General features: G+C 41.9%; 5 protein-coding genes across 8 annotated transcripts; 4 read left to right on the top strand and 1 right to left on the bottom strand.

Annotated features, from left to right (window-relative positions):
• Positions 1–227: 227 nt before the first annotated feature.
• usp11 (ubiquitin specific peptidase 11) lies at positions 228–14,324 on the top strand. The gene is made up of 21 exons (XM_080854182.1): positions 228–361; positions 1,374–1,483; positions 2,315–2,445; positions 2,570–2,687; positions 3,023–3,168; positions 3,600–3,661; positions 3,893–3,992; positions 4,241–4,414; positions 5,436–5,594; positions 6,236–6,460; positions 6,559–6,642; positions 6,850–6,944; positions 7,709–7,912; positions 8,343–8,467; positions 8,696–9,169; positions 9,728–9,798; positions 10,863–10,975; positions 11,589–11,738; positions 12,121–12,236; positions 12,453–12,541; positions 12,743–14,324. The coding sequence occupies exons 1-21, from the start codon at positions 252–254 to the stop codon at positions 12,914–12,916; spliced, it is 3,030 nt and encodes a 1,009-aa protein (XP_080710308.1). The 5' UTR covers positions 228–251; the 3' UTR covers positions 12,917–14,324.
• A 1,491-nt stretch (positions 14,325–15,815) lies between these two features.
• On the bottom strand, positions 15,816–19,014 carry LOC308377072 (ER membrane protein complex subunit 3). Its single transcript, XM_080853620.1, has 8 exons — positions 18,590–19,014; positions 18,414–18,471; positions 18,199–18,292; positions 17,983–18,087; positions 17,716–17,797; positions 17,371–17,450; positions 16,923–17,005; positions 15,816–16,541 (listed from the first exon to the last, which is right to left on the bottom strand). The coding sequence occupies exons 1-8, from the start codon at positions 18,742–18,744 to the stop codon at positions 16,413–16,415; spliced, it is 786 nt and encodes a 261-aa protein (XP_080709746.1). The 5' UTR covers positions 18,745–19,014; the 3' UTR covers positions 15,816–16,412.
• A 466-nt stretch (positions 19,015–19,480) lies between these two features.
• On the top strand, positions 19,481–22,807 carry uxt (ubiquitously-expressed, prefoldin-like chaperone). Of its 4 annotated transcripts, none has more exons than XM_080853593.1 (6): positions 19,481–19,584; positions 19,737–19,883; positions 19,997–20,078; positions 20,234–20,301; positions 20,394–20,501; positions 22,545–22,807. In XM_080853593.1, the coding sequence occupies exons 2-6, from the start codon at positions 19,801–19,803 to the stop codon at positions 22,702–22,704; spliced, it is 501 nt and encodes a 166-aa protein (XP_080709719.1). In that variant the 5' UTR covers positions 19,481–19,584; positions 19,737–19,800; the 3' UTR covers positions 22,705–22,807. The 4 variants fall into 4 exon arrangements, with proteins under 4 accessions (XP_080709719.1, XP_080709721.1, XP_080709718.1 ...); XM_080853595.1 differs by adding an exon at positions 20,959–21,022 and having other exon boundaries at positions 19,491–19,883; XM_080853594.1 differs by having other exon boundaries at positions 19,500–19,584; positions 19,769–19,883.
• A 1,474-nt stretch (positions 22,808–24,281) lies between these two features.
• Positions 24,282–36,803, top strand: elk1 (ETS transcription factor ELK1). The gene is made up of 10 exons (XM_080854426.1): positions 24,282–24,670; positions 28,088–28,299; positions 29,267–29,662; positions 30,958–31,083; positions 31,451–31,720; positions 32,361–32,568; positions 32,787–33,022; positions 33,166–33,229; positions 33,513–33,614; positions 36,326–36,803. Exons 1-10 carry the CDS (start codon positions 24,646–24,648, stop codon positions 36,484–36,486), a joined length of 1,800 nt encoding a protein of 599 aa, XP_080710552.1. The 5' UTR covers positions 24,282–24,645; the 3' UTR covers positions 36,487–36,803.
• Positions 36,804–54,309: 17,506 nt separating this feature from the next.
• LOC308377624 (leucine-rich repeat neuronal protein 1) lies at positions 54,310–56,541 on the top strand (the record flags this gene model as incomplete). The annotated part of the gene is made up of 1 exon (XM_080854346.1): positions 54,310–56,541. One exon carries the CDS (start codon positions 54,310–54,312, stop codon positions 56,539–56,541), a length of 2,232 nt encoding a protein of 743 aa, XP_080710472.1.
• Between the last annotated feature and the right edge of the window lie 4,407 nt (positions 56,542–60,948).

Below are 60,948 nucleotides of genomic sequence, written 5' to 3'. Positions count from 1 at the left end.
TCACATAGGCCTAGAAACAAAGAAAACAGTATCCAATTAAAGCGTAACCGGGTAGGTACACCCATAGACATGTATATCTATACATGTCTATGGGTACACCCTGCTACATTACCCATGAAAATGAAACACGCCCTTTTGCTGGGAAGGAAGCTGTCACCATAAACCACTTCCTACTTCCTGCAAATACTCAATATTCCGGGGTTTGTATGCGGTGGATGAATTCAGAGCTTTCCTGATATTGATGAATTATCATGGCTGCTATCACTCCTGCTTCGGCTACAGAACCCCCTGGATTAGAAACCCAACGGCAAGAGATCGAGACCATTGTACAGAATCATGAACTCCGAGCTGGGGATAGTTGGTAGGCTCTTACCGCCCTCTTGACTGACACCCACATCGAACACTGACGCTTAATAACAAGTGAAAAATCTGTTATCTGTTCGGACAGCTGCCAGTTAATGTTTGCATTACTTATTCTCAGTTGGCCTTTCATGTTTTTTTTAAGCACGTGTACACTTTGAACATGTCCTGGTGGTCAGTGATCCAAAGTGTCGTTAGCTGGTGGCTAATATGATGGGTTTCTGAAATAAGGTGGTGACGTTTGGTGACTTTTTGTGCTAGCTAGCTATTTAGCTACCTGGCTAAATAGGTACTTGAGCAATACACTAACGTCAGAAGGTTAAACCTGGCTGGTTCTCTGTAGACTGAGATGATGGCAACTGCCATTAACCCTTCTCGCCCGTGACACTGTATGGACAGACATATTATGTGAACTTATTTGATACGAAATAGACGTACATTGCAACTGTTAGTATGCTAACGTTAGCTAATAGGCTGCGCCAGGAAAGATAGCAGGTGTGCTGTACACATATTTACATTGACATGTCTGCTCTACATACAGAGAAACGTTTGTGATAATTACATTACCATAATAGCTAAACTTAACCGAGCATATTTGCTGTTTGTAACTTTAACAGGGCATTCATTTTTACTTTGATTCTGGTTGGTCTTTAAGTTTCGCTTTCCATGGGTAGTAAACCTGCTTGGCTCCAGTTACTTTCGGTTTTTCCAATGATGAAAAAATCCTGTCTACTCTTCCTTTCACTTAAGCCTTATCGCTGGTTCTTCAAGCAGAAATACAATATCAACATGAAGAAATGTATTTGAGCACGTTCTCTTTCCACATCACTTTTCTCGTTATCCGTAGTAATTTCATAACAGGTGACTGGCAAGTGCTAGCCCAATTATTTCAGCTTGTCTCTGACATTTAAACTGGAAAAACAGTGGTGCAAATATTTGCCATTTTGGGGAGTGCATATTTTCATTGAATTTTGTTCAATCCTGTGAGTTCAATGTCTATGTTCTTCTTGAAGGTATTTGGTGGAGAGGAGATGGTTTGAGCAGTGGAAAGAGTATGTAAAAACTGGAGATCAGAACTCTTCTTCCTTCCCTGGCCAGATTGATAACACAGAACTCTTTGAGGGTAAGCTTCTCTTTCTCAGATTACATGGAAAGCTGTCTTGAATGTTTCTATTCTGGGATGTAGCAAATAGCAATGTCTCTACAATCAGAAATCCATGACAAAACAAAAGAAGTAACTTTGTGATTTTTCTTCAAAACCCATTTTTAGCCCTTGGATGATGGCTTTTTCAGTCATCATATCAGACAACATTAAAAACATCACAACATAAAGAAGTGTACAACTTTAAATAAAATGTCACACACACACTGTAGACCGGCTTTATTTTGTTTTACATTGTTCCCCGAGACTATGGTGCTACATAGAGGACACAGCTACATGACACTGCAGGGAACTAACTTAGATCATACATTCCTGCACAGGACTACGTAAAGTGCACGTGTGCAAAACCGCACAAAGGCATTACAAAATTACTAAAACAAGACATTAGGCAGAGAAAGGCAGTATGGGCAAGTGCAAGTGCAGGGCCACCCATGACACCATGTATTTACTATGATAAATACAGTTTTGGCAGAAAGAATGCAGGTGGTCAATACAGTATTTATTTACAGTGTTTTGGCAGCAATTTTAGAGTGAAAAATTTGCATAGGGAATTGAATGCGGTTTAGTTACTTGAGTGTGTGTGTGTGTGTTTGTGTGTGAGCGTGCGTGTGTGTGTCTGTGTGTGTTGGGAGTGAGGTTTCACATTCCCACCCTGAGTATTGAGGACTTTGATGGTTTGGAGAAGAGTTTGTGTGAGAAGTGCATGCTCATAGTGCAAGGTACTATTACCAGCATCGTCAATGGTGGAAATAGTACCTTGATGGATTGATTAAATGGTGTTAATCCCTTTAGATTTGGATTCATACCACCTGAAGGAGCGTCTGGTGGAGAACGAGGACTTTATGTTGATCCCAGCCGAGGCTTGGCACAAGTTGTTGGCCTGGTATGGCCTCGTGGATGATCAACCTGCATTAGAGCGGAAGGTAACTAGCTTAACTGTAGTCTGGTTCATTTTCGTCCAATGGCTGTCCACTGGGGTAAGTATCTGTTAAGCTATTCTGTTTTAGTTTTGAGTACTTTGTTAAGAATATGTCTGGTACTTCACAGGTTGTGGACCTACCCAGCACTGTAAAGGTGGAGGTCTACCCTGTGGAGATCTTCCTGTGTCTACACAGCAACATGGACAATGTTGTGTCTGAGCAGTTCAGCAGAGTAGACACTATACGTGAGTGTTGCTCGTTTTGTCACTTTCTCCATTTGATTCACAAGTGCTAACTCTTATAAGTTAGTTTGTTCTGCACTATTAATCACTTAGGAGACAAAAAAAATGTGGTTATTGTAAAAGGACAAATCAGTTGCTTAATGTTGTAACACCGCATTCATTTATGTTTGTGTGTCTGTGTGTAGGGGTGTGTGCCTGCACATTGTGTAAAAAAAGGTTCATCTGACCTGATTTAAATGCAGTGTCCTAGCCATCAAATGTACGGGCTATAATGAAGAAGGTCAGAGGTCAGATGTGCGTGTAATAATGGTTCTAAATTTGATTTTGGGGCCCCTCAGAGACCATTGAGAAGGTGATGAGGAAGCAGTTTGACGTCGGCGAGAGCGCTGAGACCCGGCTCTGGATGAAGAGCTCTGACACCAGCTGTGAGCGCCTGCGAAACATTTATGTCTCTGTCCTCGACTCCTGCCTCAGCACTGGGATGGTGAATACTTGCGCGCACACACACACACACACACACACACACACACACACACACACACACACACACACACACACACACACACTCTCTCTCTTGCTCTCTCTCTCACACACACCTACACGCCAACGCACACCCACACGCACAATGCCTATATATACTATATGTATGTGGATGCATGCACATGCACAAAATGATACACACACTTACCTACTGCTAAAGCATACACTGTGCACCACTAAATGCACCACTGCCAACTGCACTCCGCCTGACTTTGCTGACCCCACCCCTCCTCTAACACACACGTACAGCACTTGCATTCACTAGATTAAGTCCAGTCCAGACATGTCTGTCCAGGGTCGTGCTTCCTCTCTGTAGGCCTCCTCCTTTGAGGTGGGGTGTTGGATGTGATGAGACTTGCTCTGCCTGTGTTACAGACGTTGATCATGGAGATGAGAAATGCAGACGGGACCTGGCCCAGTTCCAGGCCTCAGATAATGTGAGTCCCTCAGTAAACATCAGGGCAGACTGCCCTCTCTTGTTGTGGTTTTGGTTTGATTTTTCTTTTGAGTAGCAAAGTTGGGCCTGTCACCTGACTCCATTGTGTGTCAGACCCAGAATCTGAACTGGGATCAGTGTTAATCACAGGGTGTGATCGCTGATGTGATGTTATGCAGATGTAAAGCTGAGCGAGTGGTTCTGATTGTAACTGTGGTTCCTGATCCTTCAGGAGGAACTCCGTGGAGGAGCAGGACTCGTACAGGGGACAACCAGGGGTGTGCGGTCTGACCAACCTGGGTAACACCTGCTTCATGAACTCTGCCCTGCAGGTAAGAACTAGACTGTGTCTCCATGTATCTTGGGGGAATAATGCCTCTGTCTAATAGAGTGCAGTAAACCATGATTATGTGACGTGTAATATATTATCCTATTATACTGTACATTATTATAGTGTTCTGAGTAAGAAACATTTGTTTGAAGTATATATTTTACTAGTAGTGTTGGTTTACGCTTAGTTGCAGTGTTTTGGGTATGCAAATTGCAAATTTGGTTCTTCCATTGCTCTATACTTTCATAGTGTCTCAGTAACACACCGCCATTGACTGAGTACTTCCTCCGCAACGCGTACCTCGAGGAGCTCAACTTCACCAATCCCCTGGGCATGAAGGGAGAGATTGCAGAGGCCTATGCTGATGTCATCAAACAGATTTGGTCTGGCAGGCACTACTCTGTGGTTCCACGTGTCTTCAAGGTAAGATGTCAAAGGTGAAATGTCATGAGAACCACATTGGCCTTCACCAACTATTTCATTACAACTTGCCGTTTTCAGTGTTGGCTCTTATGATGGGTAATTAAGCAGGATTTTACTTTTAGTCAGCCTTGGTACTACCATACATGAAAGGGCCTATTTCAAATTCACCAGCTAGCCTGCAGGTGAAGTGAAGGCTCTAGTGTGTTTGCCTGGGAGGAGGACTACAAGTAATACACCATCCCCCCAGATTAAAGACTTTGTAACTTTCTCATTTGAGAATTTAAGGTTACTTATTGCTGCAATGTGTTGTCTCAAGGCCATACTCCAAAACTATGTAAGGGATTGCTTCATTGCACAATTTGCAATGAATCAGTTTTCTCAAAACATATTTCTGAAATGTTTACTGAAAACATATTTCTTCGCACTGTGCACAGTCTAGCGGTTTCAAACAGCCCTGGCCAGTCACAAACAAGGATATGTGTGCTTACAGGACATAGTTGAGACAGATTCTGAGACTTGATTGTGCTGTTTGCCTGATCAAACTTCATTCCGAGATAAAGCGATTTTAAAGGAGTGCTTCTTAAAATGACCCACATGACGTTTTCTTCTTTTTTAAGCTATATCCTATCCATCTCCACAATATCACACTGTGAAACAACCTTGGTCCCGTTCAGTGGCACAGCTTTGGCTATGGGTGAGGGGGTGGGAGAGTGTGTGTGTGTGTGTGTGTGTGTGTGTGTGTGTGTGTGTGTGTGTGTGTGTGTGTGTGTGTGTGTGTGTGTGTGTGTGTATCAACCACCTGGTATTACAAGAACTCATGTTCCAATCTTCTCTTAAATGAGGTCTTCCCAGTAGCACATTACCAAAGAAGTTTATTTCCCTCGGCTCATTAAAGCGGGTGCAGTGGTCAAGGGTGCAAACCGGTACCACACTAATAAAATGTCCACAAGCTGTATTATGTAAATGTGACTCCGTAATAAAAGGCGCCACCTTGACCTCTCACCTCTTTTTGCGTGTGCAGACGAAGGTGGGCCACTTTGCCTCTCAGTTCCTGGGCTACCAGCAGCACGACTCCCAGGAGCTTCTGTCCTTCCTGCTGGATGGCCTCCACGAGGACCTCAACCGCGTCAAGAACAAGGAGTACATCGAGCTGAGGGACGCACACGGCAGGCCTGACCAGGTAGGACTGGCCCCTCAAAATCACTCCCCTTAGCTCTTGTGATGAGGGAGAATTATTGGACGAGGAAACTGGGAATAATATAATAACCCTGCCTGAACTGACCCTTCATGAGTGTAAAGGAGAAGGAAGGAGGGAAGAAGTGTTGTACACATTTTCATCCTCCATCACACTCAGGGTTGTAGCACGCATGTCTATCCATCATAGCCTGGGATGGCCTCTAGTTTACTTATGGATTGACTCCCTTGCAATAACAGTTGGCTCCATAGGATAGTCAATGCAGACAAGGTGGTTGTGCTGTGTGAGGCCCAGGGTCCCGTGCAAGCAGCTTCTGTCAAATATGTGGCACATGTACTCTGTTGTCATGGTCCATATGTCCACAAGAGCATAAAAAAGTAATGAATGTCTGTCTTTTTTTTTTTCAAATGGAGAGTTTGTGTTGTGTATGGCAAGTAAAAAAGATGACCATTTAATCATCAGTTGAGTTTGCAATTTTGAGTTTGTCAATCAGCTTTGCCTGTCTACAGTGGACCCATAACATTTGAAAAAAAGTATCTTCTTGAGTTGTGGTCCGGTGACTTTTATAGGGATGGTTTGTGGGCTCAGAATCATAATGCATGATGACCGACATTTTCTTTCTATAGGAAGTAGCAGAGGAAGCATGGCGTAACCATCGGCGACGGAATGACTCTGTGATTGTTGACACCTTCCACGGGCTGTTCAAGTCTACGCTGGTTTGTCCTGAATGCCACAAAGTCTCTGTGACCTTTGACCCCTTCTGTTACCTAAGTGTCCCCTTGCCCGTCAGCAAGGAGAGGGTGATGGAGGTGTTCTTCGTCTCGCTAGACCCTGGGGCCAAACCAGTCCAGGTATAGACTACTTGGGAAACCTTGAGTACCGTCCCTTATTTCCCTCCTTACTCTTAAGTGTGAAAGTTAATGTTTTTTCCTCTCAAATATCTGTACAGCATCGAGTAGTTGTGCCCAAAGGTGGAAAGGTGTTTGACTTGTGCATCACCCTATCCCAGACAACTGATGTGCCAGCCAATCAGGTAAACCATAGCTCTGAGATCCACCTGTTTTTCTAAATGAATGCTGCCAGAACATCCTAATTTCTAGATTAAAAATGCTAAATTCAGCAATTTAATTGAAGGTCTGTGACTAATTCCAGTGTGGGCCCAAACATCAAGAAGAGCCTGAAACCATTCATGATTGACTGTGATTTATTTTGTTTTCATTTGGTTCATTTCCGCCCTCAGATGGTTGTGGCTGACGTGTTCAATCACCGCTTCTATAAGATCTACCATGCGGAGGAGTCCCTAAGCTGCATTCTGGACCGGGATGATATATTTGTGTAAGCTTCCAGTCCATTCCACTTCCATTTAACCAACCACCATTAATATTAACCGCAGCTCCCACTCGTTGCCAGTCAAAGAAAGTGCTGGCCCTGCTACAATGCAAAGATGCAAGGGCAAAGGAAAATGCCATTGTTGCCAAAGAGCACAAAGTTGAAAGATTGCTTTGACAACGGTCAGGGCAATAGATTTGTAAGGTATATTTAACATGAAAATGCATGTGGATTAAGACCTAATACTCAATCCGAAGTCTGGTACATGATCTATTACAATCAAGTCCATGGACTCCAGCCAGGACTTAAGTATAGGTTGTGTGAAAATAATCAGCAGTGTCAGCTGAATTCCTTGTGCCTATTTTTTGCCCCTGGTTGAATCTAGCTATAAGTGCAGCATACCAACATATAAAGTATAGTGTTTTATAGTGTGCACTACCTCTGTGCTGTCACTCTGTCTTTATGCCGTTTGAGGATATGCACTCTGTATGAACAGTGCCACAGTGTCACAGTAATGTGTAGTGGTTAAGAAGTTAGCGCTTCATGTTGCTCTTTGGTTGTGGTTCCCACAAGGTGTGTTAGTGTTTCAATAGCTCAACGGGTAGAGCAGGGCCTTATCTTGACTTGGGTCCTTTGCTAGGGAGCACAGAGATGTAAACCTCACCTGTACTAATTGCAACATGAATGTAGTCTGAGGGAAATGTACACTTAATGTAAAGTACTGATATTGAGGTGGGAGGCAGCTTACACCTTTACCTGCTCTCCTTCAGATACGAGCTGAGCAGTGGAGCAGTGGAAGAGGATGGAGAGGAGGTGGTGCTGGCCGTGTACTTGCGGGAGCGCCCCCACTACCGGGACTACGGCTCAGGCAGCAGCTACGGCACCACGCTGTTTGGCCACCCGCTCCTAATGGCCGTGCCCCGAGAGCAGTGCACCCGAGACGCCCTGTACTACCTGTTCCTGCAGCGCCTGGGGTGAGTCCTCCACCGGGGGCAGTAGTCTCACACGTGCAACAGTGCTGTGCCTCTTTCAGCTAGCAACACTGAACAGGTTATGGGTTTTAATTTCAATGTCTGCAGCACCTTTGGTAGGGTTCTTAGGTCAAGTTTAATATATAACTGGATAATGGATAACTACATCTGTGTGACCGTAAGTTAGAAAATCAGAGGTCAAAGGGTTCATTTCCCAGGAGGTCTGATAATTACTAGAGCTGTGAAAGTGGCAGTGCTGACATTACTGTGTGCTTCTTAATTCAGCTAGCAACACTGAAGCTAACGAGTGAAAATATTCATGTCCTAGTATATTCAACCTCTGTGGGAACATAATTCACTTGTCAAGCACTCACTTGTCAAGTTCTGCCAGGTGAGCTAAACATCTTGGATTTGAATGCTTGTGTGGTTTCAGGCGATACGTTCGCGCCCCTGATCCCTCCGAGGAGGTAGAAGAAGAGGAGGCAGATGATGAAGGTGGGGAAGAGGAAGATGAGGAGGAAGAGTTGTACAAGACCCAAACCAATGGATTGAGCAATGGTGAGATATTCTCTGTGAAACGGCAGTAGGGTTTTCAGTTGCAGAAAACCTCTCTGGGTGTCAATATGTACCTACCTGTCTGTCTCTCAGTACTTATGTTTCTATTTCATTGACTCTCTCTCTCTCTCTCTCTCTCTCTCTCTCTCTCTCTCTCTGTCTCTATCTCTTTCTTTTTTTTTCTTTCTTTCTTTCTCTCTCTGTCTTTCTCTCTCAAAAAAACACAAACAGACACTGGGGATGACGGTGAGAAGGCAGGACCTTCAAAGCAAGCTGACGACGGAGAAGCCAATAAAAGACTGACGTCGTCAGCTGGACAGGGTGACGTACAGAACAACGGCCAATCAGAGCCCAGCGAAGAGGACGCAAGCAGCGAACATGAGAGGGGTAGCAGTTCGGAGGAGGGGCAATCGGCTTGCAGCAGCAGCGGCACTGACACAACCACTCAGTTGGACCTGGGCAACACAGAGGCCTCTGGGAAGGTGGAGGACAAGGATGAGAAGGTCGTGGCTCAGGAGGAGGATGAGGGGAAGAGCGGGCAGCAGACGACAGCTGCTGGGTTGTCAGGGAAACGGCCGGCAGGCAGTGGGAGAAATGGCCAGGCCAGGAAGAGGAGGAGACCGCTCTTCACCATCCAGGCGGTGAACTCCAACGGCACCACAGAGAGAGGGCTGGGCGAGGGGGGCAGCGCCTTCTCCTTCAGCTGTGAGTGTACTCTATCTCACATCCGCACGCACACACACTTACACTTACACATATGCAAACACATACCCCACACATAAGCACACACACATACACGTACATGCACGCTAACTTACGCGCACACATACACATGCACACATGCACACACACACACACACACACACACCCTGTTATTTCCTCTAGACATTTTACTTCACCCTTTAGTTACCTGGGTCAAGATCAACATCAGGACAAACAGCTGGTAGTCACTCATAATGACTTAATGACATCTAAGAGGAATATTTATACGCTTGGTGATGCTCAAAGAAACTCAGTGTGCATCTTTTTGAATTTACTTAACTGCGTATTTCAACATCCTTACTAAATATAGAACATTTTTACTTTATCAAGATGAACAGTAGTGTGTGTGTGTGTGTGTGTGTGTGTGTGTGTGTGTGTGTGTGTGTGTGTGTGTGTGTGTGGGCGGGTGTGTCTGTGGGTTTGTGTGTGTGTGTGTGTGTGTGTGTGTTTGTAAGCCTGCTCCTGTAATCTGAAACCAGTTTCCTCTGATTACATCTGCAGCCCAGCCTTATGTGGCCATAGACTGGGACCCAGACATGAAGAAGAAGTACTACGATGAGAACGAGGCAGAGGTAGGGATGAGTGTGGTGATGCTCACGTAGCGCCTCTCCATGTCTGTATACACTGCCTGTCCACGGTGCTCTCAGAATGCTGGGCCACTGTGGAGGACATCCAGCCTTGCTGTGCCGCTGTTGGCCACTAGAGGGGAAGCACTTCGCCTCATTTACGTCTCCATGGTGCCATCACCTGGCCATATCCCTTACACGTGGAGCAAGCAGAGTCCTCTCATCAGGAAAATCACAACAATCTCTCACAGGCAGACAGGCAGACAGGCAGACAGGCAGACAGGCAGACAGGCAGACAGGCAGACAGGCAGACAGGCAGACAGACAGACAGACAGGCAGACAGGCAGACACACAGGCAGACAACACCTTGGCGGAGGCAATAAGAAAAGCAGTGGGAGCATTCATAGCCAAAGACAAAGCCCTATTCAGTGGTTAGTGACTGTCACCTGATGTAAAAACCTTGTTACAATGTCTCCTCCCGCACACATTTCAGCAGCAAAGTAATTACCAAACTCTATGAAAATTACAGAGACAAAATACTTGACACAGACCCTATCTAGCTCTTTCTTATGATAGTTGAACCTTCAGAGCAACTAAAAGCTACCCCACTGCAGAAGAGACAGAAACCAGGCCTAGTGAGTCATGCTGCTATTTCCCTGAATAGAAAGTTTTATTTGTCTATAGTGTTTAGTTTTAGTGGCATCATTCATTAGTGAATAATTGCCAATAACTAGGAACCGTTGTGTTTTCATTAGCTTAGAATGAGCTCTTTGTATCTACATAGGGAGCAGGTCCTTTTCCATGGAGTCCGCCATGTTGCGTCGCCATGTTTCTACAGTAGCCCAGAATGGACAAACCAAAGTGTAGCGTTACTGTGTGCCAAAAATTGTCATGCATAACGAACCGTGGGCCCACTTTACTGTTGTATCCCTTATAGGAATCTACCTTCTTCGGTCTAAACTGAAGCAAAAGCATAGCATAGTGTGTGGTTATGTTCCACCTTGCATTTACTAATACGGTAAAATACTTTTGTAGTGTTTGAGTCATTTGCATGTATCTGTTTCCAACAGAAATATGAGAAACACTCCAGCATGGAGGTCCCCCATACGCAGACCACAGTGCAGTTGCAGGAGTGCATCGAGCTCTTCACCACTGTTGAGACCCTGGAGGAGGAGAATCCCTGGTAATTACCTCCCTCCCTCCCTTTCTCTCTCCCTCCCTCCCCCATCTCTCCTTCTGTCTAACATAAAGGTGATTCATCACTGCACATTAAAAGCTCACACAAAAGCCTTCAAGCCTCATAGTTATTAAGTGCTCATGTTATTAAAATGCAGACATGGGTGTTGAGATGGCCCATTGAAATGCATAGAATCTTCACTAACAGCTTCATCATCCACAACCAATACTGTAGTTTCATGGATGAATTATAATGCAGTCATTTAGCAGAAATAATTAAAGGGGTCTGAAGCAACAGGTTTGTACCATTAGATTCATAATTGTGGCTTCTGAAATCAATGAAACCCATTATGATTATGTTGTTAAATTGATCCTACAAGTATTTTAATGTAATTCACCATAGTAGAGCCAGGGTGTTAGTCACACTTGAATGAGCTTTAAAAAAAAAAAACAGATTTAGTACATTTTTAATATATTTCCAAAGATGTAAAGGCGCAATCTGATCTGTGATCTGGGTCTGTGAGTGGACTTGCTTCCTTCGGTGTAAGATGGAGAGCCTCAAGAACCCCAGCACCGTCTATACAATCTGTGCTTTCCTTCTCTGTGGTGTGCCTGTGCAGGTACTGCCCTGTGTGTAAGAAGCACCAGCTGGCCACCAAGAAGCTTGACCTGTGGTCTCTGCCGGAGGTTCTCATCATCCACCTCAAACGCTTCTCCTACACCAAGTACTCCCGCGAGAAACTCGACACTATAGTGGACTTCCCCCTACGGTGAGATCCCATCTCTTAGCATGTTGTGCAGTTATACAAACAGAAATATAGTGGTTCAAAAAGTGAACAAGCACTGCTTGGAAATGAAGAGTGAGTGATGGCATGACCCTGCCTTGAATATTAGGACTGCTAAATGACTACTAGAACACTAAATGACTGCTAGAACACTAGTTATTGGGGAAGTACAAATTGTAGGATGACTCCTATGTTTGTTCTTTTTGTTTCTCACTCTCTTTTTTCTCTCACTTCATTTAATTCTTGCTTACCCCCCTCCAATCTCTCTCTCTCTCTCTCTTTCTTTCTTTCTTTCTTTCTTTCTCTCTCTTTCTCTTTCTCTCCCTCTGTCTCGGTCTCACCCTGTCTCTTCACTCTGTGGTCCCAGAGAACTGGACTTCTCCGGCTACCTCTTGCGAAAGACAGGGGCCAATGGGGAGCCCCCTATTCGCTATGACCTGATGGCTGTGTCTAACCATTATGGAGGCCTGAGGGACGGACACTGTGAGTGACGGCTCTTTTCTGTGCTATTTGCCTCAATACATTTCTTCAAATTAAACATTTGACTCTCAGTTTAACTCTGTCCAGTTCCATGCAACTACATACATCGTTCCCCACAAGACTAAACTTCATTTGTACCACAAGATTGGATAACCTTCAAGCTTTATAAAAGTAATAATGCAAAATATTTTAACATGCAGTATCTTTTTCTCGCCTCAGATACCAGTTATGCCCGGAATAAAGACAACGGGCAGTGGTATTACTTTGATGACAGCAAGGTGACCTATGCAAGAGAGGATCAAATAGTGGTACGTGCGTGACGTAACTACAGTTACTACAGTTTCTTCATCGCGCTGACTGAAAGTCATTGCACAAACAAGCCTGCTGTGTGTGTTGGCGCTTTGGGTGGACTTTCTGAACTTTATGTGTCAGTCAGTGACTCGGTGTGTTCATTGACCGTTCCACTTTAGACAATTAGGTAAAACCCATCTCTTTCTTTTTCTCTGCAGACCAATGCTGCCTACGTTCTGTTCTACCAGCGCCAAGACAAGATCCGCAAACCCACCCTGCCCGCCCCCACAGACGGTTGCGCTGCCTCGGTGAAGCCAGCAAACGATTTGACTTCCTCTAATCACGATGGCCTGGCTAGTGCTGCTTCCTGTGTCAACATGGAAACTGACTAAAGCTGTTTTTTCTCTCGTGTTTCTTTTTTTTTCTCCTGGTTTTGTTTCGTTTGATCACTTTGTTTTCCTCCCATCCTCTGTTGGGTGTTTCTGGATTTTTTTTTGTTTTTTTTTTGTTTGTTTCATTGTTTCATTGATCTTTTCCAAAAAAAGAAAACACAAACAAAAACTTGAACCTTCTACCTCTTTTCAAACATAAAAGCAGAGGCAGGGGCTACAATCTCAGGCCGAGGAGGAGAAAGTAAGTGGAGGTGAGGGAGGGATGGAGAAACTAGGAGAGGAGGTGACCGGGGCGACACGAGGAGAGAACAGTGCGCAGTGGCTTCTCTGCTAAGCCGTGAGGGAACAGGTCTGACGGTGGAGGGCGGGTTTGTCCATTTCTCTGCTTTATTTTCTGTTCCAAACGTCCTTACACTCAGAATGTTTGGGTTGTTGCCACAGTTGACCTTTTTGTTCCATTCATGATTATGCTGAATGTAGCCACTGCAGGTCACCAGGCATTAGAGTACAACCAGGCTTATTCCACTGTGTGTCTGTCTCAGATCTCCCCTCAAAATTATTACTTTTGTTTTCAGCTGACTTTGCAGAGCAAGTTACAGAAAGGATTCTCGCATGACTAAAGGGTGACATCTCTGACCTGTGGCTGAACAGGAAAGGCTTGTTTTTTTGTCTGTCAAAGAAGTATCACAGTTATCTCAATCAAATTTAGTTTTCCTCAACCCTTCATCATATCAGGGACTGCATGACCAGAAATGGCAGACAAGTTGCAATACGTGATCCTGCATGGCAAGCTGAGACGACATATTTGTTGAGGCATATTAATGTACAGACGGATGGGGCGGAACAGTTTCTCGTGATAGATTATTTATTGATCATTTTAAGATTAATTGTGAGGGACACTGGTGGTATTTTACGTTTTTCTCCTTTCATAGCTGTTATTTTTCCAGACATTTTCCCAGTGGCATCAGAGTGCTTTTTAAACAGATCTTCCACTTGTTCTGTTAGAAAATAAATCTCTGTTGCAGGGCACAGATACATATTTCTAAGGAAGAGTTTGTATTTTTTATCTTTTACAATAGATGCAACAACAAAGCATTTAAAATATACACTTTTCTTTTTTTTTTTGCCCCCAACACTTGTGCAATTTCTATATTCCTTTGAGCAATGAGAATATTTCAACTAAGTGCTTTCTGGATAGAGCTCTTGATCTGTTGATTTTTTTAAATTGCATCTGTACAGTATTTTTGTATTGTATCTTTGACCATCTGGATCAGCTGCAGGGGACTGGTGATCTTTCATTTTATTTTGTTTATAGATTGAATATATTATTATTATATTGTATACGCTTCTTTTGATATAAATAAATGATGATTAATAGGCTTAAGGGAGATTTTACACTTTGTCCGTATGTTCTACCGTCCAGAGATGGGACTCTGGTGTTTTTTCTTTTGCTGGAAATCTTGGATTTAGTTCTAGGTGCCCTGAATATGACTGAGAAGAGTGAAGAGTTCAGCCAGGTCCTGCATACAGTACCGATCATTTGTTGTTGTGATGATTCTGAGGGGTACTAACTTCACTCTCTCTGTACCTAGGGTGTCAAGCTGGCTATGGCTCAACATCCACTTTCAACGATACGTTAAAACTGTTATCTCCTACACATATATACTGCTAAGTTTTAAATGCTTAAAGGTACGTCAGACTTAATTGCTTGAAAAGCTTCATTTAGGTGGTTTTGATAAGTAATTGCAGAATGACAAAGCTGTATTCCTTGCATAGCACAGACTGGAAAACTGCTGTAAAATAAGAGTTGCGGTCCTCACTTTGCTTTTGCCTTCACATGAACTGTGGTGGTGCCACCACTACCTCCCACTTAAAGTATTAGGATATTTTAAATGTAGAGAGCACTGACTATAAGGATATTCGGGTGCACATTTGTCTGCATCACATGGAGCTGTGTTATAGACGTTGTTTTATACCCTTTAACAGCCAACAGATTTATTTTTTTATGCTGTAAAACTCAGTGTTCACTGCTGTGTAATCAAAGAGACTTCAACTGAATTCTTGACTTGCTTGTCTTCCATTTGTACTTGGGGAAGGATGGAACAGTCCCTGCTCAAGGGTAGTTGTATAATAATTTTAGTGATAATGCCAGCAGAAGTTTTCCATTTTGATGATTTATTCAGGGGACTCTTCTTTTTTTTCCACTAAAACTTCTTCATGGGTGGATTCTCTTGTTTCATTTCATGGACTACTTTATTATGTTTAGTGCAGTATGACTGCCTTTTCTTAATCGGCAAATAAATATGATTAGTTTAAGCAGTATAAATTCATAGTTTTAAAACTTAAAAGATGATAGAGGCTAAAGACAGCTAGCTGTAATCTACCACAAAATGTATTGGAGAATAACTCAGGTTTAGGCATTTTGAGTTGCTCTTATTTTAAAATGACTTCTTTCTTTGAAAAGTTTTTGTCCTCTAATTAAAACAGAAATGTATTTACATGTGTTAAATTGCAGTTAATTCATCTGTTGCTCTGGACTGCAGAATAAAATCAAGAGGATCATTCAATTATTCAATAACTTAACAAGTAACTCTGTAATAATGGAATTTTTTTCCAGTGTGCACAGTTCATAACCACTTTTTTCTTGTTTTCTACGGGTGAGGTGCACAAATGTGCACTTATTTTCTTTCCACAAGACAATATAACTGCATTGCAACGTTAATATTTTTTGTGTAATGGGTAGCCATTACACTTCATACTGTACAAAATCAATGAAGTGTAAATAAAAATGCTATTTAAAATTCATGTGTAGTAGAGAATTTTATCCTGAACTTGTTAAAATGATAATGATTATGTACAAAGAAACACCAGCAGATTCCTTAATGATACTGACAACAAATGTGTTTAGATGTCCACAGGTATTTCACTTTTTTATTAAATATGTAAAACATTCTGAACAAGTTTCCAACTTTCAGTAGTAATGAGGAGAATGGGGATACTCCAATTCAGGTATATTCACTACAGCAGAGAAGTGGATTATTAAAGATCATTTGGCACTGAATTTAAAAAGGTGCAAAAGCCGAAGACATTCACATGGAAAAGCTTTGAACAATAACTGATTCATGACATACTCAATGATTTCTCTAAACAAATATAACAGAATATAAAATACTCAAACGAGCATGGGACCACAGACCCTTCTGGAATTTTTTTTATTTTTTTTTAAACGAATGTTATGAAAAACTTAGTTGTGTTATGTATGAATGTAATCGGCTGGTGTATTTTTGCTGCACTGAAGGATGTTAAATATCCTTCCTTGCCAACATTCCTTTTTCTTCTTCATCATCATCATCATCATTTTCCCATACATTAAGACATTTTAAGACATGAACGTTCAGTGGTCGAGCTGGGCTAAATGTTCACATAAAGCTATCAATCGGAGGGTCTAATTGACCAATCTCATTCCAAGTGCCAAATGATGCTCGGGAGGCCATCTTCAGAAGGCAGTGCGTTTGAGCTCCTGACTGAAGAGGCCTCGGAAGTTGAGGTCTTGAGCCATCAGCTCGTCCTCCACGTTCTCCAAGGCCCACTTGTGCTCAACGATCTCCAAAGCCTCCCATTCACTCTGCAACAACACCACCAAAAAACAGCTCTGGTAAGACGCACTTCCAATTCACCATTTATAACCAACATTTAATAACCAACGTTAACACATTGATCTCAAAGTGGATTGGATGACTGAAGTTGAGGAGGGTGAAGACCATTTATCAATAAATTATTCCTGGTCTTCTGACACTGATGTTGCAAACTCAATTAGCTTCTCTCCTTTACCTCCTAAATATTGCAGGAGCTGTTTCCTACACTGGTCACAACATGGTTCTTAGGTTTTTCACACAGGACTCTTTTTAACCTGCTGATGGAAGACGTCTAAAGTATTTGGGGATTTCAATACAAAGGCTATGTATAAACACAAAATATGGCCAAGCAGTTTGGTTTCCAAGTGTACCTTGAAGGCCTTATTTGGGTCAGGGGGCATCGCCATAGCAGCTCCAGTCATCTGGTCCTGCATGATCCTTGACTGATCAGCAGCTTTGTAAAAAAACAAAACACACAAAATCAAACACAGCCAACCTTAGTCTGATATTTTAAAATAAACACCTACATGATTTTCCTTATTTTCTATACTGACATCAAAAATATTCAAAGAGATTTGATTTCTCATTTGACAAATAATGACATAAAAAAAAGACAAATACAAAACAAATATGTATATTAACTTACAGAAATGTTTTGGCTCTAAGCACTAAATATTTTTTTTCCTGTGATAAAACCCTGAGAGCCCTGGACTGGTGTAGTGCTGTGCGCGTGAACAAGATACTGACACAAGATAGAGGCATGTTGATAAACGCTATGAAGCAAAGCTTAAGGTGTGTGGGGACATGAGTCCAGCTTACCATTGTCCTGACCAAGGATGAGACTGTACATACTGCGCAACCCAAAAACGTTTAGGAAGTACCAAGAAGCAGAGCTCACCCTGCCCAAATCAACACAATGTGCATTTCAGTATAAGGATGGAATGAGCTTGCAACAAGATGAGTCAATTGTAAGTGGCCTACCAGTTGTCTGTATGACTAATAGCAAACAACCATAAGTGTCAAGATGTAATGTTGAGGCTTAATTTTCTACATTGAATCATGTTCTAATCAAACACTGTATACACATGGATAATATTTCACCAAATTGAGTGCTTCTCTGAACTGCAAGTAACATTATGAGCAGAAAGATCTTCAGAAGCTTACCACGAAGCATCAAGTGACAGCAGCTCAATTCCTCTTTGAAGCATTGGTTTGAACCGCAAGGTCAGTGGAAAGGGCACTTTAGCTGGGGGAAAAGGTAAAACGAGAAATGTTGGCTTTTTCCCATGGCCATGTGCAAAAATTGGGATTTAATTGTTGACCAGAGTGAAATCAGTCCAGACAAGAAGCATTCACATCTATAAATGATGTCCTGTGTAGTTAGGCCTGAATGCAAATAAAAATGAAGAAAAGAAAGGTATTTCCCAGTACTTGTGACAAAGCCAGAAAAGGCCCAGTTTATCCATCCTCCAATCACTATCATCGGAAGCACATTGGTCAGGTTTCCTTTCATCATGTCTGTCACCATACTGGGATCTGAAACAAGAGGGAAACAACTGAAATACAAGCACTGACAGTGTTTATGTTTGGAGGATGTGATCAATGATCGACTCTCAAGAAAGAGATAGTAAGGCACCTTCACCTGACCTGTCATGGGGTTTTTAGCAACAACCTTTCTCTTGACTTTCTTGAAAAACCCAGTTTCTGCATCGTTGAAGTACTGCTTTCGCATGGCAAATGACTATGGAAAAACAACAATTTCAAATAAAATGATCTTTGCATTATATTGACAATTGCACATCGCAAACCCAATGACTTCTCGTCAATGGTAATACAAGGGAAGTCAATATGTTGCTTGGTACCTGTTTGGGTATGTACTTTCCATTCTCTCTCAGTATCCGGCTCCTCATTAACACTTGACTGTAAAGACAGACGGATTTAAAGTGAGATCGGGATGTATTTGAACTATGTTCTACCAATTCACCAACAGGAACATAAAATAACCGTTACATTACAGAGAAACAAAGTTTTGTCTCACCTATCAGATACCTGTTCAAGATCCAGTTTTTTGTCACTGTGCAAAAGTTGTGTAACATAGTGACGGATAACGCCAACGAAAAAAGTAATAAAGACAATTGGTAAAACTACCCAAAGACGGATACTGGAATCCAAAAGCAACTCTGGTCCAGACATTTTGAGTTTCAGTAACGTTAGCCTGCTTTAGTAGCCAGTGAGCTAGCTAGTGTTCGGACCCTAACGTTAGTTCCCTAAGTTGCCGTTTTAGAAAACTCACGAGCAACACTTCTTAAGTGTACTGGGCAAATGTGGATCGTTAGACTCAATGGCGGGCAGCAACAAAATAATAGTCATGAAGGCAAAACATTTAACAAATCAAGGTTCCAAGGACATATTTATCTTACAAGCTAGCGACACGCTAGCCGTGCATGCCTGCAGGCTGCCTAAGTTAGCTATTTACCACACCGGCCAACCAGGAAGAGGTGGTCCTCAGTATGACCTTTGACATATTTTTGAATTTGTGCTTTTTAATCGTTGAATCATGTCAATCAATCTTATTAACGCATTCGAATATGAATGGGTATCAAACGATATATATACATTTCAAGAGTTGTGTGTTTATTACGTTTTTAAAATAGTTTGTCTCATGAAATACTAACTTCATATTTGTACATTATTTCAAAATAAAGGCTTCCCCACGCCAAAGAACTTAGCAAAAGCAAACAGACGTATTTTACTGCTCCAACAATTTAGTTTGATGGATCTTGCATTCCCAAAGTCACAATATCAAACTGTGTAGTCAGGAAAACTCATGAATGAGTGGAGAACCTTTGCGGTTAGAGACTTTTAAGATGGAAATATTTTCCCAGAATGCCAAGCGAGAGGAAATGCATTCAATGTATTTAATTTTGGCTACTGCTACACCACTTGACGAAATAGTAGTGTGGCTTCAGTTTAAGCCAACATTTACTGTATTATAACATTACACCTTTCGAGCAGCTTTAAAGCCCTATTACGGTAAAGTTATAATACCTTGCATGTAAACATTTCCTACATGTTTATGCATGGAGAGCGATTGCAATTCAGGTTCATTCTACCTTGCTTTGCGCAAAGTAGCTTTCTAGCTGTACTTTAATGACATAGCTGTCAATGTGGTGTTGATTTGGCAGATTTATCATAGATCACTTGTGTAAACACATAGCTGAGGCCTTATGTGGACGCTAGGCGTACACGATGACAACCGAGAAGAAAAACATTGACGACAAGGTGCTCCAATATGAAACATTTATCAACGAGGTGTTGAAAAGAGACTTGGAGTAAGTGTATGCCAACGTCATGTGCATATTAAATCCATGAAACTATTGCTGATGTTACATAGATTTTTCTTTGCACTTCTATCTTCCTTGTCACTAAAGTCTGTTTTTGACAGGAAAGTGTTGGAGCAAAGAGATGGCGTGTATGAAAAGATGGCCCAGTATCTCCAGTTAAAAAATTCAATTGAAAACATACAGGTGAGATACAGTCATCATGAACAACAGAGACGTACATTTCCGCTCTGAACAGGAGTAAGTCAACTTTGAGACATGTGGCTTAAAAAGGCCTATTATGATATAATGTTGTAATTATAAAATGTTTGTGAACATTGTTTATTATTTTTCCTGTATAGGAATCTGGAAGTTCTGACCTTAAGACAGAGGTAGATCTGGGATGCAATTTCTATGTTCAAGCTCATGTGTAAGTATAGAATTGTCTCATCTAATTGTCTCAAATGGTTTATTTTTCTGTTTTTAAGATGGTGCCTAAGGTAATCATTTACTGTTTTTTAGTCCTGATGCCTCAAAAATATTTGTGGCTGTGGGGTATGGATTTTTTGTGGAGTTCACACATGCAGAAGCCCTGAAGTTCATTGAGAAGAAGACTAGTCAGCTTACAGCGTGAGTAATGGGCCAGTTGCCCTCTAATACACAAGGGCCAGACAACCTGTACTTGTGCACATGCAAAGAATATCATGATGTGAAAACTGAAATCTCTTTAAACTCACTACCACACACTGCAGCAATCCGTTGATTACTATTCAGATCATTTTATAGGGCTTTTTAAAAGGGAAACTTCGGGGTTGCTGGTTTTATCGCTCTTACTCTATACTGGACTGGTTTCGATCGCTTTTGTCCCGTAGTAACAATCTGCACCAATATTTTGTAGTAATATTGATATATGTAGATTTTTTATGTAAACAAACATCTTGACAGTCTTTCCCATGACTGGGATATTTCAGCTGTTAACCTCAGAGTTTGAGCCATGGCGTGAACTGTCAGGAAACAGCAAAGATAATTGTATATTTACAGTGTGGAACTGTTTATTGATGTAATGAATTTGCTTTTAATTTTATAGGTATTCAGAGGTACTAACTAAAGATTCAGCCAAAATCAAGGCCAATATTCGCATGGTACTAGAGGTCAGTTTTCAAGCCTTTTGCAATAATGAAAGGATGTATTGTACAGTTCAGTATATTTCCTCTGTTGCATTCTAAAACAGCTTCTAAGGCCACGTTTACACGGAGCCTGGATTGCCTGGATCCGGATTCATTTTTGGATCTGGTACCTTTTTTATCGCCTATACGTGGAAAACCCAACACCATTTCGAAGAGCCACAGTGTTACCAGACCATCAATGGCATGAAATGGTTCAACATAACATAAGAGCCATAGAGATGAGGTGACGCAGAATAATAATTGTATTTTATAAATAATCAAGTTTTCAAAATACAGGAGAGCAAGGTGGCGGTAAAATAACTGTAGCAAGCAACACACTCTCTCTCTCTCTCTTTCTTACTCACTCACTCACTCACTCACTCACTCACTCACTCACTCACTCACTCACTCACTCACTCACACACACACACACACACACTCCAACTAACTCACTCACAGAAAGCTGAAAACTGTACATAACTGTGTCTCAATTACGTTGTTAATGTCAGATATCCTTTGTTCGACGGTGTGCCGTGACAGTTGCAGTTCTGACACAGACTGCTTTAATCTGTCATAGTTCGGGTTGAGGATAGCAACGACATCACGTACACAAGAATCACAACTTTTTGGCTAAAGCAATATTCTAAAGTGGCATGCACCAGATACAATGCCAACGTGACAGTTTCAGAGTACCTCGTGAATTTTCGAATAGCTGAGTCTGTATCTCTGTCTGAATGACGTTTCAAAGTATTTACCTTGTGCTTTCGTAGCTCTGTGCCTTTAGGAAACTCCTGGGCTATGTAAGCACGGTGAATGGAGAAATGGCACCCCAAGTTTAAGGCTTTAAAATGCGACAGTGACGACTGGCATATTAAGCAGAGGGGTTTTCAATTTCGCTCCACATCACGCACTTCGCCATAACCCTTCTTTGTGTAAGTGACCGTTTTGAAACTTCCGTCTATAATAAAAATCTTTTCATGTCAGATTTGCTCATATTGGGTATTGCTGACACTTAAAAAAAAGTTTTGAACAATGGTCTGATGCATTCAATTAAAAAGTGATAGATTAAAGTGTGGCTTGTTAATGTCATCCCTTTCCTAACCAGCTTCTTAACATCATTGATTAAGTTTATCTTGTTGCTGTTATGAAGTGACGCAGTGGGGTAAATAACGGTTCAGGCTGAGGTTGCGAGGCGTTCACGTGGGGCAATTGCATCATCAGGTTAGAAAGTGTGCAGATCGGAGTTAACACGAACGACAATCTGCTGGCGGGTTCGAATCTACTCGCTTTGGAGACCCGATTCAAAAGGTTGTGGATTCAGTGACCCAAGGTCGATCCGGAGACATTTCTTTCCGAATTCAGGCAATCCAGGCTCCGTGTAAACAGGGCCTAAAGCAGGACCAAATTAGCAGTGTAAACAAATAATTCTGGACACAAATGGCAATTCTTTTTTGTGATACTTACAAAAAATACATACATAATTTACACAGATTTATTTTGTTTCCAGGGTCTCCGAGAGCTTCAGGGTTTGGGAGACCTTCCTGAAGCGAGGAGAAGAGAGGCCCTGTAGAGCTCCTGTGATATACTTTGGTATTGGGCTTCATGACATATTTCTCCATTTTCCTGTGGAGAGGCTTATTTGTTTCAAACATTTAGCTGTGCAATGAAATCATAACAGTTTAAATTGTCCTCCCAATGGGTGCACCAATGTTTTTTATTTAAAATTTTGCTGTCTAGTTTGCAGTGATTAAAAATATATTTTTGAACTTCTCTGTGTCTTGAAATATTTTGAGTGTTTCCTCATGTACCCCATCATGTAGTTATGGTCATGAAGTTATGGTTATTAATGGCCATTTTACACCACTGACTAAAGTCACCTGTAGGCAACATTAAAAATGTCCCTTTATTCGTCCAGAAGACCTTATGGACATTTGCACCACTGACTGTCACCTGTAGGCAACATGAAAAATGGCCCTTTTTTCTTCCAGAAGACCACATATTGAAATACATTTTGAGGCAGTGGATGTAATTTCATCAAATAGCCAATGAAGTTGTCACCTGAAGACATAATTAATGCTTTTCCTGCTACCCTTAATGGAAATCGGAACAAGTAACTGCCTCGTATGATGCGGTATTGTGCAGGATTATAAGGGGCCAGGAAATGCTACTTGTGGTTCTCGATTAATTACATATGTCTTTGTTTTTGTGCTTGTCACAGTTGTACTCAAAGATAAGAAAAGAGTTTTCTCGTTCTCCCCCCAGCATCCCTCTGTCTGATACCCCGTCTAGTAACAGTTGCCATGGAAACTAGACTTTGAATTGTGGCAGACCCGCTTCCTGAAATAGATTGCCTTTTCACTGTTGAGGTGCACATTTCTACAAAAATACGCTCATGTGCGCTACAGCATCGGCCTTCGTTTGTAAAATCTCATTGATGAGTACAACCCTTGGTGAATTGTTATTGCTTTACATTGATCAAAAACTAAATAATTTAAGGGGTACTGCGAATGGCGTTTTGAAACAGCATAAGACTGCATAGCATGCGCTCATCTATCGGTCAGGGAATACAATGACTACAATGTTTGAAAAACAAACTAAAAGCTGCGTCTAAAACAACTGTATTTGCATATGTCTATGTTGCTTCTTATTATACTCATTTAGTTTTTTGAAAATGCTTATGCTATGCTAGTGTTGAAATGAAATTGTAAGCCATGTTCTAACAGTTCAGTGAGATGCTCACACTTCATGCATTTTTCTGGAGGCAATATACGTCATGAACTTAATGACGTTTGTTGCTGGCTGTGAGTCCTCGCGACCAGGGGCAAGCAGACTGTGTAGCGTACAACGCGCACAAAAGTAGTCGGGCGTTTATGGAAACAGGAAGCCGAGGGAAAGCAAAGCAAAGGATTAAAGTCGGGTCTCTGTGTGACTTCAAAGGGCGCCTTGCTTCGTCGATCTATGATATAATGTATTTAGCACCATTTGAGACACTGAATGGCCATGGAGGGAAACGAGAGGACTTTTGGCACTTTGGACATGAGTACAGTCAGACGTTCGTTTAGGTTGAACGCTGCACGTATTCGTTCACAACGAGTTCACTGCAGGAGAGCTTTCAGTTGCTAGTTTTCTGTTCATTTTAAGTTGCTGTGCTAGCTAGCTGGCGAATAAGACTAACGTTAAGTAAAGTTAGCGAGCTAGCCGACTGTTGATTTTAAAAAGAGTAGGGTGCAATCGTATACGCTAACATTACCGTTAGCTTCACAGCTTTCTAAGCGTGACGTTACACGTGTTTGAACAACTACTGTGTCGTGGAAAAGGTATTGAGTAACTATCAAAAGTCGACGGACATTAGCAAAACACAGGTGAAGGCCAACGATACACCGTTAGCTGTTCGCTAGCTGCGTGCAGGCGATAACAAGCTAACGTTAATGTCAACTAACATGGAGGAAGAGATGCATGTGTTGTCAGTGCAGTGTTACATAATTGCAAAACAGAATTGTATTCGCTGGTCTCATCTTTTGCTCTTTGACGACACACAAATCGACTTTTGACACCTTGGATTAAAAAACTTATGGCTGTTAATTGAGATCTGGGAGAACCCAAGTGAAATGGACCCAAACACTCTCCTAAGTGGTAAGTTTACAAGTGCCTCTTGAGAATCTTATGAATTGGCAGGCCTCTTATCAACAAACAACTGCACTGATTTTTATTTATCAGCGTTTTACACCAGCTAGTTTTTCCCCTCAGTTGTAGCTCTTTATATGTGGGACACCACAAAGAGCATCTTGTTTCAAACACAGTAGGCAGCAGTTTAACTACTAACTGTACTTGCCATAGTATACTCACACTCCCGTTAAAAGGAGAATCAACCTTCCTTTGCAGCTCGTTAGGCTATCCAACTCTATCCACGCCTTTAACCAGATGGTAAGCAAAGGGACCGTGCATAAGGGCTTCATGTAGTGATCCGTCATTACGATGCTGATATGAATTGTTTGTAATACTCAACAACTAGTGTGCACATTTTAAGCCTGTATTTTCTTTAGTGTCTGAAATAAGGATCATTTTAAAACAAATTGACTGCAAAAATCGAATGTTCTTAAAAAAAGACAACTTTCAATTACTTTTTAAGTATTTCTACTTCTAGATGCTTGCAGATATCAGGGACTGTTCTAAACTATTAGATGTCTTCAACTTCTAAAATAGTTGGTCCAGAGTTGCATATTTGCCAAGTTATGGCTGGCTGAAAATTGTATGAATGCTTTAGTGCAACTTGTTTTGCTTTTGTCCTTGTATGTACCATATTCATGTTAAAGTACTTTCTTAGAAACTAGGTGCATCAAAATCAAATTTATGAGGCATACATTTAAAAAAAAATATTTTTTTAAATGTATTCCTATCTTTCAAGTGCATATTGCCAATGTATGACACTGCCATTTACACTTTGCCGCAGATGGGCAATATGCACAAACTATAAGTGTTATTTTTGGTTTTAATGTCTCATAAATTGTGATTTGTCTGAAATTTGATCTGAGGAGGAAGCCTAACTAAGCACATATGGAACGGTGTGCCAACTAGCCTATCTGAGAAGACATCTCTCTAATATCTTTCTAAAATATGTTGATTTGACGTGGAATTACCCTATTACTATATGCTCACAGTCTGTATGCCATTCAGGCCTTTCTGAGAGGGTGCAGAGTCTCACAGCTTCTTGGAGGCCTGGGGGTTGGCTGATCCAAACAAATGAAAAATGTGGTGTTGAGACGAATTGGGTCCTGCATTTCAGCTGAAGGATGATTGAGCAAGCAGTTAGGAAAGGTCTCAATAGATTTTTTTTGTCAGCATTGCAGCTCAGTGGTGTAAAATATAATTACTGAGACAGTGAAAACATAGGATAATTATTGTTTGGTTAACACTGATGTGTGTTCTTACAATTGGTTTGATTCAGTTGGTGAGGCTACAAATGAGTCGTGTCTGGACATGGATTGCTTCACTCAGGTGTTGAATTATACCTGTTTCTCCTGCTCAAGCAGTGGAAATTCCTGAAAGAATTTCAACATGCTCTCCCACCTCTACTAGTGACTGTGAAAGCAAAATATGCAAATGAAGCTTGTATTCCAAGTCTGTGTAAACAAACAGTAGGTAAATGAGTAGGCTATTGATCCACACTTTAGCTGCTCTTCTGTATGGGGCTCTTTGTGCAAGCCTTCTTCATAATTATAATATCTTTTTCTGAATCGGCAATGTCCCTGCGACCCTACAAGCATCCCACCAAACCATTGGAATTGATCAGGGAATTAGTTCCACATCACATTTGCTCTCAGGAATTTCACAAATATTTCATGCCCCTGCACTGTGATAATTCTACTTACCGTCTGCACTCTGTGTCTCCGTAGTGTAAGTTAAGGCTGACATCAGGTGAAATAAATCATCTGCACCTCAGTCTCCTAAGAGCTCTGAGATAATTGGGTTTTGGGAGCCATTGCGCTTATGCTCTAGGGGCTGACAGGTTCTGAGTACAATGCCCCTTTTGTCACCTGTCATTGTTTATGTTTTCATTGCTATTAAGGTTTATGAGTCACCTCGCCAATGTACACTGTGATCTTGTCCAAGATTAACCAGGAGACATAGATACCACCACTGCGTGTCTGGTTCAGTGCTCTCTTGTTGGAAAACAACAAGGCCCTCTACAGAGAGAAGCACCCTTGACACACGAAGACACTTGTAAATGTTTGTGGATTTCATAAAATGAAGAGCATTGCAATTGATCTGATGCAGGACATGTTTCAGAGGCTGATAGCTGAGCCTGTCTTCATAGACTCTATTTGTCTGTATTTGCTTATGATTAGAATCATGCTGCTTAAACTGCAATGTTTTTTTTTGTCAGAAATGCAGAGCTGACAGACTTTTTAAAATGGGCTTTGGTTTGGCCATATTGCCCTGGGATGTTCCTGCTCCTAGCATTATAGGCACATTTTTGGAGGTTTAGAGCAGCAACCAATGTAGTAATTTCTGCATCTGCTGGCACTGAATACGCTTAACAACACCTGAATGGCGTATCTCACAGAAAATGGAGAAAAAAAATGTCACCCTGTTCCCTGGTGACTGTTGCTTTAACGCTTTTACCATGGTGATAGTTTCCTAGGTGTTAGATATGAGTTGCGTAATTGGACGGGGGAAAATGATAATACGATTAATTTGCGTTCACCTCGTGTTCTTCCTTTGCTTGTGATGCACGTCCCCTTCACTTCGTGTCTGGCAGCGCTTTTGTCAGTGGGCCTCTCTCATCCACTTACTCTGAGTAACATGATGCCAACCGCATAGACGGTGTAACACTGAACTCTGAATAGCATAAGCCCTGTCGAATCCATTCGGCAATAAGCACTAAGCATTCCTGCTCTGCTCCCTCAATCATGAATTTAGGACTAAATCAATACCGAACCATAAATGTACTACAGGGTGAAATTGTCTTTGTGATTGGATTGGAGTTGGATTGGAAAGAGGAAATATATGGCAAACATTTAATGTTCTCCATTTCATAATATGATGTTATATTTTGTAATTTACCAGTATTTTCCAGAGAATGCATTTTTACCTGGTGTGCTGAAAATTAGTTGCTTAATTAGGGCACATAGATGCATACTATAACACAGTACAGCCGGATGCATACTATAACACTGCCATTAACACAGTACAGCCAGATGCATACTCTTATACTGTCATTAACACAGTACAGCCGGATGCATACTATAAAACTGTCATTAACACAGTACAGCCGGATGCATACTAAAAGCCTGACATTCACACAGTAGAGCCGGATGCTGTACTGCTGCTGCCAGAAGCAGACTGTTTGTCATCAGTTGTCTCGTGTCCACAAATTGAGCTGTCTGTCCCTCCCCTTCTAATTCACCAGTGTCATATTGGCTGTTGTGAATGATATGGGAATATGAAGAGTGTGAAATGTTCCCTCGCCCACCCATCTCTCTCTCTATCTCTCCTCTTTTCTCTGTCTCTCTCACCTCTTTTTCTCTGTCTCTCTTTCTCTTTGAACAGCCATGGATCCATCCATCACCCTGTGGCAGTTCCTGCTTCACCTGCTGGAGAACACCAGCCACAAGCACCTCATCTCCTGGACCCCCAACGGGGACGGCGAGTTCAAGCTGCTGGACGCAGAGGAGGTGGCCAGGCTGTGGGGGCTCCGCAAGAACAAGACCAACATGAACTACGACAAGCTCAGCAGAGCCCTGCGCTACTACTATGACAAGGTGAGGACCTGCTGCTGTCTCTTATCACCAGCCTGGGTAACACTCACTGTGGGACCTGGAAAAACCATAATGATCATAAAATGCAAATGTGTTTTGTTTGACTGAAGCAAGATTTGTGTATTTAAAAAAAATTATAATGAAGGGTTCAGGTTTGAACTACCAGTTCTCCTGGCTGACTACAGGAACCTGTGGGAGATATAAAATTATCAAAGGGTACTTTATAGAAATCCCTCTGAGATTGTTTTTAGCCCATGGATTAAGACTAATGTTCAACTCTGAGGTTGACTCCCTTCAGCCCTTAAAAACATTATTTAGAACCAAAATGTTTGTCTGCACAGTGTATGCAGCCTTTCAAGGAGGAACTTTTAAAGAACATGTAATTTTTTTTCAGTGTTATTCATATTATTTGTATTGCTTTATAGCATTGTTATTCATATCAGTGGGTGAGCTTTGATCCCAGTATTCAGAGGGTTTACATGCAGTTTTGTTCAGCAAACGCCACTGGTGTCTGGGGGGATTACTGCTATGCTGTGCCTTTTGAACATAGCAATTATACGCTATCCCCATGGCTTTCAAGGTGAAAAAAGTGTTTGCCCTAAGTTAGGCTGTAAGTTAGGCTGTTTATTTGTCTTCTTTTGTAAGGGTGATTTATAGGCATTTATATTCATTTTAGTAGGACAGTGCAATGAAGTCTCCAGCCATCACAAAATTATAAATACATTGTAATGTAACCTCTTGAGTATAATATGGGCAAATGCTCAAATATTAATATAGTATTCATGCAATTTATATTTGTTACAAAGTTAATGCATGCATTTAGCTGTGAGTTTATATGTGTGTGTGTGCAGTGATATGTGTGTGTGAGAGAGAGAGAAAAAGAGACAGAGCAAGAGAGAGGGTATATGACTGTGAGCAGAACTGATCCCAATTCCTTGCCACTCTCTGTTCACAAATGCTTCCTCCACAGAACATCATCAAGAAGGTGAGTGGTCAGAAGTTCGTCTACAAGTTTGTGAACTCCCCTGACCCCGCTTCGGCTGAGGGGGCGCGAGGGCCGGAGGATGCCGGGCGGGGCGGAGAGGGTGCCCCTGAGGTGATCGTGCAGTCCAAGCCTGATGCCGTGGCCGGCACAGGGGTGGACGGTGCCCCCAAAAGCCTCCAGTCTCAGAGGCCCATGCTCACCATGGCTCAGCGCAGCTCCCGTAACGACTACATGAAGTCAGGCCTCTACTCCACCTTCACCATCCAGTCCCTGAAGACCTCACCCAAACCCATCAAGACCGAGGGCGCACACCTAATAGTCGAGTGCCTGCCCAAAGGCGCCCCAGCTGCTGTGCCCACACCTGATGTGGCTCTGTGTGAGGTGATACTGATGGTTTAATCATACAAATTTCCTCCCACGTTCATGAAACGTGCCGTACATCACATAGGGATGGGATGGCATTAGGTCTCTTTAGTTTTCCGTGGGAAGGCTTAGTCAAATATGCTGTTGTTGTCATGTTTATCAGTGTACTCAGCAGTGGATATCGTTTTCAGCAGACATTCTCACCATCACAATCGATAGGAACAATGTCACGGTCTCACAGCCGCTTGGTATACCTCAAGAAGAGTGTATTGTCTGTGTGCTTCTATATACGATTATTTATGTGTCAATTACACTTATTTACTTGGCTGACATTTTTAGCTTCATACAGAGGCTGGCAAAGAGTGGACCTACTACAATCACTGAAAATAATGAATGCCTTATTGCATAGCAGTTCCAAACTCGTAGCAGCAGTATTTCATAATCAGGCCGTTGTTAAAAGTGTCTATGAGTCAGAGCTCACCAGTAGCTCAGTTGCCTCAATAATAAGCACCATAACTGTTATATCTTATTGACATTCATTTATCATTTATTAACATTATCGTTACAATAAGCTCACCGGTGCATATGGATGTATTGGTCTCAAATGATGTGTTAAGAATTGAAATAACCATTTGGAGTCCTGCAGGGATGTAAATAGTTTTTCGATATGTGAAATCAAATCCATCCGCCAGAAGAGATGGGAGTAATGATATGTTCTAATGACCCTGCTATGAGATGGCAACATATTTTTTTTTATTATTTTTTTTACTGTTGCTCAACACCTAGGGGGTCCTTGCCATCATAACTAGGATTACATGGCCATCAAGGAGTCTATTTATTCAGAGTAAACAGGAAGTGCTGCCTGCGTGCTGTTCCTTATCTGCAGACAAAAACAGGTTATTATGAGTAAATAAATGAATTGTTTTGAACAAACAGAATAAATATTGCTCCTGAAATAGCTTTCTTACAAGCTTGACTCATGGGAGTACATACATTTGCATACAGTTTCATCTAACGTGACTCACAGTCCAGTGAAAGTGCTTTTGAAAAATTAATGTGGGTGAATGAGGCTGGAGTAAGAAAGGCAGGCTTCTTTTTTTTCTCATTTACTATAAGTAATATTTTGTAAACAAAGGTCAAGGTTGGTGGGGCCAGAGCTAAGCTATTGGCATTATAAGACAAGGTTTGAGTGTTTTTTTTTTTAAGTTAATAATTGCGTTATTGGAGGATAACTGACTGGCTGATATTTGGTCAGAATGTAAATTGAATGGGTGAGGAGTTGTGAGATTGAGTGTTTTGTGTCTGCCCCACAGCTGCGTCTTTGTGCCCCCGAAGCCCAGCAGGAGAGCGGCCTGCAAGTCATCGTCACCCAGCCCTCGCCCTGCGCCACGCCCGCCCTGAGCCCGCAGACACCATCCGGGTCCACCACGGGCAGCACAGTCAGTGTGTCTCTCTCTCTCTCACGCACAGGCACAGGCTCAGGCACAGGCACAGGCAGAGAAAGAAAAAGGGTTATGAATTTGATTTGTATTCATGACATAGGAACTATATTTTACAGTTGAAACTACTCTGGAACATGATTTTTTTTTTTAATCGTAGACTGTTAAAAATGATCCATCAAAGTGCCCCTGCACACACACACACACACGCCATATAGTGTTTATAGTATTTTTACTCATTTCATAGACGTACAAACACAGGCAGTCCAGGAAAGAGAACAAACTCATCATAACTCAGCACAGAAACGTTATTGCTGTATTTAAGGCTTGTCTGCCAACTAACACCACCCCCCCTTTTCCCACACAGAATGCTCACGCACAGCAGACCCAAACCGTGGCCGACTCTCCTCATATCTTCTTGACGAGTATTTCGGATCAGGGCCCCCTCATCTCTCTGACCCCTGTCGGGGCCCCCAGCGGCCCTGGGGAGGGTGTGGTCAACCAGGCACCCCAGGCGCCCCAAGTTTATGTGGTCATCAAACCCCCATCAGTGAGTCCCCTCTCAAAGGAGCCTAGTCTGTCCTCGGATGATGAACTCCTGGAGATGGTCGGCCTCGACGAGAAGCCTACAGCAGAGGTAGGGACCAGAGAGGACTGCTGCATGAACTAGGTTATGCAACAGTTACAAACGTCCTCTATTATATCTGCACTCTGCTGCAGTACAGGTGGAAATGTAAGGTGAGACGGACCTGATCATGGGCAAAATTTCATGGAAGTTAGCTAGATTAAAGAACATTTTGTAGAGGATGTTTTGCAGTAGGTTGTGTTAAAAGCACCAAATCCATTTTGATCTGTTGATGTGAAGGTGCACCATGTGTAGTGGCGCTAAGCCAGGAGGGGCTGCACCACTCCCAAAGGGTCATTAACTGCAAGCCATATGGGTGCTCACGCCGTTTTGTAATGTAGCTAAATCTATGCTATGGTCAGCATTTTCCACTGTATTTGGTTTGGAAAAAGAAGCCTATTCTGGTCCCACTTTCTTTACAGAGGCTGAACATGAACATATGAAACACACATTATTCAGTTGGCCTGAGGCCTGAGGTTGACACCATCTTTCTCTCTCTCTCTCTCTCTCTCTCCTTCTCTCCCCCAAAAAACTCATTAGCTCGCTGTTCAGTGTCATTGTTTCTATTTGTTCTGTCATCTAATAGTCTATCATCTTGTTTATCTTTTTTCCTTTCCCCTCCTGCACCTCCCCCCCCACCCCAACCCCCCAGGCTGTAGAGCCAGCATCCATACCCCGGGATGCTGAGGTCCCCACCCCGGTGGACGCCACCCCTCCGTCTGTGGATCCAGCGGACCAGCCTGAGAGGCAGAAGGAGGGGGAAGGAGAGGCGAAGGACAAGGCCGAGCTGCCAGGTCGGCCACAGCACAGTCTCTTGTGTCTGTCTGCCCGTGTCATTTCACCAGGCCAGCGTTTTAGAGGCACGAGCTAGGAAATTGTCAGGAACTCTTCTGTTCTGTCTCATCATCCTCAGATTCAGTACTTAAAAACAATATATGTAACAAACGGCGTCATCTAGTTACTGATGCTATGTAATGCTATTTGGTCGCATTTTGAACGTACCTTGCCTGTTCAGAAGCATGAAATAGATGAAAGAATAGGAGAAATAATAATTAGTCTCATGTTTGTATCTCCGCAGAGAGGTCCTCAGTCCCTTCCCTGTCTGTCCTGGTGTCCTCCTCCTCCTCTCAGGAGGCGCACCCACCCAAGGCCAAGAAGCCCCGGGGCTTGGAGCTGCCGTCATCCCCCGTCACCTCCCACATCTTACCCCCAGGCCTCTCCCTGGATAAGGTCAACGCGGCGGTCAACAGCCTCTTGGCCCCTGGAAGTGCCACCAACACACTAACGCCTACAGTAATCACCTCTCACGCCCTGGTGAGTGACAGAGCGTCAGCCATGCGCCTTAGCATTGTGCCGTTGGGGGGCGCCCGAATTCTGCTGACAGCTGTCAGTCAGTTAACGTTACTGAAAAACACAAGCCCAGACGGGTCAATTCAAATCTGTACATCCATCCACAGCAGCCTCTTAACCAGCAAAGGAGCAGGCTTCTACTGAAGAGTCTCTCGACTGATCTTCAGCAGTGTAAGCACTGCTGGTTTATCATGATAGAAGTGTCACAGGGTGTTCATTTGGGTCAAGTTGTACTCCACAATGAGGTGTGATGTATAGCTAGTATATTTCCAACCTGTTGGAATCCTATGCTCTATTATCTCACCCCAACTAGCCACATTTAGATATTTTTCACATTAACCTTTATGATTATCAGATGGTTGTTCATGTTGTTTACGTTAATGTAAAGTGTAGGCTAAATGTTTCAATTTGAACTTGGAATGGAACGTATGATGATTCTCTCCTGCTCTCCCAGACTCCGGTGTTGCTGACTCCCAGCCCCCTTCCCTCCACCATCCACTTCTGGAGCACGCTCAGTCCCATTGCCCCTCGGAGCCCTGCCAAGCTCTCCTTCCAGGTAGGACTTCCTGTTTCCTGCCATCGCTGTATCCCAACGCTGCCCTGCACTGCGCCATCTGTTCCGCCTTACACCTTCAACTGAGAGAGAGAGAGAGAGAGGAAGAGAGAGAGAGGGAGAGAGAGTAAGAGAGTGTGAGCGTGTGAGCGAGAGCGAGAGCAAGAGCAAGAGCTGCCACTGTGGCCCTGTGCCTGTGCAACAGAGCAAGAGAGATGACTGAACGCAGAGAAGCTTTAGTTCAGGCTTCAGTCTGTCCCTCTGTCTCCCCCTGCTGGCTGATCACCGTACTGTAAGAAGGACTGTCAGTGCTGTCAAACCTATGCTTAGGGTCAGTGACATTTTTTTAACTGAGAAAAGACATCTGTCACCTTGTTGCTGGTCAGTATAGTTGTTTAATAATTTAATAAAATTAAATTCAATTCAATTTATATAGCACCAAAACAATAAAATAGTTTACTAGGAGAGAAAGAAAAGACAGAGTGAGTGGGTAAAACATTTGTCTTTGAGTGGGTAAAACATTTTCTATCCTTATTTGCATTAGTTTTAGTATATCATTATTTTGCATGTTCTTTATAGTCTTTTTTTCCAGTAAGACATTTATATGCCATTAAAAAAAACAAATAACAATGTAACAAACCACATTGCAGATTGAAAAACGAAAGGTCATCAGAATCAAGATTCTAAATCCACGGAATAACTGTGGCAATTTCTCCGAAATGCTCAAAACGACCTACCTGCCTTTCTTAAAAAACTGTTGTGGAAGTGTAGGGCACCTATAGGCGAATTGATGCTGTTCTGAAGACATAGGGAGGTGACACCGCATATTGGTTTAATTATTTATATACAATAATTAGTGTGCTTTGTATGTTATTTGAAGTAAAATCTATCATGTGTTTATTTTTGAAAGCATCCTCACATTACAGCATTTTTTCACAAGTGCCTAAAACTTTGGCACGGTACTGTTTATATATATATATATATATATATATATATATATATACGTATATATGGGCCATTCTACCGAATTCGTGTAATATGCAGTCCCTCAACAATAAAAACTATTTACAAAACAATTAGGTATTTAGGCATAGATATTTAATTAGAAAATGTTATGGTCTACATAAACCCAATGCATTAAATGAGATAGTGATAAGCTAAATATATACAAAATCATCATTTATAGGGTACTTTCTATTGGGAAGTAGCTGTCCCCAACCCTGACATCTAAATTTCAATGCCTTTAAATAACACTTTTCAATTTTTTTTGATTTTTTTCAATGATTTAATTTCAAAGATCTTTATGATTGGGTTGAAACAGAACTTGGAATATTTAGATTTATTGTGGGTTTAATTTTTAAATCAATTTTCTATACTCAAAAAATCATGTCCCTAGTTTTCATGTCACTACCGAAACACAAGAGTTTTAGTCCATTGGCTGACCCTGTGTTTTAGCCACGACTCTGCATTTTTGACCATGCATTGACACTGCATCTCTGTCCCTCATGGTTGAATGGTAAGTAGCTAAATCCCATAGTTTTTATATAAATGTGTTCCAAAGTCTGAAAATCGACGTGTAACCTTAAGAATTGTCACTACCGAAACGCATGTTTTCTTCAATTAAGTAAACCTTTTGGGGTTTCATGGAAAATCTTATGTTTGTATGTGTGTTCACCTCTTCAAAGATGTGTTTGCAAGCCGTGTGCTTGCTAGAATTCTTTATTTATGCTTAAAGTTAGCTAGAATTGTCACTACCGAAACAGTCACTACCGAAACATATGGTAGTGACCAGATGATTTCGGTAGTGACAAAATGAAATGGTAAGTAGTTCAATCCCATAACTTTTAAATAAATGTGTTGTGTGGACTAAAGGGCGGCCCAGAGCACCTTTTGGATGATTTTGGGAGAGAAATGAACATCCATCCAACAGTGCAGTCACTACCGAAACACTGGATGTCACTACCGAAACAGTGCAGCACTACCGAAACACTGGATGTTTTGTAAAAAATGAAGTATATTGAGTAATCAACTAAAATGTTATGATACTGATTGGATTAATGTATGTTCAATTTCATCAATCAACAACTCTGGAATCAATATGATCAGTATTTTGCATTTTACAAAGAAATATTGCACTTAGATTTTCATGAATTGTATAAATTGAACTTGAAAATTTGGTAAAAAATTCATTTTTATGGATTTCATTGTGAAAACCTTCAAGAAATATTTGTAAAAATACTCTTAAGAGAAGGGAAGGAAACAAAATCTGAACAGGTCAATGATAATACTTTTTTACTATAGTAAATGTGATGTTTCGGTAGTGACAATTTTTGGAAGAGGAAAAACATTCCAACACATTCTGAAAATACAATATAAAAATTGACTGTTCTTTTACTAGATATGTGTACTTTAGATATGGTACAATATACATACAGACAAAGTTTTGGGAATAAAACATAAAAGAATTCAAAATATTTCTGACCTGACTTTGCACCAATTCGGTAGAATGGCCCATATATAAAATCTAGTTAATATCGTGGTCATCTTCATTCCCTGTGTGCTGTTCTACTGTACCTGCTCTCCTGCTGTTCTGTGTTTCACTATTTAAATCCTGAACATTTTAGTCGGTGCAAATCATGAGATGAAGTTTAAGAATAAGAGAGAAAAAGTTGTTTCAGTGATCATAATTTGCTTTACTGTTTGTACCCTTGCAGTTCCCCTCCAACGGCAGCAGTCAGATCCACATCCCTGCCTTGAGTGTGGATGGCCTCTCCACTCCTGTTGTGTTATCACCTGGCCCTCAGAAGCCTTGAGCAGCTGCCTGGCTCCATCACCTGGTCCCACTTCCTGTAGTTTCACCCAGCCTAGCCAATGAGAGGCTAAGGACAGATGATGGACAGACTACACACTCCACTCAGAGATCCCAGTGTTGCCAGTGGGCGGGGATGTCTGAGTCTCCAGTCCAATGATGGCAGAGATCTGGAGGTTCCAAAGCAACCCCGACTGGCCTGTTTGGCTGGTCCAGATGCCTCAGTCTTCTGGCGACCCAGAGATAGCATCTGTAACTTTTACATCTTAGAAAGATCTTACTCAGTACTTTTTTCTTTTTTTAAAAAACATGTTTCTCATCTTTTATTCTTTATTTATTTTGTCTGATTTCAACAAAGTAGACATCTTGGTGCATCCTTTTTCTCTCGGTTTAGTTGTGAACTTTGAACATTTTAGTAGTGAACACTGAGCACTTTTTCAGTGCAATGATGCCATGAGTAAGCTCATTGCTCATTTGTCAGGCTTGTTTATTTTGGACTCAAAGATTTTTGACCAAGTAATACAGTCTATTACTCTTTCTAGTCAAATGTTTCTCTTGCTTCTATCTCAAATTTACCATTGGAGCCGCAATACAAGTGAAGAGGAAGTAATTATATTTGTGGTCATTGGGATGACTTGAAGAGGGGAACACGTTTGACATTCGATGCACTTGGTTCGTAAAGGAAGAGGAAGAAGACCCTCGATATATTTTCCATTGATAGAAGAATCTATTTTCTAAATCAGCTGGCACTTTTCCATTGGAATTTTCACAGCCATCTTTGGGATTTTTCATGTCTGGAGCTCAGCTTGAAAAATGTACACGCCAGATAAATGATGACTTTCAAGTTTCAAGATTCTCTCCTTTTTTTAACAAATGGAAGGGACTAACTTGGTTTGTTTAGACAGGAGAGTCCATGTGATTTGCATTCCACTGTTTTTAAATGGCTCTTTTGTTCTACATGCTGAAGCCATTCCACGTTTGGAGGGGGGAAAAACAAAGGTCTGCTTTTTTTGTGTGTTTCTCTGATGTCACGAAGCCTCACTGACAAAAGCAGCCTCCTCAGTGGAACAAAGGTCTCTGCAGTGTCGCAAGAAACCTTTTGTAATGGTATGGTTTTAAAAAAAAAAAAAAAAAACATCACAGGCAACCAAAGAAATAGCATAAGCCGTTTGTATACAAACCTTAAGTATCTTTCGTAGTGCTGCAGTGTTTGTCTGTTTTGTGGAAGGGCTACAAGACCCAGAAAAATACCACAGAAATCTCACTCTGCATTCAAATAAAACAACTGGATACAGGTTACTGTCATGAATGTAAGTTCTTTGGGTGGTGTAACACCAAGTGTAATTTAACAGGAGAGCTGAATGCATCCTTTGAGGACGGCAAATGTGCTGTATCTTTGTCTTGGGTATTTTCCCAGCCTCTTGTGAAAGGCCGTTTGTTCTTAGTCTCATAATGAAGCACCAAGTATGGAGATGTTCTCTGATTTAATCTGTTTACCTTGGCAGACATATTTATTCAGTATGAAAACATTTGGCTTATGAAACAAGCATCATCTCAACGTGTCACAAAAGGAGGTGAAATTATCCTCAGCTGTCCAGCCTCAGAGATGCGTAACAAACTGATTGTGGATCCAGCAGCTTGTTCTCTGGTGCTGTTTGACTGAAAAGCCTCTTACGGTCCTTAATGCAGAGTCTGATTGAAATGCTTGTAAGCAATCCGGTCTTTAACAGCAGAGTACAACATCCCACCAAACAGCCTTTCCAAAACGTGTCAGCTTTTTGGGGGATTTGGTATCTGTCAGTCGTAAGTGAACGTTTTCGCCGGTTTTGGCCAGACTGACCTAAAATGACAGTCTCTTTGAGCTCTCTGACAAGAATGTACGTACGTTTTTGTTTTGTTTTTTGTTCGTTTAGTTTTTGTAATTGTAGTACAGGAATCTCTGGAGGTTTGTATGAAGCACTTTTTGGAGCTTGCAGACTTCCTGTGCCTCATTGTGAGGCAGCGAGGATGCTGTGTCTTTTCAACAATCATATCTGAGGAATTGTAATGAAATGATCCAGTCAAAGCACATTCAGACAGCCCCCTAGCTCTCACCTCCCATGCTGAGTATCCCATGTATTTTGTACAGCTGTGACCTAAATGTCTTGCCAGAGTACACACACGATGATGAGGTATTAGACAACCAGGTGTGTTGATGAAATAATCTTTCTCTGCATGTAAAATATGGCACTGTGCTCTGTGTGTCTTAGACTGTTTGCGTTTCTTAATGCACCTGTTGCAGCTTAGCTTGGCCTTGAAACACAAGTGTGCAGGAATCCAAAGAGGGAGAGATAGGTATAGAGAGAGGCATTTGGAAGAATTGGCATTGAAAGCAGAAGCTAACTTTACGCTGTGCTTGCTTCATCTGAGGCCAGCTGAATGTTCGTTTGGTCATCTAAGCCAGTGTGGGGGTCTCGCCTCCAATGTATCCATTCCTTGGTCCCTGTATTGACTGTTTGCTACAGCTTTTAAAGCATTTGTTACACCAAACAGGAGTTTCATCAGTTTTAACCAAACCGATTTAACTGAATGTATAGTTTCCTTATCTTAACAGTTTCATTCTATTGTAACATTCCCAGGGCAGTAACCCCTGACATGGTCACATCAATGTAGAATTGATCTTGAGGTTAAAGGTGTGACCTGTGTCTGAAATTGATTTCGACGAAAAAGCAGAAGTAGCGTTTCATTCTCCTTTTGTGTGTTTTACCCTTTCCAGCCTCAGCAGCTCCCAGTCATTCAGGTTGTATTGTAAATCCAGATGATGTAAGTTCAGCGCTATAAGTCTCAACATATTATTGTTATACAAATAATTTTTTTAATTTATGGCTCACATGACATGTTAAACATTCAAACACATCATTTAAACACAGGTGAAACGAAATGCCTGCTTTTGTGGCGCACAACCAGCTCATACCTCCTAGTCTTTATTGTAATGATTCATTTTTGTCTTGTTTTACATATGTTATTAAACTGATCGTTGTTTAAATATATTCACTCAATGTTTAGATATAATTTGTGCTAACCCTAGTCATAATGTTAATGACATTGGCCTGTATTCAGCCTGTCTTTATCAGAGAGAGGAAGCTAATCCATTTTAGGAAGGGGAGGAATCTTTCTGCGGTCAGTCTGGCACAGTCGTTGACATTCTTGTTAACCGTTAGCATGTAGGGGTTCTTTTTCTCCTTCAAAATCAGCAGATAATAATGACAATGAAGCCATTTCACACAGCATGGTGAGCTTGTTGATTTAACCCCCGGTGGATTTTCACAAGTAGAGCACATCTCTCATCCTTTACTTATTAACCAGGCAAACAATAACACCGCCTGCAATATGGAGTGGCTCACTGTGATTTATGTTATTGTTGTGAGTCATCCGAGGGGGAAAAACAAACAAACACGCAAACAAACACACATGCCCACACACTGTGGCACATGTACATGGCACTCTAAGAACACGCTTTTGTTTGTTTTGAAAGTTAAAAAAATATACCTTTTCTCTTTCACAATGTGTACTTACATGCAGAGATGAGCGCATTTCATGCTAAGAGGATATGACTGTTTCAGTGTTTCAGACTTTCTAATTCTGCATGTCCTAAGCCTTGTAATGGAGGTTAAATGCATTTTAAATACCGCTTGGCCTGAGTATAAGCTCTCTCTCTCTGCAGTTCCTTAGCCATGATGTTGTTTTTGCCTTTTCTGACCTACAACCAGCGTTCGAGTCGACCACATGGCCCTGAATCGGGGTCAGGATGGGTGGGGTGGGGGTGTACGACTAGGTGGCACAACCAGATATGTATGTGTATGTGTGTACAAATACATTGGATGTTAAAAAAAAAAAAAAAGTTTAATATGCAGTATAGATTATGCAGTGCTTGTGGCAGCATGGCAATGTGATTGTTCAGGTCTGTGTTGCTTTGTTTTTTCAGATGAAATCGTATTTTGATAGACAGAGTAGTTTTATAAATTATTTGAAGATAATGAGCATGGTAGAGCTCAACCTTCAAGGTGAAAAGGTTTTGTTTATCATGGCACGTGACCTCAACCAGCTTTTCCTTTGTGCAGAGTCAACTAAGCGAGAATCTAAGTGAAAATCCTCTATAGACTGTTATACATACTATTGAGAATAAATCAAATGTGGAGAATAAGCCAAAGCCTTAATGTTTAGCATTAGATGAATATTTTGGCATGAAACACTTATTTGAAATCGAACGTAGTCTCACAGTAATATGAAATATTACTACCCATTACTTTTCTGGCTCTATATTTGAAGAAATATCTACTACTGCTCTGTAGCGGTGTGCTTTTTTTGTGATCTGTCACTGGTTGAAGTGACCAGGAAGTGTTGATTCTCTATATGTGTATGTTATGCAAACTAATGAGGGCCAGGATATGAAAAAGCCATTGACAATGATTTCATCTCTTTCCGCCCATACTCAGTACTCACACCACCTATATGCAAGGTGTATCTCAATACCAGCAAAATCTTGTTTCCTTCTTGTCTTTGTTTGGGGGGGGGGGGGGGGACGGGGACAGATATTTACCCTTTTAATGGTCTCTTCAAAAAAGTTATTGCACCCTTAACTGTCTAGCGCTTGTCTTATTTGTCATGCCATTTAATTTGTCATCCAAGTATAACAACCATTAATTCTCAGCTCCCATGAAATCATTTGGGCTAAAAACTGTTGAAAAGCTTATGCTTCATTGTAATGTACTTACAAAGTTACTGAAAATGATATATTTGTGATGACAGGTTGCTGTAAGTTGTGATTCTGTTTCTTTCCCTCTTTGACTTGCTTTTCTATTTAAATGTCATGTGGGAGTATTCTCGTACGACCTGGTAAACGCAACGTGTTGGCAAAAAACTTGCTATATGTGTATGTGCAAATATATGTGGGATATCTCTTGACATGAGGAACGCAGTTTGGTTTGTGTGTTTTAGCCCCAGGACTCTGATGTGAGTCGTTACAATCTGTCGGGCTTCTCCTTTCTTAACCTAGATGAGTGGTACTCTCTGGGGTTTTATTTAGAGAGAAGGAGAAGTCACTTTTCATCTGATATTTTTTGTTTATAAACTGTCCAAATGCATTGTATTTACTGGAAAAAGAGAGAAAGACAAAACTATTTTTAATCTGCACATTCTACTTTGTGTTTATGTTTATAGATATTAATCTTGTTTTTTAAAGAAATATCTGGAACTAATGTTCGAGAAAAAAAAGAATAAAACCTTATTTTGTTCTTTACATTGTTGATTGTTGATTTCATCGTTTGTTTGATTATTCTTATGCTGTTTTCCCTCTTGTTTAGTCTGTTATTTTATAAACCCCCGACAAGACTTTGACAGAATAATGCTTTGTCAACAATTAATTTAAATGGAAAATTATGAACATAATCCTACTCCATTGCCCGCCAACAATGCAATAGCCCAACAAAATGGCACAAAATCTGACTTGGCACATTTTAAACTAGAGAATCCCCAAAATAATTATGGCCTGGTCTGAAAAGCTTATTTCCTTCCGCTAAAAACAAACTTTAAAAAGTAATTTCAACTTGGACCTGAATAATAGAACTCACCCCCTGCTGGGAGAGTTTGGTACAGACCCCCCCCCCCCTAGAAATGCTACAAATATTCAAATGAAGCCTACCATGCCCCCTACAGGAGTTTCCATCATGGATGTCGTCCTCTCTTTTTTTGGGTGGGGGCTGGTTCTGTCTCTCTAGGGTGAGAGCTAAGGTATTAATTAATGAGGGGCTTTTAAGCAGAGGCACAGCAGGACCTCTGCACAATGCACTGATTAGCCAAACCTCAGAATACTCCCTCAAAACTAGTCTTTGATTCCGCTTGGCGGAGACTTTCAAATAGAATGATGAAAGAGCCTCTTATTTAAAATGCTTATCTGTTCCATATTCGATGGCAGTGGAAGCGAACGATCTGACATATTCTCTGTCAGCATCAGGGAGCGCTGGAATATTTTCTCACGTTGGTAAACAGATGGGGAGAGGATGTGTTCCACTCCGTTATCTTGCTGTCGTCACTGACGCTGTCACTCTTCTGACCTATACAGATGGGCAGGATCTAACTGATCTTATCTCCTGTGCCATATCAGTTTTATTGCCACTTAAGGCTGCTCATGGCCACTAATGTGTAAAGCTTCCCAGAATAACAAGATCCATTCTGCGATTTTATCAGAAGTTGAAGCAGAAAGATCCTACAGATACAGTTGTTCTGCGCCTCACTTGTCAAATAAACACATGTACTATATATAAAAACAGCGTCCAGTAACAGGGAGTTAAACAGCCCTTCTGTTATTCTTAAATCCTTACTAGCACAGAAGAACTGAAAGCAGTTTTCCCAGTTAGTCCACCATCCAAGTTCAATCTGAACACTCACCAGGGTCCACCTTTTAGATGAAGATTCCTTCTGTTCCCAGGGTGAATGCCACATGTATTCTTGGTACAACACAAGCTTGAAAGACAAGTAGTGTATAACTACAAAGCCAAATCTGCTCTACATGAAGTATTCAAGCTATGCTGTTCAGGTTTCAGGTTACAATGATGAGTTAAATAGACTGGAGCCGCGCATCTTACATAAGATGGATAGAGAAACCCGCAGGGATGATATTAGCGCTGTCAGTACCCCATATTAGGCAGATGGAGGGTGTACGGCCAAGATAGCAGCATTACAATACATTCTCATCATACAGTGATCTCATCAAGGGATGAGGTGATTTAAACTACAGATTCAATTCCTGGTTTGTCCCACTGAGGCAGATGTTGCTGGTTATGTAAGGTTAACTCAAAAACAGCAAAATTAAAAACAAATAGACAAAACTGTATCTGATCCATCCAATTACTGTGCTGTTTTATGGAAATATTGTGATACTGTCTTCAATGTCAGAATGTGTGTATGTGTGTGAGTGTGAGAGGTGCAGGGAGAGAGAAAGTGTGGAAGAGACAGTGACGGGAAAACTGAGAGACATAAAATACAACCCATCAAAGTCTTCTCCTCTTCACTTGTGGCAAAAATCTTTTTGATCTTCTTGTGTCTGCATAAAAACTGTACAGGATCCAAGGACACTTTTATGTGTTGGTGGTCCTTCCCCTTTAAGGGGCTTATATTTATTTTACATGACTTCAGCACTCCTTTGTCCTTTGGCATATACTGAATTACAATGACCTATTTCATCAATGTCCTTCGCTAATGAAGCAGGCATGCCCTGCTCCAGTGCTCCCCCAGCCACCGGAGCATGGAGCTGCCAGAGAGTGGAATACCACACATTTACATGTGCATATAGATACTGCATTCACCAGTTTTCAGTCTGAATATGAAATCTCTGTATCCGTAATAATACCATGCCTTGGCTGCGGTGTACAGTAGAGTATGTATGTGCAGCGTTCCCTTCTAATCCTTTTCTTCATCTTTTGAACTTTATTTCATGTTTTTCCAGGAAACAGCTGTACAAATCCATACATCACACTTTTTATCTACAATATATTTGTTACAAATTTTTGGTTCGATAATCATGTACACATGGACCTAGTGGATACCCAATAGTGCTTATGGTAGTACTTTACAATAACCCCTTAACTAACATTTATTAAAATTAATAAAGCATTAATAACGGCACTCTGTATTGGCTACCTGATGATGAAAAACATTTTTCTAACATTTCATCTCTTCTGAGAGATCTGTCTTTGAGCTCAGCAGTCAGCTTCCTTATTCCAGAAATATCTCTAATAACAGTTTTAACACTGAGTGTAACTGTTCATTAACATCAGTCTATTCACTGAATAATGTGAGTTACATTTTATGATTTTGATGCGATCATTTTATAATTGTCAGTGGTGTTAAGTATAATGCATTTGCTAAAATGAACAAACCATGAACTTCAGAATTAAAAAGAACTGATAGTTTAAAAAGTTCTGAAGTTCACAGCTCTTGCTTAACCAAGTTAAGGGAGCCTGACTTTGAAGTCTTATCCCTCTTGTTATTTTCTTGATGTAGGCGAGCATGTTATCATACTGACTGGAAATAGTGGTATGTATAGAACATGGGTATTTATGATGAAAGCTGAAAGTCTCGTGCTTTACCTCTTTAACAGAACTACTATTTTAGACACCAGAGTGATCTCTTCATTCCATAGCCATAAGAGCAATAAGACACTGAGAAGCCTTTTGTCAGAATATGAAATGATCTGTGAGGTCATAAACAAACAAATGAAATACGTCTACTGTTTCTTTGCCGAACACTACTGCCCAACAAGTTGCCAAGTGAGTCATGATCCCTGGTGTGGTCTGATTAACGGTAAAAGAAGGTCCCTGGTATGGGAAGAAAAAATGAGCGCATCAGCCCTGCTCTTGTCTGATGACTCAGCAGCAGCGGCATAGTATAATGCCACGATCAATACCTCCAACTGGGCAGGGAGCAAGCTCAATGACAGCGGAGCATTACTGGAGCACGTCAGCCTGCAGCGATAGTTTGCTGTACAAGACCATGAAGAGGGTAGGGCATTATGGCTGCTCTGTTTATTTTGTATTTACTTCAAGCTCCACTTAGATTTCCCTTATATGTATTTGAAAGTAGCCTGTTCAACTGTCCTCATATCATTAAACTCTGGTTTCTGAACCTGTGTGTGGTTTCATCAGTATCTTTATTACCGAGATGCAAACAAGTCTCTTTTCCCAAGGCTTGTGTACACAACACACACACACACACACACACACACACACACACACACACACGCACACGCACACACACACACCAGAGATCCACTCCTGTGTGTCTCGAGGGTGGTTGTCTCAGAGGCTGCTGGCTTCGAAGTTGCTTAGACAGAGCAGGGCGTTTTGTGTCTCTGTGTAAGCTGCAACGTGACTCTCCCGCAGGGGCAAGCCTGCGCACCAGCCGGCACAGTATACTCCCATGTACGGGCCCGAGGGGGAATTAATATTTGCCTGACTAATCCAACGTAATCCCGGATTTCAAGGGATGTGATTGTTTTTCACTCGGCATGGCAGGGTGCTGAGATGCACGCCCAGGTCTCACACATCAGTGTGGGGTGGGGAGGGGTGGGGATGGAATGGGATAAGGGGTCGAGGGTGGGCTTGAGTTAAGCATAATTCAAAGATGGTGACACATACTTATTCTGTTGTTTTCTATCATTTCTGTGGGGTGTGATTTAGTCAGACAAGCCCTGCTAAAGGAACTGGAACACACACGATTACATGTAGGGGTGAAATAGAACAAACATTGTCATTAATTGTGTATTGTGCGAATTTGTGCAATTACTTGGTCATGCAACCCTTTGGAAATTATATTTAACAATACAGTAACTGAGATCACCTTAGGGAGATAAAACTGATTAAAGAAATTTAATTTTTGTTTATTTTTCTGCAGTGCTTCTAATCCATTCATGTTGTAATTATTCTTACAAAACAAACTGACCCTAAATTCAGTCAATCGTTGAGAATTGCAGTGAGACCTTCACAAAAGACTCCATGATTCCTGGGAATTCAAACACAATATTCAGATACATGCTTATGTCTTAAGATCATTTAGTCCACAGGCCCTAATTTATCGGTCAAGTGTGCTCTCTTTTTTTTTCATGAAGATTCAATGTAATCATATATCAGCCAAGTTATATTTGAAAGAATGGAATAAGGTGTCTTTCCTTTCTTAAATGTGTTATGCCATACATGATTGTGCATACTACTACTAGTATACCTAATACATAGTCTATAGTCTACCAATTGACTGGGTACTGAAATTGTACATTTACTGCAGAAAAGAATACATTAAAATTCGATTTATTTAATAAATTGTACATCCAAGAGAGTAAAAGGTCAGTCCATCCCACGTTTTGATTCCAAATATCACCGCTATGATGATGCCATGGTCAAAGGCTGTGTGCTGTATTTCTCAACTGTGTCAGAGTCATCGCCTAATTCCAGTACTGACCTACAATATTCTTACTCATTTGATGAAACCGAATGCCTACGTCGCTGACATCACCGCTTGACAACATTTTTTAATTCCCACACTGCAGCAGGCACGGTAAACCCTACTAACAGGGCGAAAAACTAGACCATTACATCATTCCAGTGGGATAGACTGATAACCTTTTTTATACCTCATTGGTTAGGAGCAGCGACCTGGCGATGCTATTGGTTAACCTTCAATAACACTTCGAATTCTACTGGAGAAGAACAGAGTCCTGGGGATGTTATTGGTTAACGACAACGTGATGAGCAGGGATGAGAGGCGTGTACATTCAGGCGCGTAGTCTGCTTCAAATACAGTGGGAGCCACACACAGGACAGGTTAAGGTACATCAGTGAGAGGACCCGGAGACAGATCTTGGACCCCTGACTGCGGTTCAGAAAATCGAGTCCGGGAGGGAACCTACACATGCATGCTTCAAGCGATCTTCCATCAACAAAAGGATATGCCATTACTGGCAAAATAGTCCGCACTGACGATTTGCAAGCGAAAGAGGTCCAAGGAATCTCCTCAATTGGACTCCGCCTGCATTTGCCGGAGGTAAGGGCGTTACTTTGAGCATTTTAATGGGTATTTTAATTATTGTCTGCGGATAATTATGCACTATTTTTACAATGGAGGAGGCAAAAAAGTTGCACAAGACTTACTTTGATTTCCTCCATCGTCTGCAGCGATTTCTCATTGATCTCATTGCTCATGTGGGCGCATGCAGACGACAGCGAGCGCCTGAATATTTGGTTAGCTACTTTGATCTCAAGTTTGATGGCTGTCAAGTGTGGCGCCTGTTTTTACCTGACAGTAGTCTGGAAAAAAACTCAAAAATATCCTCTTTAAATACATAATTACTTAAACCATTTCCCCATCATCAATTTAAATAACAGTTACCCATAGCTTTTATTTCATTGACTGTTTCTTTCATAGAGCCTCAATCAAACCTTTATTGATTTGGATGCATTAGCCTAATAAAATTGACATGACGTGTTTGTGTTTATTACCATTACTAATAATTGAAATATCAAGGTGAAACTTCATAAGCCAACAAAATGTTTCTTTTTATGAAATTATGATTAGTCACATGGTTAGGTATATCAATTTGCAGGTGTATCAACTGTCAGAAGTTCATAATCATGTTTTTTCCTGTTCCACATTCTTGACATGTTATTGTATAACTACAATTATATTTTGTAATGTCTTGTAGAAGACCTGGAAATGTTGTTGCCAATCTGGAGCCATTTTATTGACAACTATGCCATGTTCACAAAAGATCTGATGCTCCCACAGCAACCACAGAGCCAAGCGCTTCTGCTACAACTATCTCTGTGGGGGTTGCTGGAGATGACAGCAAAAGTACAAAAACAATCTGCCGCCTACCACCCTCCATTTTTTCCCTCCCTTTGTAGATGCTTGCCATCTGCACAGGGACGCTGAGCAACGCTCCATCACTCTCTCTCTCCCTCCCTCTCTCTCTCTGCCTCCCCCTCTCTTTCTCTCTCGCTCTGTTTCACTGTCATGCACCTCTAATGACAGGACCTTGATGCAGGCACCTCCCACCAGATGTGTGTCCTGGCAGAAGGTTCCATCCTTATTTTTATACAGCACTAATGGTCACCCAATTTCGCCTCCACTAAAATGGTTGAAGTACCAGTATGCAGATTGTATCCCTATCATACAATCAGTGGGATTCTCTAACACCATTAGTGTAACTGAGAAAGTTAGTTACCATAGCTGGATTTAAGCTTTTAGGGTCAAGATATCTATGGTAATACAAAGATTTCAACTTCCATCATCGATGCGACTCTGTTAACACTGTTGTGTGTCTTCACCTGGCATTTTGACGCAATAACATTTTTGTCCATGATACAAGTGATAATGACTAAGGAGAAGACTAAAGAACAGATGTAGGTGGACAAACCTGTAGTGCTTTATGACCTATTGTTACAAGGTTTATGATACTTAATTGTTAACTTTAATGAGTACATATAGAGTGGCTTTGCCATGAATGTTATTAGTCATGAAGAACTGCGCTTAGGTGAGAAGGGGGACTCGGAAATCCTATTTTCGCCCCGATAGTTTGCAGGAGTAAGTGTTGTAGAGGACTGACATTACTGAAATGTTAATGCTACTTAGCTTGCTGAGTGCACACAGTGTGATGATTCACCGCTATAACAAGCCCTCCAGAATGCACTCCCTCCCCAAATGTATATTCTGTCATCAGCTGGAGCGGTAGAAGGTTGGGGTCATCATCTGTATTTTGCCTGAAAAACAAACTGTAGTGGGCTTTGTGGAGCACCCCAGTGTTTGCGTGTGTAGTGCTAATACATGAAGTTCTCAAAGTTAATCATTCAAAACCTAGAGTTTCAATGGGAGGAGAAGGAGGAGAGAGAGAGAGAGAGAGTTAGAGCGTCAGTGCTTTCATATCCCAGAACAAATGAACATGAAAAGCAGCGAGGCATGTCCTTGAGCTAGACTTCTCCCTCCCTGGAGTGATGCTCTTTAATTCGAGATATCTGCAGTATCTCTTTGTCTGTGTGTCAGCGCACTTTATCTACCTATCCCAGCGCATCCCTATCTACCTTATCAAAACTGATTTTTCTCTCTTTCTCAGAGCATAAAACAGAGGCAGGGAGGGTGAAGATCCAAGAGATAGGAACAGGAAGCGTGCTCAAGAAATAGAAAGAGAGAAAATGTAGATGAAGGAGAAAGAGAGAACTTAACAACAGAAATGTATTATCAGACACAGGCAGCAAAGTCAATACATGGCAGTGCATGACAGGACATTAGCTGCCATTATAAACATCTCACAATGTCTACACAAGGAGAGGCTATTTTTGGTTAATTAATACTTGATATGTAAGGAAAGACTTTGGAGGATTGGTTTATATGTCAGTTTGTTTCAGGCTGTTTTGTAACTAACATTGCGTTTCAGTTCAAGTCACAGTTACTGATAAAAGTAGGATATCTTAAACTGAAACCCAGATCAAATTAAATGATTGAGGGAGTCAAATTTGTTAATGGTACATATTTTGTTCATAAATGTGGAGGCTTAAACTGTGGTCATCCATTTTTCATTTGAGACGCAGCAGTGCATTAAATGGCTGGAAGGCAATTCGCTTTGCATTTAGAGTTAAGAGTAAAGTAAGTCAAGAACTGAATTTTAAGTGTTTTGGAAAGATGCTTACCCTGCCATTTCTTTTAAGACACTCTGCCTCTCTGTCCATTTGGAGGAACTTCTAAAAGCACTCTCGCTGCTCATGTGCTGGATACAAATACAGCGGGTCCTATCTGGCTGGGGTAGAGAGCACTTCCCACTGACCCTGCAGCATATTGGTATATTGGTATACTGCTGTTTTTATTTTGCATTAAAACACTATTGAAACAGCTGATTTTTTTATCAGATTTTTAGATCAGCATCTAGCAACAATGTGTCTGGTACCCTTTATTTGGCCTCTTGCTGAAAGAAAGAGAAAAAGAGCATTTGCACAGTGTCACAATCCAGTTTCAGTTTCAGGTTTAACTAAAGAATAAGGTGTTCTTTGGCATGCATGACTTATGCATGATTTATCAAGATGCCTAAATGAGGAAACACCTGTCACATGGGAAAGCAGTTGCATCTATTGGTGGGGGCAGGGGGAGGAGGAGGGGGGAGGGGCGGAAGGTCAAGAAGTGTTGACAAACCGCAAAGCGCCAGCCGCTACCTCTCTTTCACGCCAATTAACAGCTGGTTCCTGCGCTCTCTACAAAAAGCCAGGGATGAAAATTAAAGACCTGCCTGCAGTACTCTCAATAATTAATAAGTCAGCCATGAATTTTTCATCACATCCAATACGTTTGCAAATGTGGAGAGATGCAGCAAAGCCCAGAGTAAAGGGAGGAAGCACCGTATTTGAGAGTAGTGATGAGAACATGATCAATACAGTTCCCATGCGTGAGTGGGCAGAGGTCTTTAGCACAATCTCTCTGCAAGTGTAAATAAATCACTCAGTTGAATAGGCATTGTGTTGTGTTGTGTTGTGTTGTGTTTTAAACTACTAGCTTCTTTTTACTGCAGCTGGATTTACTTTTCAGGTCTTTTATTTGTCGTCTTGGTAACATTTGTTGTGTTGAAGGCCATAGCAACAAGCTCCTAATGTGTTAGTTGTATTCAGAGTTCTAAGATCATATAAGGAATCAATAGTGACAGCTTGGAAGTATAGAGCTAGTTTGAGAACTTCACAATGGTCATGTCAACATCTGGCTTGGTAATCTTGCTTAAATTAAAAGGCGTGCCTCGGAAAAGCACTTTGCCGAGCCAGTGAGCTGAATTCAGTATTAAGAGGATGCACAGTGCCTGACAACATCTGTCTTAGTTCTGCATTGAAAACAGTACAATGTTTCACCATGTTTTCTGTACGTAAAAATAGAATTGTATTGAACAGACCTGACTTTCGCATTTTTTTGGGTGGGAGGGTGTTCTTCTGTAACCTCTAAGGATAATTACTCTCATTATATCACAAAGGTCTTGCTGATTTTTGTAGCTATGGGATTGTTTGAGATTAAAAGACAGTTGGAGTTGGCTTTGGAGTTAGCTATAGGGGACAGCAGCCTCCAAACAGTGCCTGCAGTCACTGGGAGACTTCAAAGAAGGAAACAGGAGATGTACTAGTCTACTGATGCCCTGTTGATGTGTTGGACAGATATGTCTTAGAGCAAGATTAAATTCAATGTTTCTGTGAAAATAATTCTTCTTTATAATTCTCAGAAAACAAATGATGGATGGATAGATTGATAAAAATTGATGGATGCTTGATGAAGTTATTTTTAAATAGCAGCTATCAGACCTTCCAGTGAATTCAAACTCTCTTTAGTGTTATATTAGTTTCTCATTAGTGTTTGTAGCTGCATTTAATTTGACTGCTGATTATATGTAGCACTGGATTTAGCCTTGTTTCAGACAATTGCACAGAGCAACCTGCTATTAAACACCTGCTGTTAACTAACAATACACTGGCATCCATTTAGCAGACAGATAATTCATATTTTAATTCAGCGTAAATCACGTAATTCATTTTTATGTTGCATGTCATTTATTCTTTCATAAGCATCTTGCATCAGACAGCATTTGTTTCACAGCATATCCCATTTTCAGTTCTGTCATGAATTTCAAATGCACTGCGTCCTCCCTCATTCCCATCACTGTCTCCGTGTTAGAGCGAGTGTAGTGAACAGTCCCACTGAGACCCAGGTCTGTGAAAGCCCCACCCACCCCGCACACACACGCACTGTACCCTCCCTCCCCCACCCCCTCAACCCGAGGGCTGCTTTCCATTTTTCCCCACTTCCTGTCAGGTTGCCATGGCATCAGGCGAGGTGGCCCCATTTCCTGCCGTCCTCAGAGGGGTCTGCGGGGGTTAGCGTCCTGAGTGCGGCCGCGTGCCCTAATGCGATCAGACAGGCGTGGTGGGGACTGTCACACATCCGCAACCCGGGCAGACGGGGAGGGGTGGAAGGGGGGACTGCTGGAGAGCATGGGGTAGGGTGGTGATGGTGGGAGGTCTCAGCTGATTAGCTGCCACAGTCGGCTCTGGGGTTGGGCGAGACTGCCCTCCGTACCATGCTTGCTGGGATACATAGTCCTTCTGCTGCAGGGGGGCCTGGTAATGATAGCTAACCGGGGAGGTTGCCTTTGTCTATTACTGGGGAACTACCTCCCATCTGTGCTGGAGGGGCTTGTAGCGGCTGCCTGGGAAGGGAGAGGAAGGGAGGGAGAGAGACGATGAGTGGGGGTTGGACAGGTGCAGGAATCTCGTTTCTGCTCAGCTTCCAGTACAGGCGCTCTATAGAAGCCTTTAAGCTCCTCTGGACTCCTCCTGGACTGCAGTGGGGCAAGTAATGTGGTCCCAGCCAAAGACAGAGATGCAGGGTTCAGGATGGTTCCCCTGATGTGACATCCTGTACAGTCCTCTTTAAAGCTGAAGCACACTCTCCTCTTCACCACTTCATCATTGCTGCTCATCTCTCTCTCAGTCTTTCGCTCTATTTCTCTCTCTCTCTCTCTCCCTTGATGCAGGTCTCATGAGAGTCAATTTGTGTGCTGTGGTTGAGAGGAATCCGGGGGTAATTATTCCCCGTCTTGTTTTTGATTTTAAATTTATTTTCTCCCCAAACAGTTTTCATGTTTTTGTTTAATTCTGTAAGGCCCATCCATGTCAGCAGGCATTGTGTGTAATGTGTGTGTGTGTGTGTGTGTGTGTGGGTGTGTTTCCATGTTCCCGACGTTGTTCAGAGGATTTCAACAAGGCTGTCATGCAAGCCTTTCCACAGGCTGAGCAGATTAAAACCCAGGGAGACTCTGTACTCATATGCAGGGCCTGGCGTCTTTTTGATTCGCCGCCCTTGGCTTTTCCCTCTCACCAATAGCTGATGGAGATGGAGCATGTGCCGGCATTGTCTCTGGCAATACCATTGACATCACAAGGTCTTCTGGGAAAGAGGATTGATTAGGGAGAGGTCCTGCACCCACCCCCTCTCTCTCTCCACCACTGACCTGAGTAGGGTCATTTTTGATATACACATCCCCACATCAGCACTAAGTGGGCAACAAGGCTTATGAATGAATTACAGTTTAAATGGCTGAGATAGGAGAACTTTCAGAGCCTTATTCAAAAATAACCCCCTGTGTTGTCTACCTGGGCACTCTGAAGTATCCCTTATATAGCAGAAGAAGACGTTACTTGTGATTGCATCATGACAGCTTCACTTTAAGTGCCCCCAAGGCTCAGAAAGGATTTATTGGCCGCAGAAGGCACCTTGCCAAATGTGAAATCTTCTTTGTGGTGATGTAATTGGTACATGGTCATAATGAGTGAGAAAGACAGCTTCAATGTATAAACATCTGTCTGCTGTTGTTTTCCGAAACACATCAGCATCATTTAATTGCTTAAATAAGCTGTCAAGATGACGTACCTTCCCCCTCGTCATGAATTACAATCTGTGTTTAATTTTGATGAATTCATAGTTGTGACCTGTCCGACCACTTTCTAAAATGAACAGGGAAAAGAAATATTTTCAACAGCCGCAACACCTTTTAAGTGCTACCAGCCTCCCACTGTCTTTTAACACCCTGCCAGTAACATTTGGCTCATTAGTACAGAGTGGCGATAGCTGGAAGACAGAAAGCTAATGCTAACATTTGCTTCTTAGCTGCTAGAAAATCACACCAAAGACATTTCATGTTGAAATGGAACTGAGAGAAAGAGTTTTTTATAGGCTGAGATTAACAAGTCTTGCCTCTCACATATGAATAAAGGCGCACTCACGGCTTGGTTCGTTTGCTACACCAGTTCGGTATGCTAAACCAGTGTATACTGTTATTACAGATACTGGCGAATTTTTACAGAAGTATGTCTGCAGTTTTCTCTCATCATCGTTATACTTACAGGCCCCTGGGGGACTATAAGACAGAATGGTTATGAGATCATCCAGTTCTCGAGGTGCACTGAGACAGACAACACCAAAACTCTTTGATGTGAATTTCCTTTCAAGTTCCTGTTGACAGGAGCATTTGCATTTGAGAGGACACGATCCAAAGCATATTGATGTGATTGAAATGTTTTATGAACAGGATAAAAGATTTTGAAACATTTGTTAATAAACTACAAAGATAAGAATTTGTCATTTTGAAATGGGAATAAAGCAAACATACATATATATTGACAATGTTTGTTTTTGTTATTCTGTAACCATAAGGTTAATGCTGTTGTTTTTGTGCTTTTTCTGACAGGACTGGGTGACAGCAGCTTTCAAGCCCTCCCATCTTAGGTCACCTTACCATCTGTGAAGACTAAGCCATCGCTTGAAAAAGTTTTAAAGAAGTGCACCATGAAGAGAACTGTAGTCAGTTTTTCGCTCTTCACTTATCTCCTATTTGCTATGAGTCATTGCCCCCTGGTGGGATCCTTCTGCCCAGCGCAGTGCGTGTGTGAAACCCGTCCTTGGTACACGCCGCAGTCTGTCTACCACCAGGCCAAGACAGTGGACTGCAATGAGCTTCATCTGAGTCATGTCCCATGGAATATTTCAGGAGACACTCAAGTGTTGCTCCTCCAAAGCAACAACATTTCCTCTGTGTCGCAGGAGCTCCAGAGGCTGGTTAATCTCACCGAACTGGACCTCTCCCAGAACCGTTTCACACGCATCAAAGATATCGGCTTGAATCCCCTGACACAGCTTGTCACGCTGTACCTTGAGGAGAACCAACTGAAAGAGATTCCAGATTATAGTCTCAAGGATTTGGTGAATTTAGAGGAGCTGTATGTTAATCACAATCAGATATCCTCCATTGGCCCCAAAGCCTTTTCAGGCTTGGTGAACCTTCTGCGGCTTCACCTCAACTCCAATAAGCTGGTGGCTATCGACAGCCAATGGTTTGAATCTCTTCCCAGCCTGGAGATCCTGATGATTGGAGAAAACCCAATTCTGGGGTTGCAGGATATGAGTTTTCACCCACTGGTAAAACTGCATAGCTTAGTGCTCGCTGGCATGGGACTCATGGAAGTGCCAGCGGGGGCATTTCAAGGGTTGGAATACCTTGAGAGTCTCTCCTTCTTCGATAACAAGTTGACAGCAGTGCCCAAGGAGGCTTTGCGTGTTCTCCCGAATCTCAAGTTCCTGGACCTCAACAAGAACCCCATCACTCGAGTGCAGGAAGGAGACTTCCGTGATTTCCCCCACTTGGAGGAGCTGAGCCTGAACAACATGGAAGAGCTAATTGCTGTGGAGAGAGGAGCATTCGCAAACCTTCCGGAGATGGCCAAACTAGAGCTGTACAACAACCCACATTTGTCCTATATAGATCGCAGTGCTTTCTTGGATGTGAATGGACTTCGCACTTTAATGATCCACAATAATGACATTAGCCTGTTGCCACATGAGATTTTAGGCTCTTTCCCCAACCTGGATGAAGTCAGTCTTCACAGTAACCCCCTCAGGTGTGACTGTCTGTCTAACTGGGGACCAGTTCTGGGCAACCAATCCACACTCAAGCTGCTAGAATCCCAAATCACCCTATGTGCCTACCCTCCTCATCTGATTGGGCGTTCACTTCAGGAAGTGGTCACAACTAGTTGGAATGTGGTTAGCAACACCTGCCTCCCTCAAATATCCCTCTATACCTTCCCTCCCCAGCTCAATGTGTCAGCTGGTCAACCTTTGACCTTAGAGTGCTGGGCTTTTGCTGACCCTGCGCCTCAGTTCTATTGGGTGACCCCCACAGGGGACAAGGTGACCTCGGAGGTCATCGCATCGCAGATGATTAATGACAGCAGCACCAAGAAGCACCGGCTCCAGGATCAAGGTGCTCTGGAGATCCTCCACATTGAGCCAGAGGACGCAGGCCTCTACACATGTGTCGCATGGAATGCAGAAGGAGCAGACACACGGAGTGTGTTAGTGTTTGTAGAGAGGAGTGATGGGTACGGCGGCCAGCACAGCTTTGTTGGTCCAGGCTTCATAAAGACCTCCGGGGCTCTGGTTGTGCTTGCCAAGATCATTCACTCTCAGTCAGTGGTGCTAGAGTGGAAACTGAATGCTCCCCCATCCCATCCAGGCCACGAGGTCCCCCAGCCTAAGTGGATCAGCGCAATCATGAAGATCGATAACCAGCACATCAGTTACTCCACCAAGGTCCCCGTCGATGTCCAGGAGTATAACCTGACCCACCTGCTGCCCTCGACTGAGTACAGAGTGTGTCTGACCATGGCTGCCACAGAGCTGCAGACGCAGCATTCCTGCATCAACATCACCACAAAGGATGCCAGTTTCGCCGTGGAGATGGTTGCCCAGCCGACCAATGTCGCCTTGGCAGCAGTCATGGGGTCCATGTTTGCCATCTGCATCATGGCTCTGTTGGTCTTCTACATGGGGCGACGCATGAAGCAGAAATCCTGCCACCACTCCCTAAAGAAGTACATGCAGCACGCCACATCCATCCCACTGAATGAGCTCTACCCCCCTCTTATCAACCTGTGGGAAAACGAGACTGAGAAAGAGAAAGAGGGTTCAGTTGATTCACAGAACTCACAGATTGACACCTCAAAAACGTATATGTGGTAGGTCGGACTTGCAGGTTTAGTGGGAAAGACAGAAAGGACGTTCCCAAGCGGCTTCTGTATTGTATTAAAAAAAAAAAAAACATTTATCTTATTAATAACAAAAATGTCTTTGTGAACAAATTATATATGTATTTTTAGACTGTACATCTCTCTTTTTGCACACACACTTTGAGTTGAGCAGTTTGCATTTGCTTCCAGCTGTAATAGAGAGAATTAGCTGTGAAATCCATGGCCTAAAATCCACCCATGCAGCACAGAGATTTGTATTTTTTGAGTGACATTGTACCATTCAGCATGCAGAGCATTATTTACTTAATAGCTATCGCTTGTTCATAGAATTATATTTATTTGTAATTTAAGCGTTTCTACATAAACATGTATAACTGACTGCAAGGGCAGGTTGCCACATCTCACAGGGGTAAAGATGATTCCAAATCACTGTATAGGATTCTTAGCATGTTTTTGCATGTTATCCTTGTTCTCACACAGTGAGTCCCACTTTCATACCTTCTATAACCTCTTAAAAAGGTGCAGCCACAAAGTGATATTTTGTACTTTACACTTTTTACACTACAATTAGTTTATGACTAATCCTATAAGCTGGAAAAGAAATGATCGAAGTGTAACATAAACATCTTCAAAACAACACTCACTTGTTCAACATACAAAAATATCAGGTGAAATGAACATATAATATGCAAATTAAATCTTTCTCATTTGTTTCTCTATGATTTAGATGAAGCGATTTTTATTTGCCATTGTTCATAACCAGTTGGCAATATTGATATTTCAACCAGCCGCAATATGATTTCGACATAATTCTGATATTTTATATATGATTTTGATTGACAGCATTACCTGCATTGACTGAAAGTGGTATTTTGTTTTCAGCAAATCTGTCTGAAGCTTCACATGCAGATGAATTGAAGGACATTCATCTGGACTGCATATCCAAAAACGTATTGCTTAATGTTATATGATATTCAAAAAAAGCTGTTGTCGTGTACTTTCTCAGACTGACTGTTAACGACCATGGCACCTGCAGAATATATTCATTTTGGCTATTAATATTATTGGTCTCAGTTGGCTCTAAGGGCATTGTATCCAGGCATTTAAAGCTTTATTTAGTGTTGTACTTTGTAAAAAAAAAAAAGAAAAAGAAAAACTGTCATCACACATCAAATGAGATGAAATTAGAGACTTTATTTATTTATTTATGTATTTATTGCCTTGGTTATTGATCTTCAATGTCAATACTTCAATACTAACCCAAAACATTTGCATTTTCATTAATAGTGAGTTGTAGTGCACTGACATTGTCATCTTAGCTTCCATGCCTGTTAGGCAGAGGCGCCATCTAGTGGTCAAAGATCCTGATGTCCAAGATAAAGTCATGATTTGTTGTGACAGAGAATAACAGGGTATTTTATATTAGAGAATCTATTGTGATATTTTATTCAAGTAAACAAGTAATAATCTACACTTGAAGACATGTTGATCTTTGTCAAATAGTTGAGAAGTGATGGTGTATGCTGTACTTTTAGAACAAATAAACAACCACTACAATTGTGTTGTATTCTGTTTGTGAATTACTTGGATCAGTAAGTTTGGGTAAACATCTGTGAACCACACAGTCTTCATTATTTAGGATCTGATAAAGAAACAATAAAAACAACAGCAATAAAGATATATGGGTTGCCGTTGGTGATCACCTTCTGTCGTTATGAGGCACTGTTAGTATGTACTGTTGAGCAAAGAAGACACTGACCCCATTCTGTTACTAAATAGTTAGTATAACAAGGTTATATGTATACAAAACTAAGAAAATAAGTTGTTAGACACAAAGTCTTACATGCTTAAGGTTATGGTGGGAACCCCCAACTCTATCTGTTGTTGTCATTGTGGTGTAGGCAGTGTTTTTCTAGGTATCAGTGTTGCCGGGTAGAACAGATGGTGAGGTAACCTTCTCACCATCCATTGGTCAGTGAAAGAGAGTGTATACAGGTGTATATGTGTACCCATATGTAAAGTATATATACAGCAACACAGTTTGTATAGGTGGCTGGATAGATAAATACTTACAGCTGGGGTTAATTTATATCAAACAGGATGACTAAAGGATGGAATTCTACCCTGTTATGCTATATTTCTGAGCTGGCACCCCTCCTACAGGTGACCAGCAGGAGCTAGCTCAAAAACCACAAATACATACGCTTCAGGACACATTTGAACTCAAGCTTAACTCCTGTTAAAGATTACATTCATTTTATTTGTTTTATTTATGTAGAAATTATAGCTATTTACCATTTTACCTGCCAGAGGTGAAATATCAACTATACATAAATCGTGTGCATGTGTACAGTACATGTACAGTAGCATTATACAAATTATTCATTTTATTACTAATTATAGAATACTTGGTTGAAATCGGACAATAAAATACCCTGAAATCTGATTATTTTAGATGATTAGATGATTTAGATGATGCATTGCAGATCTGGCCCAGACAGTCAGGCAGGCCAGGGGGTCCCACTCAGTGGTAGGGTGAGTTGGGCAGTCAAGCAGGCAGGGTCCCACGTAGGGTTAGGGTGAGGTTGGCAGCCGGGGTCCCTGGAAGTCAGTGTTGGGGTTAGGCTGAGGTTGGCATGCAGGCAGACAGGCAGACAGGAACATTTCAATGGAGTACGGGTAAATGACGGGAGTAACTATGAGTCAGTCAACCAGCCAGTCAGTTAGCCAGGCAGCTAGGCAGACAGTCAGTCAGCCAGGCAGCCAGTCAGTCAGTCAGTCAGTCGGCCAGGCAGCCAGGCAGGCAGTCAGTCAGCCAGCCAGGCAGGCAGTCAGTCAGTCAGTCAGTCAGTCAGTCAGTCAGTCGGCCAGGCAGCCAGGCAGCCAGGCAAGCAGGCAGGCAGGCAGGCAGGCAGTCAGTTAGCCAGGCAGCCAGTCAGGCAGTCAGTCAGCCAGCGTGGTACCCCTACCTGTTCCCGCTTGGCTTCCCCTCTTCTTGGTTCTCCTGATTCTGGTCAGGCTGCACCCAAGTTGGTCAAGGCTAAACAATTCAAGCACAAGAAGAATGAGGCCTGTTCCTATGTCAGAAGCCGCAGTTGTGGTGCCAGTGGCTGAGCCAACTGAGTTTAAACCCACAGTGGCTGAGGCCAAGCCAGTTGAGGTTAAGCCAGTAGAAGTTAATCCCAAAGTGGACGAGGTTAAGCCAGCTACATTTTAACCCAAAGTGGATGAGCTTAAAGCAGTAGAAGTTAAACCCATAGTGGATGAGGTTAAACCATTAATTCAAGAAGCTAAAGAAAAGCCATTGTTTCCTCTCCTTGATCAGCTGCCCTCCCCCAAAATGGCAACGCATGTGTCATTCAAAATTACCTCTCAACCTGCTGCTCCATCTCCCAAGTCTTTTGCTGAGGCCGTAGCTTGTAGTCCACCTAAAATGCCCCCAGTCTCCCCCAAGGAAGTCTCTGAGCCTCCAAAATTCAGCCTGTGCCTGTTGTGGTTGCTCTGCCAACTGAGGCAAAGCCTAGTGAGAAGCCCTCAGTGGTTTCTCAAGCACTAGAGGAAGATGATGATCTTCCCCTACTCATCCCCCCAGAGAAGCCAGTCACTATGCCAGTTTTCCAGCCCCCTACAGCTGTGCAGGCTCCACCAAAGGCCACTTCTGTTGTTGCCACGGTTGCGCCTCCAGCCGCCCCAGAGGCTGCCATTGCAGCTGCCCAGATGCCTGTAACAGCACCTGCCCAACAACCTGCCCTTACTCCAGAACCTGCACAAAAGCCTGCCCCTACACCTTTCGCTGCACAAAAAGCTGTGCCCACTCCTGCCCCTACCCCCGCTAAAGCCCCATCAAAACCGGGTCCTGTTATCAATAACGACAAGGGTATTGCTCCTCTTTCTTTCTCTCTCGTGCTCTCTCAGTACACAGTCTGACCACACTGCTCAGTAGCACGTCAGTCATGTGCTTAGAATATAGCTTGACAAGACTAAAATATTTTTTTTGTCAGCTATAGATTTTTCAATTGTGTATTTGTGTGGGTTGTTATTTTGTTCAGGCCTGTCCTGTTTCAGAAAGGGAAATTGTGGGGAGGTTAAGGGGGAAGTCTTAAACCTAGTGACACCTATTCCATCCACATACATCACTTCCATTGCACATCAGTCTTAGTCCCAAATATTGCAGAATTCCACATTTATTCTTATATAATTGTTTGATATATGAATTTAAGAATTGTATGGTGGCTCAATGGTTAGTGACATCGCCTCATGTGCGGACTATTCAGATTTGATTCCCGGGTATTGCGAATTTTAATTGTTGTTTTGGATAAAAGCGCGTAATTATCTTTAGTGTGTTCTGTACGCTGTTGGAACAGAAGGTAGTTAAAAAAGTGCTTTTGGAATACTGGTC

The sequence above is a fragment of the Sprattus sprattus genome (assembly GCF_963457725.1).
Source record: "Sprattus sprattus genome assembly, chromosome: 16".
In the NCBI taxonomy this organism is placed as follows: Eukaryota; Metazoa; Chordata; class Actinopteri; order Clupeiformes; family Clupeidae; genus Sprattus; species Sprattus sprattus.
The sequence above is the reverse complement of the archived record's forward strand: the minus strand, read 5'-3'. Positions and strand labels throughout refer to the sequence as shown.

Coding starts and splice junctions, on each gene's coding strand:
- usp11 (XM_080854182.1), top strand. CDS start 252: ATGGCTGCTATCACTCCTGCTTCGGCTACAGAACCCCCTGGATTAGAA. Junction 3,662..3,892: donor AGTTCCAGGCCTCAGATAAT/GTGAGTCCCTCA, acceptor CTGATCCTTCAG/GAGGAACTCCGTGGAGGAGC. Junction 6,643..6,849: donor CTGATGTGCCAGCCAATCAG/GTAAACCATAGC, acceptor TTCCGCCCTCAG/ATGGTTGTGGCTGACGTGTT.
- LOC308377072 (XM_080853620.1), bottom strand. CDS start 18,744: ATGTCTGGACCAGAGTTGCTTTTGGATTCCAGTATCCGTCTTTGGGTA. Junction 17,451..17,715: donor CTGTCACTTGATGCTTCGTG/GTAAGCTTCTGA, acceptor TGATTTGGGCAG/GGTGAGCTCTGCTTCTTGGT. Junction 17,006..17,370: donor CATCCTTGGTCAGGACAATG/GTAAGCTGGACT, acceptor TTTTTTACAAAG/CTGCTGATCAGTCAAGGATC.
- elk1 (XM_080854426.1), top strand. CDS start 24,646: ATGGACCCAAACACTCTCCTAAGTG. Junction 31,084..31,450: donor GGTCCACCACGGGCAGCACA/GTCAGTGTGTCT, acceptor TTTCCCACACAG/AATGCTCACGCACAGCAGAC. Junction 33,230..33,512: donor CTCGACTGATCTTCAGCAGT/GTAAGCACTGCT, acceptor CTGCTCTCCCAG/ACTCCGGTGTTGCTGACTCC.
- uxt (XM_080853593.1), top strand. CDS start 19,801: ATGACAACCGAGAAGAAAAACATTGACGACAAGGTGCTCCAATATGAA. Junction 20,302..20,393: donor TTCTATGTTCAAGCTCATGT/GTAAGTATAGAA, acceptor ACTGTTTTTTAG/TCCTGATGCCTCAAAAATAT. Junction 20,502..22,544: donor AAGACTAGTCAGCTTACAGC/GTGAGTAATGGG, acceptor TTTTGTTTCCAG/GGTCTCCGAGAGCTTCAGGG.